Source organism: Vicugna pacos, chromosome 26 (genome assembly GCF_048564905.1).
Source record: "Vicugna pacos chromosome 26, VicPac4, whole genome shotgun sequence".
NCBI lineage: Eukaryota > Metazoa > Chordata > Mammalia > Artiodactyla > Camelidae > Vicugna > Vicugna pacos.
Genome location: NC_133012.1, coordinates 12,258,551 through 12,330,639, shown reverse-complemented (window position 1 = coordinate 12,330,639; position 72,089 = coordinate 12,258,551). Strand labels below are relative to the sequence as shown.

Genomic DNA, 72,089 nt, shown 5'->3' with positions numbered 1-72,089 from the left:
CATGAAGGAGGGAGGTTGAAATTTTCATATTGCAAGACTAAATATGACAATGATAAGTAGTTTGGATAATAAAATATTCTTTAATTCTTGATAATTGTCAGTTCACAAATTCTGTATACATTTTAACAGTAAGGCATATGAGAGTAAAAGCATCATTTGCTTTCTGTACTGTCACCTAAAGTCAGATTAAAGGAATATAGTGGCAGTATGCAATGATAATTATGATATAGTGCAGCCATGGGCGCTAACAAAAAAGACTACACTTTCTTCTTGCTCTTTCTGTAGCTGTTATTAAGCTGCTGCTTTCCTGCTGCTGATATATACCATCTTTGGGCTTGGCTGAATGGTCGCTGGACAGGTAAGCCTGGAGGCAGACTGTAAGAGACAGGATTTTATATATATATATATATATATATATATATATATATATATATATATACACACACACACACACATATACACTGTAGTGCTATAAACACAGGACAATAAAATAGCTCTAGAAGAATGAATGTCTTCCTTTTTCTCTCTACTCTTTGAAAAAGGAAGGGAGAAACACATATTGGCATTATCATTAATAGCCAGATGTCTTGTTGAATTGAGACATCATTACTGAATGCAGTTCCTCAAAGGGACACCTAGGAAATTTTAAAGGTGACCTAAAAATTGGATTTTAATATAAGAACGGAAAAATTCTTGCTGGCAATATTTAAGTAGAAGCTAAATGCATTTGGCTGTGCTGCACAACAGAAATCAATGTTCTCTGTCAGCTAGATTTGAGGTAACTTGTGCTTGCTTTCCCAGTCCCTGAGAAACCCAGTTCTTGCAGAGTGAGTCACAGCTCTCTCACCTCCCTTCCCCAGGCTCACTCTACCTCCAGCCTGCATCCTTCTAACTCTCTGACAAACACCCAAAGCTTAGCAGTATCAACTCTTTTGTGTTCAGGTTTTTTTCTCACACATCTTCCTGGGGAAGTGGGATGGGGCAGCAGCAGCCTGATGCCCCACCCCCACAGAGCCACTCTGATACCAGAGCCTCTTCTGGGAGAATAGAGAACACCCAGTTCCAGTAAAGGGAGGGGTACATTTGAGGCAAATGACACTACTTACTCACCTAACCCTCCTATCACTTCCCCTTTACTTCCCCCCAAAAAACACAAGTGAAGCCTTCTGGGGATAAAAAGGAGTCACAGAAAGATGGCCTGCTGGAGGGGAGGGTGGGTATGGTAAGGTGTTAAGTAAGACCTAGAAGGTCATAAAAGGGAATTATTGATGATTTGATTTGATGAATGCAGGTCTCAAGGTTTGTTGTTAGCACTTGTTTTAAGGTTCCCCAGCTCCTTTCCTCCCTGCCGTTCTACTGAGTACTCTTCCCCCGCCAGGCACACTCTTTCTAAAGAAGGTTGGAAGGAGCCTTTGGGAAGAAGGATGGAGTGTTCACACACCCTACACCCATGGGTTCTCTCCCTAGAAAATGAACTTACACACAACATTTTTTGCTAAAAAAAATTGAGTTTTGGCTCTCCTCAAATCCTTCCCATAGTTCGCTTCTTCGAGTCAAAAGTTCACCTCAAAGATCAACGTGAACTCAGTTGTCAACACTGGGATGCAATGCTGCCTTGGAATTCTGAACTGTCCTCTTTTACAGCTAAGAGCCAGCTGCTTGTGCTGCTTAACGACTTTGCCCTTCATAAAGCACTTCCACACACATCGTTTCATTGGGATCCTCTGGAACTCGGTGTGGTCATCCAATTTAGAGATGAGACCCAGAGGCACTGATGTGTTCTGCGTGAGGTCACACCCCTGATGAGAGCAGAGCTGGAACTCCTACTGCATCTCTTGACTCCAGAGCCCTGCTCGGTCCTCTTTACTTTGCAGCTCATTTTTAGAGTCTTGTATGTTTAATCCCTCACGACCAGGCCCTTAAAATGTGATTCTGATCCAGATATTTGCACAAGAATTTGGGAACCCAGGAAGTTCCACCTTCAGGGTGAAAAACACTTTTTTTAAAAAAAATTCAAAGCATTCTTTGGCATTTCATGGCATGAAAATAAATACCTTAGGTGTACACACCCTTCTCTTTTGGCAGGTTTGACTTACATAAATGGTTCCTTCAACATTCTAGCCAGACTTGGCTCGATGTTGTCCTTCAACACCCCCTGATCTGCTACTCATTTGTGCCCACTCCACCTGCAAGGACAGGGCATCTCATAGGCCAAACCTTAAGGTGGGTCAGTAGCATTGCATGTGAGGAAAGCAGTTGGCAGACAATTAGCACATTGGCAGAGTTCATTTCTCTTGGCTTTGTTCTTTAAGAATTTCGTAAGAAAGCAATTTCAAGTGAATCATTTCATCTCTCTGGGACATAGTCTCCCCACCTATATACCAGGCCTGACTCTGGTTGCTCTTTCTGTATAAAGCAGAGTTGTGAAGAAGCCAGGAGTCCTTCCAAGGTTAGCAGGCTTCTGAGCCCCAGGGGAAGGGGAGTGCGTGAGTGTCCCGGGAGCTGCCACAGCAAAGGACCACAAACCAAGTGGCTTAAACAACAGAAATGTGTTCTTTCAGTTCTGGAGGCTACAAATCCAAGACCAGGGTGTCAGCAGGGCCATGCTTCCTCTGAAGGCACTAGAGAAAGTTCTGTTCCAGGCCTCTTCCCTGGCTTCTGGTAGTTCCTTGGCTTGTGGCAGCATAACTCCAGTGTTCACAAGGCGTTCTGTGTGTGTGTGTGTGTGTGTGTGTGTGTGTGTGGATCTCTTCACATGGCATTCTTTTTATAAGGACACTAGTCATATTGAATTAGGGGACCACCCTACCCTAGTATGACCTCATCTTAGCTAATTTCATCTGCAGTGACCTTATTGCCAAACAAGGTCACATTCTGCAGTACTAGCAGTTGGGTCTTCAAATGAATTTAGGGGGATACAATTCGATCCATCACAGAGAGCAACTGTATAGTTGGCCACATGGGGTAGTCCTGTATTTACATGTACATATCTGAGGACATAATCAACTCTGTGGTTGTCAGTAATTCAAGTTCCATATTGGGAGGGGAAAAAAAGACAAACAAGTTACATGTGTATATAGATTGAGTGTACATGGACCTGTCAGTGTTAGAGCAGGAGTCTGACAACTGCTAGGCCAGTTCTGAGTCACCAAGGAGAAGTGAGCACATGCCTGCATGTTGCCTTTAAAGATACCTGCCTCTGTCGGCTGATGGACACCGTGAGGTTTATGTGGTCACTATGAGAAGGCTAGACGAGGCTTCTGAAGACTCTGGCAAGTGGCCTTAGCTCACTGCCTTTGCCATGTTCAGAGGCTGCCCCTCAGCCCTGCAATAACTAGGGTTTAAACAGATTCCAGAAGGCTGACTCACCTACCAGCTCAAGCATGCACATCAAAATGCTGATTTGTTCATTTCTACTGAGGGATGATTCTTTCCAGTGACAAAAATGCTTCATTCCCTGCCAGGGGCCAAACATCAATTAGAAGGATGCTGAATGAGTGTGGAGCCTGAAGTCGGGGGGCCTGATGCATCATTGTCACCTGAACCACTACAGTCAAAGCCTTTGGGGGGAACCCAGGTTAGCGTGCCTCTCTCCCTGGACATGCTGGGTGAACACTGCCAACTTCTGTCCCTGCCTTCCCTTCACTGCCCTCCAGGCTGGCCGCTCCCTCACTTGGCCTTTCCCTACAAAGCTACAGTAAAAGTAAAATCGTATGAGGTTTCATTGAGATGTCCCCGAGGGAGCTAGGGGAGGAAGAGGGGCATGGTATGCATTTGTTGTCTCCAGGGAAATAATGAGATCCTTTTCCCATGTATCTGAGAAAATGGGGAGACCTTTGGCACTCCCCATCCTCCCAAAGCCCCAGCAGTCCCAGGTCCTCTCAGTAAATCCATCTCACACACTCAGTGAGTCACACACTCAGGATGACCACAGCTGCCAGGGAGATTTGTTCCAGAATCCAGGAGGGTCAGAGGGCAGAGAAATTCAAGGGACCACCTGAAACAAGGATACAGCTCAGGTGCACCCTCTCCCCTCCTAGCATGTTCATGCGGGTGCCCACACAAACGTGCACACACACACACACACACTTGAGTGCAAGTGAACCAGAGAAGATCTTTGGTGTTTGAGCTGCCATCTGCTGTAAAGCTGAGATGTTGGAGCCCCCTATGTGTAAAGCTGAGACTGTTCTCCAGAAAGTTTCTGCCTGCTAGTATTTGGAAGAATATCAGGAGCTAATGTGATAATTCTACTCCAATGAATACACTTCTAGAAAATAATTATTTTATTTTATTCATATATTCTATAATTCTCTATTACATGTGTGTGTCTGTGTGTGTGTGTTTATTTACTGGAGCATCTTTTTTATAATAGGAAAAGTAAAAAAAAAACAAACATAAGTGCTACCTTTATGAAATACTTTTAAAAAACATACTTTATCCATATAATGAGTTATGAATCAGATGATTTAAAAACATGCTTTTGGAGATTTTGCGATGTCTTTGGAAAATGCCCACAGAATAATTATGAAAAGAAGAAAGTGGGTTGTTAAGACTACTAAAATGATAAAATTCTCCAAAAGGTTAATGGTGTTTGCCCTTGAGTTTTTGTATTGTGAGTGTTTTAATTTCCTTCTTTAGACTCTTCTGTATTTTCTCAGTTTTCTATACTGAATATGTGTTCTATTTACAAACAGAAAAAACAGCAATAGTGGAAGCATAAGGAAGAATCTATGTCTCCTTCCTTCCCTTATTCCTTCCCAGCCTGACCCCAGTCCTCCAGTGGGGGAATTTCCCGGCATCTTTTCCCTATGTTCACCTAAAAGGTAAACAATGCCGGATCTGACACCAAGCCCAGGTCAGACTTGGCTTTGATACAGTGAGAGAAGACACTCTGGCTAAATTCCTCTCCTTTTTCCTCCTCCCCCAGCCCTTCATGCTCCAAAATCCAGTACAGAAAATCTTGACCAATGCTAAAAACAGCAACCTGGTCTCTGTACCGTGGCCCTCTAAGGTTCAGACTGTCTTAGCCAGAGTTAAATCCCACCAGAGAGAGGAGGAGAGAGAGAGAGAAGGGGAGAGAAATAGCTGGATCTGGGATTCAGGCTTCCTGGTTGGAATCTGTCCAATTCGGGCAGAGATGAATTAGAAACACAGGCCCCTTCCCACATGTTAGGAACCCTGGCCCTGAGCTGTGCATTTCATTTATCTTCTTTGTGGGCGGAACCAGATGAAACTGCTTTAACTGAAGGAAGTGGCACGAATTTACTTCTGTATTAGATTTGCAGGATGCATCCATCAGACTGACCTCTGGACCACCTGACGCACGGGAGCACACACATAGTGCTGGCGCTCCTGCTGACCGGGCGGGCAGGTGTCCCTCTGTCAGTGGGCGGAGCTGTGTGCTGGTGGCTGGGCCAGTTCCCCTCCTGGCTGTGTTAGGGATGTGCAGTAGTAGATCACACAACTGGAGAGAGGAAAAACTGGTTAATAGGACTCAGATTTCCATCTTCCCACCTTGTGAGACTGACGTGAGGTCTGCCGAGAACTTTAGCATCCTCACATCTCCAGCCAAGTGTACAGCGCGAGACTCATTAAAATAACCCTTTTCGATGATGACAGTAGTTCTTTATCTTCTTTCCTTTACACACCTTCCCAGCCCAGCCTCCATCCCTGCCTCGCCTCCCACAGACTGCATCCCTGCCCCGCCTCCCACAATCACCATTTAACAAAAAAAAAAAGCTTTGTTTCATCTCTCGCCTGTTCTAGGTACATCTTAGGCTGAAATGCACAGGGACCATATCTTATGAATATTAAAATCAAACTTCTCTCCCTCCCAGCATTAAGCACTCCTCCAGCCCTCAGAAGTCAGCTTCCCCTCCCAGCCTCACTGCTGTCTGCGGTTCCTCTTTCTCACACCCCCTCTTTCTCACACCCCCTCTTTCTCACACCCCTATAATGGTTTCTTTCCTCTCTTGCCTACATGCTTTCCCAGACAAAGACTATGTGTTAACCTGTCCCCACCTGAGAAAAAGAAAGGGGCCTTTGTTATACCTGCAGGATCCTAAATATTATCATCATTTAATTACTGCCATTCTCCCAGGCCAACTTCTTGGCAGCAGACTCTCCTTTAGTTAAATAGGCATTTAACTTTTCCCAGCAAGGCTGCATCAGAGATAATTTGTGAATGGAGACTAATTTGGGATGTTGCTGCTGGTATAAAGAGGTGACTCCAAGGTAACAGAGCCTTAAAAGACAAACTGGGAGAAAGGTGATGTGTTTCTTCCAGGAGTAGGTCATCTTTTGGAAATGGTTGCTACTCTCAGGTTCAGTGTCTTGGACACAAACCAGTGGATGGCATTATTAATTGGCCCAGATTCAATTCTTTTCTCTTTTTCCCTGCAAGGAGAAAAGGAGAGCTAGATGATATTCATTATGTCTTTGGTTGCCAGAAATTGTTCCCTTAGTTGTGCTCAGGCAAAAGGGCGACTTTGCTTCACTCTTCTGGAATGTGTGTCAGGTGGGAGGGTCTGGTTGACCCTAAAAGTTGTCAGAACCTTTGAAGTTTTGAGATGTCACTTACTCTGTCAAAAGACCAGAGGATTCCCCACCCGAAGTGACAACATTCCAAGCAAAAATGGCCAGCTCCTGGCCTTTGGAAAGGGTACCCTGATTTGCTGCATTTGTTAATGTGACTGCAGGAACACAGATGCCTCTCATGCTGCCAGGACATTTGGAACTTTTTTTGATCAGGTTGTAACCTTCTCATTTCCTTATGATGTTCCCATGGGAAGGCTCTGGTGATGGCTTCCTTCAGTGCTACCAGCTGGAGTGATCCTTCAGTTGCGCTTGTTAGTGGCCACCTAGATTGGGGGAGAAAAATCAACTCGACTCATCGGCCATTCCCAATACTGGAGGACTAGGGAGAATTAACGCCAGCATGCTCAGCCTTTCTCCATTCTAATCTTTTAACATTGTTATTATTGAGATATAATTAACATACAACGCTGTGTAAGTTAAAGGTGTACAGTGTGTTAATTTGATATGTTTATATATTGCAATATAATGACCACCTTAGCTTTAACTGCACCTCTATTTTGTTACGTAATTAACATTCTTTTTTTTTGTGATGAGAACAATTAGGATCTAGTCTCTTAGCAACTTTGAAGTTTATGATACAGTACTGTTGACTGTAATCTCTATGCTGTGCAATAGATCTCCAGTACTTATTTATCTACTGCTTGCAAGTTTGTAACCTTAAATGACATCTCCCCAATCCCCCAACTTCCCAGCCCCTGGTAATTGCCACTTTACTCTGTTTTTACAAGTTCAGCTTTTTTAGACTCCACATATAAGTGGTATCACGTGGTATTTATCTTTCTCTCTGACTTATCTCAGTTAACATAATTCCATCCATGTTGTCACAAATGACTAATATAGTGAGTGGATTTGAAGTAGCATTAAAAACGTTTTTTCCTTATATTTCCTTCCACAGTAATCGATTCCTGAAGAATCTAGAAGATAATTCAAATGATATCTGTACCTTGGAAATATTTTAAAAACTCAGTATGTTAACCCTAGCCTATAAGCACAGGAACCAGAATTTATTAGGGTAATTTAGAAGAATGGGTGTATAAGAATATAATTATTAACAAAATTAAACAGTTATAAACGTCGACACAAGTATCACTTCTTTGGGTCTTGGAGGCTTATTCAGAGTCAAGGTGCTAGACGATTTTGTTAAAAGAAACTATCAGACAAGACTTTTGAGTGGAAGTTGAGCACTGAACACAGCTACTTGCTGCCATTCTTCCCTAAAGCCCCACAAAATAACAGTAAAAGGACTTTCAAAGACCTAATTACAAAGGACAATGGGAGAAAGGAGACAATAACAGCAAACTTTTGGAAGCTGGAGAGCAAATGAAGATTCACAGCTATGAAAATGCTCTTACTTTGCAGAACCCTCCAAAAACTCAGGAGCTGGTAGCACTAGATACTTCTGAAAGTGGAGGCAAAGATGGAGCTAAATACAGAAAATTGGTTGGTGGTTTGTTGGAAAAAGAGCTGGATTTCTCAGGTGGCCTCCCCAAATCCAAGCACCAGGAAAGTTCTCCTGCCTTCACCAGGAGAATACCAGAGGTGTGGTCTCTGGAGAGGGAAAAACAGAACGTCTTGGGTAGGAGACATCAGGCCTGTTGAGGGTGGGAGCCCTACTGAAAATGGGGTCACATACTAGTGTAGAACTGCTCTGGCTTTCTCTCCAGAGTTGGCTCCTAAAATGCTGGGAGTCGGGGTTAGATCTTGGCTTAGAAGTTTATTTTCTGTGGAATAGGACCAGCTCAAAAAAGGGAGGGGAAAACTCAAGTTACTACATTAGGGGTCCCTCCCCAAGAAAACAGGTCAGCAAGATCATCCCAACAAAGACCCTAGTACATTAGTACATCCCTAGTACAAGGAATAATGTCCTTGTATTAGATGATCAGATTAGCCCTAGGAGATCATACCTGAAGGAGTTGGGCCACAGAGAAGGTAAATGTTGACACTGGGAGAGAAAACAAACACTGGTGGAAGCCAGCCTCCCCTGTGGTGGGTCTTGCTGGCACCATAAGGTGGTGGGCTCTGGGAGGCCCAGGGCTGCATGAGGTCCTGGAACCTCCAAGGTCCTGGGCCTGGGGATCAGAGAGTCCTAAACTCTTGGAAAAAGCAAGTGCCTTCAAGATCGTTTCAGTTACAGTTCTCATTTTACCAACGATGATAATTTATACTTCAGAATCTTGCCTAAAGCTAGTTCTAAATCCATTGAACATACCTGTACTTTATGGATGTCCAAATAAACATATGAAGGGTAAATATAAAGAGACCTTATGTACGTTTAATTTCCTGTCCTAATTGTCTTCCACCGACTACCTGTGCTGCCAACAACCTTGTTTCCTGCCATCCAGGATATAAGGTTTCTCTCACTCAGTGTCCCTACAGTTCCTTTACACACTCGGAGCTGGAGCTGGGCATGTTTCTTCAGAAAATATTCTTTGAAATATTTTTGAAGAGCTTCATGGAGTCCTTGTTATCTAATAGATAGGCCAAAAATCTGACTCCGGGAATGTTTGCCTTTTGTGTCCTATCAAAGGAAAATAAGGATGAAAAGCCTTCCCGCCATCCCCCCACCCCGGACAAGGCAGCTTAGGGCTAGGGAAGGCCCCAAACCTGTCTACTCTATTTATTTATTGGTTTATTTAATATTTTTTATGGAGTTATAGTCATTTTACAATGTTATGTCAAATTCCAGTGTAGAGCACAATTTTTCAGTTGCACGTGAACATATATATATTCATTGTCACATTTTTTTTCGCTGTGAGCTACCACAAGATCTTATATATATTTCCCTATGCTATACAGTATAATCTTGTTTATCTTTTCTGCATATGTCTGTCATTATCTGAAATGCCTTTTTATATCTTATTAGGACATTTTTAAAGTAAATAGTTTTAGTCATAAATGTTAGAGGCAGTCTGTCTAAAATAGAGGTATATTTAAGTGGCTAGATTTAATAAATTCCAGCTTACAAATTGAGCTCATTGACCATAATTGCTTGCAACAGTAGGCACTAAACACAGAGATTAGCATAATTGTGATTGTAACTCCTGTTAGCATTTATAAATATAATTAGAGCCACATATTGGGCTATGTTAGGAAGATTTCTCTTATGAAGACATGATAAGCACATGCCCTTGCACCAGGAGGCAGCATCATGGTTTAGGTATAGACTGGCTCTGTGACCTTTAACCTTTCAGTGTCTCACTTTCCTCTTCAGGAGTACATTGTGTGATTATTCAATATTCATGTTGAAAATGCCCTGATTGAGGAATTTTGCTTCTGCTTAAAACGGAGAAACAAGGACAGATTTCCCTGCCACCTGAAACAAACATACACAAACAAAAAAATCCCAGGAAAATATATGATACAACAGTTTTCAAGACACTAACAATCAGGCAGTGATGGACAGTGATCCCCAAAGGATAGGAAACAAATTAAATGAGCCCCACTGTTGCCCCAGCTTACTGCCTGAGAGAGTTTCCATGCTGTGGCATGGGAAGGGGGTACCCAGGCAGAGCCTGGTAGATGCTCTCTGTTAGGGAAATGGACATGAGAATCTAGGAAGACTAAGGCGGCTACCATGCACAGAACAGAGTACCACTGAGGAGACAGCTGCAGAGCAAGGGATCCCTGGAGATATGTAAGAGATCCCCTGGTGTCTACAGCAGAGTTCTGATCATTACATGCATGTGAAGATACTACTTAATGCCAGAGGAAAAAGCAATTGGATAGGATTAGATAAAAAGCAACCAGAGCTCACAAAGGGCCAAGAATGTAGCCTGTTCAAACTTTTTGGGACACTTGGCAGAATACTCATGAATGTTGCACCTCAGTAGTGGAAGATATTTAGACCCACACCAAATACTGTTTCAGATGCATTTCACAAATTAAAAAATAGACCTGAAGAGCTCAAACTATTTCCAAGTAACTTAATTTCATTCCAGAGCAAAGTTCAAGAACGGCTACAGGAAAACAAAACAAAATACCCAGCATTCACAGAAAATAGTCATTACAATGGCTGGCATCCAGTCAAGGGTTACCAGACATTCAAAGTAAAAGGAAAATATAATTCATAATGAGAATAATCAACCAATCAGGACTGAATTAGTAAATAAGGACATTAAAACAGTTATTATAACTGTATTCCAGATACTCAAAAAGTTAAGTACAGACATAAAGAATGTTTTTTAAAAAGCACACCCAATTTGAACTTCTACAGATGAAACCTACAATATCTGAAATGAAAAAATGAACTAATGGGATTAATAGTAGATTAGACATTCAGAAGAATACATTTGTAAATTTGAAAACATGGCAATAGAAACTATCCAAAGTAAAACAAAAAGAGAAAAAAAATTTTTTTTCAATTAACAGTATCAAGTCAAGTGGCTTAATACATGTATAATTAGAGTTACCAAAGGAGAGGAGAGAAGTCATGGAAAAAATATTTGGAAAAAATAATCTGAAAATATTCCAGTTTTAATTAAAACTATAAACCCAAGGATCCAAGAAACTCAACAAACCCCCAAGCAAAATAAGCATGAAGAGAATGACATCAAGACCTACCATAATCAAATTACTAAAGAAACCAGGGATAAGCAGAAAATTTATAGCAGCCAGAGAAAAAAACTGAGATGTTACACAAAGAGACACAAAGATAAAGAGGAGAGCAGATTTTTCATCAGAAACAATGTTGACAAGACAGTATCTTTAAAATACTGAGACACCTGATCTAATTAGATGATCCCTTAAAAGAAGTCAGAGAGGTTCAAAGCCACATAGCCTCTCTGGCCTTACAGATGCAGTCTCCAAGAGTTGCACAGCTATGTGAACTCTGCCCACATCCACAGGAGTTGGAAGAAGACCTCAAGCCTCAGATGAGACTCCAACCCCAGCTGACTCTTTGATTGCAGTCTTGTAAGACCCTGGGCAGCGGGCCCAGCTCAGCCCTGCCTGGATTTCTGATTTACAGAAACCATAACACAATCAATAGTGTTGCTTTAATTAAGCTTTTGTGTTTGTGATAGTTTTTTACACCGCAAAAATCGAATATACTTAATCCTACCTAGAACAGCGTTTAAAACAAAGAAGGTCTAGGCACTCTATTTCTGAGCAAATATTATCCTGAAAGTGTTGATTTTTTTCTCAGTGTTTTCTAACAAAGCTCTATGTTGGTTTTCCTTCCTCTGAATCTCCAATATAGTATTAGAGAAATATCTCAAAGTCTCCAATCTGCTTAACGTCAACTCTCCAGCAGTGTTGAATGAAGCTTCATCTCCATATAAATTAGAAGCTGCTTCATTAATTTTATTTCCTTTTCCCTCTTGGTCCATCAAGCTCACTGAGTTTTAGGGAAGAAAAGTTAATCTCATTATATTATTGCATTAATTATCGCCATATGAATCACTCAACAGGGAAAATAGCAAGCCTGGTTTGAGAACCTAGAGGAAGTGACCATTTATAGCCCCCCAACTGATAGGCCAAATTAAAGTCACTATGAATTGAAAGGTTCTTTTCCCTTAAATATAACAGTTGTCAAAAAAAAAAAAGATTTCCAGGTAAGATATATTATTAGCCATCTAATGCACATAAGAGGGACGTAGGACACGTGGAAATAAGGCAGCATATCTCTTGGGATGTTCTTTGAGAAAAAATCATAATCTAGTTGTTTGAAAAACACAAAATACAAATGGGTCCCATTTAGAGATTCACAGCATTTAATAAGGATGACCCAGGTTTCAAGATGTATGGAAATCATGACTATTATACCGACCTGGTGGATCATTTATCAGTATGAAGTATTCCTCTTTCTCCTTCAAATACACATTAGATTCTAGTTTGCCTACTATTTTTTAAAAAACAGTTCAGGTTTGTGCAGCAAAAACTTACTTAGTTTATCCTAGAATTTCCCAAACCTATTTGTTATGTATTCTGTCCAAGTTTTACAGTTGAGTTCAGTAGGAGGTGAGTGGAGGTGTGTGTTTACTTCACATGATTGGCAGAGTCATTACATTGACACACCTCTTAGTCCCTGGAAAAGCAAATGTTTTTTCATGGAAAATATTTGGCGGAAATGTGGATCTAGAGATTAAATTCATCATGTGTTTATCCTGTTCCCCTCTTTCTGATGATATTCTACTCTAGGTCAAGGGTTGATAACAAGTGAATTCGTGAGAAAAATTCCTAGCATAATTGCTCTCCAATAGAAATGGGCACCCAACCTCACCTCCAGCTAATATGAAGCACTAATGCAGTCCACAGTCTCCTGAGATAAAATGCAGCCCCCTGTAACTCAAGAAGTTCACTGATTCGGCATGGCTGATCACTGCAAAACATTCAGTAGACATTTTCTAAGCACCTACCTGTGCTAGGCTCCATGTGTTACTAGTCTGCCAGCAGCATACTGGCTTTGCAAGCTCACAGAGGTGTGGCTATGCCAAGAAGGTATCCAGGAGGAATGATAACTCACAGAGCCCCCAGAGGCTTCTGAAGATGAGTGGCCAGGCTGGAAGATGACAGTCAGCCCCAGTACAGAGGCACCTCAGTAGTGGGAGATATTTAGACCCACACCCAAAAACTGTTTCAGATCCATTTCACAAATTAGAATATAGACCCAAAGAGCTCAAACTATTTCCAAGTAACTTAATTTCATTCCAGAGCAAAGTTCAGGTGGGACCTTGGATGGGCCTGGATGGGGTAGAGAACTCACCCCCAGAATGTAGAGCCAGTTGGAAGCAGACATTAGGTTGCATCAACCCCTGGTGGAAATTTCTTCAAGTTAAGAGCAAAGGAGGAGTAGGAAAGAATGAGATGTAAGAAACAGAAAAAATAAATTACTTTCCATTTTCTGTTGATTCTAAGGTGCACATTTTTTTTTCACATCTTGACATCTCTGAACTCTCTGAAATTAGAATATATCTTACCATCCAAAGCATCTTGCAGTCACTGGCCTTCAGGCATCAATACGATCTAGTTGTCATTGCCTGCATGTGCAAATTTGTTCACAGCCCTTGCTGTAGTCATCACTTTAACAGGATTATGTGCATTGTTGGTATTACATATGCCAGGTTTAATTGCCGTGTCAAATGTCTTCAGAAAGATTATACCATGATTCAGTATTGAAAAGGAAACTTACAGTATATTCAGAAAGGCAAGGAGACAGAGCAGCGGGGCATAAATTTGTAATCTGTGAAGTGAATATTCATTAGAAGAGAAGTAATTGCAATTCCATTATCTCTTACAAAACACACCAAGTGTTTTACACCTGCTAATCATAGTGTGGTCCATGGACCAACAGAATCACCTGGCAGATGGTTAGAAATAGAGAATCTCAGGCTCTACCATAAACCCCCTGAATCGGGATCTGCATTTAAGCAAAATCCCCAGGTGACTGTATATACATTAAAGTTTGCGGGTACTGCTTTAGCGGACATAAAGTGAAGCTATGTTGTATTGAATTGTTGAGATACATGCAGGCGAATGCTCTTCAGAAGCCAGGCTGTGCAGCCACATCCTTCAGAACTGATGAAAGAAATTTCAAAGCAAGGAGGGGCTGATGGGACCAATCCCCTCATCAGGCAGGCTACTTTCCTTGTCTGATTTTGGTATTAGAATAATACTACTTTCATCAAATAAATTGAGAAATATCTCTTCCACTTCTATATTCTGAAGAGATTGTGTAGAATTGGTGTTTTTTTCTTTTTTAAATATTTGGTGGAATTCTCCCATAATATCATCTGGGTCTGGATGTTTTTTGGTAGTTTTTTTTAAAACTGTCGATTCAGTTCCTGACTACTTACAGGGCTACACAAATTACCTATTTAATATTGGTGAGTTATGGTAGTTTGTGTTTTGGATGAATTGGGTCATTTCCCTAAGCTTTCAAATGTATGTGTATATAGTTGTCCGTAATATTCCCTTATTATCTTTCTGATGTCTGCAAAGTCTGTAGTGATACCTCCTGATATTGCTAATTTGTGTCTTCTTTTTTCCTTTGTCAGTATTGCCAAAAGTTTGTCACTTTTGTTAATCTTTGGAAAGAACAAGCTCTTTTATTGATTTCCTCTACTATTTTCCGTTTTCAATTTAACCAGTTTCTGCTCACATTATTTTTATTTACTTCTGTTTGTTTTGGGTTTATTTTGGTTTTCTTTCTAGGTGCTTGAGGTGGGAGCTTAGATTGATTTGAGGCATTTCCTTTTTCTAATGTACACATTTATTGCTATATATTTCCCTCCTAGCCCTATTTTAGTTGTATCCAATGAATTTTGGTATGTTGCATTTTCACTTTGACTAAGTAATATGCTTTATATTTCATTTGAGAATTCCTGTTGGATCCAAGGATTATTCTGAGTGTATTGTTTAGCTTCCAAATGCTTGAAGATTTTCCTATAATATTTCTGTTACTGATTTCTAGTTTGATTCCACTGTGGTCAGAGCACACATTCTGTATGATATCAATTCTTTTGAATTTGTTGAGGTTTGGTTTATGAGCCAGTATATGTTCTATCTTGGTACATATCCTGTGCACACTTGAAAAGAAAATGTTACCTAATCTCTGGAACCCATAAATATTACCTTATATGGCAAGTCTTTGCAGACATGATTAAGTTGAGGACTTCGAGATGGGGAGATTATGCTGGGTTATCTGAGCAGGCCCTAAGTACAAACACACGTGTCTATATGAGAAGGAGGCAGAGGTTGAAGTGATGTTGCCACAAGCCAAAGAATGCTAAGCAGCCATGAGTAGCTGGAAGAAGCAAAGAACAGATTCTCCCTGAGCTTCTACGTGGAAAAGATTTCAGACTTTCAGCTTCCACACTGTGAGAGAATACATTTCCATGGTCATTTGTTATGGCAGCTACAAGAAACTAATAAACCCTCCTTTCACCCAGATGGCAGTAGAGCTAGACCCTTTCATTAGAAGTCCCTGACCCTAGGCAAGATGCAAATTGGAAGGAACAGATCTCTGCTCAGTTGTCCTGCTTCCTCCATCTTGGAGAACAGAGTCCACAGGATGAGCTGCATCTCATGTAATTGCAACAAAGTGAATGTCCCTGGATGCTCCAATAGACGCTATGCTCAGAGGCACCAGAAACCTTCCTGCAGACCAAGAAGTGTTCAGTCTCTGCATCTCCTCTTAACTCCCGCATCACCGACTCTATCTGTGCAGAGGCTATCAATCAAGTTTTTGGTATAAATTAGGCTGGTGAGGGCAGAAGCAGCAGCAAGAGGGGGAGGTAATGATGTCATTCATCAAAAATGTTTTACTAATGCTTCACTTCTATAGGGTGCTATAGTTAACTTTAAAAAGAAAGCTCACACATTCTGTTGTACTGCATCCTGCAAGGCATTTAGGGCTTTGTTCTCATTTTCACAGATGAATAAGGGTGGCCCGGAAAGTTTAAGCTACTTAATTACCAAAAGTGATAAAGCCCCTGAAAGACTTACTTGATATTTAGACCCCAAGGTCAAGGAATTTCTGAAGGATGACACTCCACCTCTTTTAAGGAAACTGGCAAACTCTGATATAGGCACTGTTTGTAAGTCACTATCCATTTTCTTCATCCCTCTCCCCTACCCCTAATTTAATGACCAAAGACCTTATCTGGGGATCGATGTATTTTACACCCTGAGATTTGCTGACACCTGCTGACAAGTGGAAGGATAGCACTGATGTTTTGTTTAAAAAAAGAAACAAAGAAAAGAAGAGACGAAGGAGAGCAGAAAGTACTCAAAAACTCACCAGGAGCCGCAAAACCCCTAGTCGTGCCGCATAAACACTCTACTGCCCTGTGGGGTGGTCTGACGTGAGGCATTGGATGTTCTGTATTCTGAGCAACAAGTCATAGGGATTAATTTCTAACAGCACAAGTAATAAAACTCACGGGGTAACCTGAGGAAACTACTGCAGGTCCGTGCCTCTGCTTTCGTAGAGCACTCAGATAGGACACATTCTAGAATTGTTCTAGCTAAATCCTTATTGATACAAGGTATGTTTAGATAAATAACAAACATAAACACACGCACACAAACTCCATCCATTTTACTGGTAACGATTGGGTCTAACGACCAGTGATGTCTGGACTTTTAAGAGCATGAAATACCACTTCATTCCATTAGGTGGAGCCAAAGTATCAGCTGAAGTTCCTCCATCCTGGACCTTAACAAGTGTTTTCCAGTATTTTCCAGCACTTGCCAAGCTTTACATTTGTTAGGATCAGTGAGCAAGGTAGTCGGGAGCTCGTATCAATCCACCTCATTCATCTTCCACTCACATCAGCCATTCTCTTATTCATAACCTAATCTTCTACCAGAAGCACCTCACTATGTATAGATAAGACCTCTGATCTCCCACGCCTTCACTGTCCTGGTTGCCCTCACCTGGTCTGTCTCTTTCCAATCTGAGACCTAAAATTGGCAAATCGGGGTATCAAAACACCAAAATGTTCCACCTGACAGATGCTACTTCTCCCTCATCCCTGCTGACCAAATAAACAAAAAAATCCCCCTAATGTCTATGGAACACCTGCTGTATTTCAGGCATTTTCATATACTGTTTAATCCTGACCTACAGGGAGTCAGAATGGGTAGAAGTCAGAGAGGCCCAGCGGGGAATGATAGTTGGTAGAGACCCCCACAAAATGGCCCCAAGAGATGAGCCCTATTTAGCCATCTGCCGCACTTAAGTGGGCAGCGTGTAACTGTCCCAATCAGATCCAGCCTTCGCAGCTCTTCTCCCTCTCTTCCCTTGAATCCCAAAGGAGCACAGTAAGCAGGGGAGATGGAGAATAAAGGCAAGGGGAAGGCAGAGAAAGGTATTAACCTTGTCCTGGCCACACAACAGGCTTTCCAGCCTGAGCCACTATGGACATGAGGAGCGGAAATGCTCTAGTGTGTGGTTGAGATTTTGATGTTGGGGTTGTTTAGTATCTGAAAGGGACCAGAAATGCTTCTATAGAATTCGATAGAAAAGTATAATGACGTAGTGTTGAGAAAGAACAGAACTGGTTTCTTCTCTTTCTGCGTAGAGTCCAACTTGGATGTGGGGCTTTGGGAGGTGGGCAGGGAGAAGGGGAGCAGACAGCACAGCAGTGCTGTCTCCCAGGGATGCTCTCTGCCCAGCAGTTCTTAATGGAATTTTTCCCTTTATCCTGTGTTTTTGTCAAGGTGGGTGATGGTTATGGTGGCAGAACAGGTTCTGCAAAGATAGCTTGGCTTCTATTGTTCTCAAGCTTTGAATCGCCTGTGAGAAACAGTCCCATTTCACATCCTGTTACAAAAGAATAAAATGAGTTGGTATGAGCTAAGTATTTTTCACCTTGCCTGGTACACAGAAGGCACTCAGAAAGTGGCAGCCATTGTGATTTCTTCATGGAAGATCCATAATCTCAATTTTCTAGTGGGCAGAACAGTTGTTAAAATTCACCAAAATCTTTAACTGTAATTATAACATGAAATTCCACTCTCTGAATAATAATATCTTTTAGAAAGTGGTTTGACAGTAGGGGGAGATAAATGCTGACTAATTGCCTCTGTCTGAGTCTAATGTGTCACCTGAAGTATTTCTGTAAATAGCCTCCTAGCCAGTCTCCCTTTCTCCCCGCTCTCTCTTCTGCTACAGAGCAATGGCTCAAAAACAAATCAGAGCACGGCATTGCCTTGCTTTAAATTTACTGATACTTCTGTTCCTTGTAGAATGAAGACCACACTCCTCAGCGTGGTGTGCAGGTTCTTTCAGAACCTGCCTTAGTGGTCTCATAGCCGTGACGATGATGATGAGATATACACACGGATGCGTGCACACACACACACATTTATACAAATACACATGGCATGATTCTCAAGAATCACTCCTCTGTGCTTTTGCTCCTTCTGTTTCCTCTGCCTCAGGACCCCTTTCTCCTCCATCTGTCTGGTGAAGTCTCATCTTTCGAGGACCAGCTCACCTGTATCCCCTCAGCACCTTTCCTCAAGGCTCACCTGCTCCCTCTCTTCCAGGAAGGGGATTCACCACACTGTGTGACAGGTATTTTTCCTGAGAACCCAGCACAATACCTGACGAAATAAATGTGTGTGTAGCGTGGCAGGGGGGCGCCGGGGTGGTGGTGGTTACGCTACTCAAGAAAATCAAAGAAATAAGAGACAAAAATAACAAAAATGGGAGCAAACTAAATGAGTAAGAGAAGTCATTGAAACGAGAATAATGAAGCACGTGTGACAAGGTGTACGTACATTTAATCACAAAATAGACAAGCTGATTCCATGTCCTCCTTTATTTTCAAGTGGCTGGATGTGATATTCAATCCAGTTTTACTTTTTAAGCACTGGAATAATACAATCCAACATTAAAGTAAGAGCCATTTATTTCTGTATTCACTAGGAACATGTAATTTATCAGGTGTTTAGAAAAGAACCTGATTTCCTTATTATTGTCAGCAGCACAGCCGCTGAATGAGGATGTGGGCTAGTAAAAATAAAAACAATGTTTGATACATTTTTTTCTATTTATCAGCAGGAATAAAAATATTAGCTAGCTACACTATAGACTGGAATTTTAAAACGCCCAGAAAACTCATTTCCCTTGTTACATATGTAGGCAATGAGTAACACTGGGCCAAATTCCAGTTAATGATATTCAGATTCATGGCACAGAAGTTAAAGGGTGTGTTTCTATGACAAAGGGGGATACGGTGAAGCAGGGCGGGTATAAATTAGTAGAGTTCTCCCCTTCCATCTTCTTCCTGAAAGGAAGTAGATCAGTTCATTTTACAAGTGCAGATTATCTCTAAAAGTCACACTGGGAATTTTGTTCACCTGCCTAAGGGTAAAATTAATCAGCAGTGAAACTTACATCATATTCAGGACAGAACAGCAGAGAGACCAACTATACATTCAATACTCTCTAGCAAAATATTGCAAGAAGTGTCCTTTTAAATTTACAGACCCTGGCTGGAACTTCATGCAAAAAGATTGGTGAAGAGTTAGCGGCAATTAGGATTCTCTGGGGGAAGGCAGGACAGAATGGACTGGAAGAACTAGGTCCACAAAGGGCAAAGGTCAAACCAAATCAAGTCCTCCTGTCACCAGACTGGACAGTGCTCACCATCTCCCAGCCCAGACTTCACCTAGATATTTCTGGGCCTTCCCTCCCTCTGTCTCTGTCTGCAATGTTAGTCTCTCACTCAAAACATCTTACCCAGGGTAAATATCACTTCTGTGACCCTCCCACCATGGCCCTCTGCCCCAGATATAGCATTCTGTACATACCTTTCTTAGTGTCTGTTTCTCTGCATCATGGCTGTTTACTTATAATTCTGTCTTGCCCTTTGTCTAAACTGAGCCAGTGTTCTCTTTCACCAGTACCAGGCTCAGTGAGCACTCGACAAATGCTTGATGAAAGAATGAATAAATTAATGCATTGATGGAAACTAGATTTCTGGACCCAAGCCTGCCAATGTCAGCCCTCATTTAAATTCTCTAATCATAGTTTCCAGTATAGTTTTGTTATAAAGAAATGCAATTCAGTGGTTTCTAAAATAAGTACAAGTCTAGGATTCGACGGCAGTGTTCTTCTGTATCAGTTAATTATTGCTACATAACAAACCAGCCCAAGACTTAATGGTCTGTTATTTATTATTTCTCTAGAGTTTGATGAGTGCTTTTTCCTCTGATCTTGTCTGGGCTCACTCATCCAGCTGCATTCAGCTGGCTGAAATGGAAGGTTCAGGATAGACTCACTTGTCGGGGGCCTCTGTGCTAGCCGTCAGCCAGGTAGCCTTGGTTCTCCTCCAAGCTTCCTCTCATCTTCCATCCATCCACTAGACTAGCTTACTTACTTGGACAGGCTCCATTACTCAAGCATCTGTCAAGCCTCTGTTTAGTTTTATGTGGTGGTCCTGTGAGCCAAGGCAAGTCACATGGCCAAGTCTAGTCAACGTGGGAGGGAACTTACGGAACTTATTTAGATTCCACCTCTTGATGACAAAGTGACAAAGAATTTGTGTCATTTTTAATCCTTCGCAACATAAAAGAAATCCTATTAAATTAATTTTGTTGTTGTTGCTATTGTAAATGAACTTTCTCTTTTCTATTTTGCTTTTTTCCTTCCAATATTTGTACCCTTCAACTTAAGTTCTTATCCAGTTTCATTGGCTAGCCCTTCCAGGTCGTTGTCAAAAAATAGTTCTCAACTTATCAGGAATGCTTCTGCTATTTCACCACTTATGCTGTTGGCTACTGATTTACGTAGCTATTCTTTACCACTGAGGGAAATCTCTCTTTCTTTTATTTCACTAAGGGTTTTTGTTGTTGCTCTTTGTCTTAATTAGTAATTCACATTGAGTTTTAACAAAAAAAAGAATCTTTTAATATGATTGTTTTCTTTTGATTTATTAATATTATGGATTATATTAATAGATTTCCTATTGTTGGGCATTCATCCATTTCTTAAACAAATCCACCCTCCTCCACTCTCCACCTTCTGTTGCCAGGTGTGTGTGCATGACTGGGTGGGGGGAGAATGCTCTACATACAGTCAGTTAATCCCAGTTTCCCGGTCCCACTTCTCCCACTTGCCCCATCTATTAATGTCTCCATCTATGCTGCTCAATAATGGTCACCAGCCACATGAAGCTACTGAGCACTTGGAACGGGACAAGTCTGAACTGAGATGTGTCATGAGTGTTATTAGGTTTTAAAGGATTAATGCAAAAGAAAATAATGTAAAATCCTTCATTCATAATTTTTATAGTAAGGACATGTTGAAATACTACTTTGGATATAATGGGTTCAAATAAGTATAGTATTAAAATTAATTTCACTTGTTTCTTTTTCCTTTTTTAAAAAATGTGGCTACTAGAACATTTTAAATTACTCTTACATATATGAATACATATTTACATACATAATTACATACATCTGTATTGAACAGCACTGATCTAGCTGAATTCTATTCCATGGTTGTAAACTACTGAGCTATTGTGGCATTCCTATTCAAAGATGGTTGGACATATCGGTGACAGATGGTGGCAATAATGGCCAGAATTGCTTTCATCACTCTCTGTGCATTCCCTGCAAAATTCCTTCCATCTTCACTCTGACCTTGTCCATGTGACTTCGCAAATGTGAGCAGAGGCTTGAAGAGTGCTTGTGTATCCTCTTTTGCTGCGAGAACTCTGAAGCCACATGTGAAGCAGCCCCAGGCTTCCTCCCAGAGAATTATGCCTTAGGGAGAGAAGCTGTGCTGTGTTAGGCAAACCAGCTGTCCCAGTAGAACCCAGCCCCCAGCCCAGACACTGCAGACATGTGACAAAGCTCAGCCAAGACCAGCAGAAGCATCACTCAGCCAAGCCACAGAATCAAAAGAAATAATAAAATATTATTTCAAGCCATGACATTTTGGTGTAATTTTTATGCAGCGAAGAGGCCAACTGATTCTGTACTTTAAGTCTTTAAGAGAGAGATGATGCTGTATGTATAGTCAGGATTGGCCATAATTTGATTTAGTTGTATGTAAATATAAAACACATTGCCAAATCATCTAAAGTCTCTTACAAATGGGTTTCAAGCTAGCCAAATCTGTCACCAGTATGTCATTTATTACCCATGTCCTCTCTCTCTTACTGTCACCTGCCTTGTCATGCAGTTGAAAATTTACATACCTTATGGATTTCTCTCAAGAAACTTCCTCCTCTCCTAACCATTTGTAGTTTAGCACTCTTGCCTCCATGAGCTAGGTTTTATTGCCCCTGCAATAAGTAACTTTTCGTAGGTGATGTGACTAATGGTTGAACACTTCTGAATCCTAGGTCATTACTTCTCCAGGGAGTCTTCCATCTGACTAACCTTCTAAAGCTAGCCTCCTCCCCGTAGGATCAGCAGGTCTTCCCCAGGCAAAAGAAGGAGCACACGTATTTCAGCTAATTAAATCTGTTATTTAGAACAGAGTCACCAAGTAGCTTGGCCAGCAACCCAGTAACATCATGACCAGAACTGTTCATGAATTGTACTCTAATGAAATCAGTTGTCTACGAAATTTAAAACATATTCAAGGCAAAACCACAAATACCATGTGGCTGGGGTCTGATAATAGAATTAGGGTATCCACTGACCATCTTTCTAAGTTTCTTTTAAGAGAGATTCCAATCCAAATGCATTCACATTCTTTTGATTCTGTCTTCCTCATTATACCAGCACTTCTTTGTATCCCCTTAACAAAACATTATTCCGATATGGAATTTACATTCGAATTGTATTATTCTGGAATTTTATATTCAAACTGTCCAATTATATATAAAAATTCTACTCTCAGAAATGCTCCATTACATTTTCAATGACTGAGAAAAAATATTTTAATTAGCTTTAGACTTCTATATCAAAATTGACCAGAACCAGCCTCTAAGATTTTTATATAACTCCTTCTGCAAAACGAACTCAATTTTAAAAGTGTCTAGGTTTTCAACACTTAAATTTGACTTGCAGAATGAATACCTCAGGTCTAAAAACAAAAGGAGTATAAACTAAGGGTTCAGGTTATTGTTAATGGTACACCCACTACACTGGTTGGCAGACTGGACACACTTGTTGTAATGCCACCGCCTCGTGTGTTGGCTCTTTGTCTCATATCCCATAGCTAAAGAAAAGTAGACAGATGTACCTAAATATTGCCTTTTTTCACGTCCCTACCACATACTCATACGAACATACTACTCTCCACTATGCTCTTGAAACTTCTAGGCTCCCATTTTATTATAAATTTCAGAAACACTAGATAGAGTATAATGAGGTTTAAGCCCAATATCACTCACATACAGATTAATCTGGCTTTGTTAATATTAATAAAATAATATTTTAAGTGCCCACTCTTTATTACATACTTTATAAAGGTTACCTTGTACATCCTTACAACAATCCTATTGAGTAGAAACTAACTGCTCCATTTTAACTTGAAAAAAGTTAAGCTTCTGAGAGCTTAACTTGGCCCAACAGTAAGAATGCACATCAGAGCAAGTTCTGCTGTGTCAAAGCTGTTGCCAGTTACCTTCACTCCATCATTCTGAAAGTCTCTTCTCTCTGCACCTCTGAATTCACATCAGGAAAATAAGGAGGTTAGTTAGAGTCCCTGCTCTCATGGTCCTTCTAGCCCCAACATTTGCTTATTTGCACATACCACATAGTGGGTTTGCCTATTTCTCCATGGCTGGGTTTTGTCCAGGTGTTTTTGAGTATAACTGGGTCAGGAACTGAAGAATGCCTGTTGAGCTGTAAACATTGTGCGTTGTTATTGATCCAGGAGAACTGAAAACTGATAAAATGCCTGACTGATGGCATCAAGCTTCACACTGACAAGTTTTGCAAGTTTAACCGGTTCCGTTCTGAATTGCTTCTACAAAATAGAGTTGGAGAGGAATGCTGAACCAAGATAAAATGGTCTTTCTCAAAAGTTTATACTTAGAAAGGTCTCTAATTTTTGACATTTGCTTTCTAGCTACTAAACAAACCTGACGCCAGCCATAAAGTGAGGAACATGCATGTTTTGATAGGATGTGCTTGTGAAATCACCATCTAGATGTTAGTGGTGTGTAACTCCTCTCTCTCTCAGATTTTAGTTGTTTCAGTGACATTCACCCCATTTCTGTCCTTTGATGTGAAACATAGCTGTGCACAGAAGCAAGACAGGACAAAGAACTTCCCAGAACAATTCTATGCTGTTTCCTACTCAGCAAGGAGGACAAGTATGTCCTGCAAATGTCCAGGCAAGGGAATTATCTTGTCTTAAAATGGGGAGGGAGATGCTTTTTTTAATACTCCATTTTCATTCCCAAGTTCAGAGGACCCTTCAGTGAAAACAGCTGCTTGTTGAATTATTTACCTTTACGTCCAAAATAATTAAATCCAATGAAATGGGACAATACTTCCCTTTAAAACCACTATAGTTCTATTTGATATCTTTAAACTAAAATTTCCCCTTTAATTTAATTTAAATTTTCTAAAGTTTATGGAGTTTCATTTAAACTTACTGACGTTTATGGACTGGCAGTATACAATCTTTGTCTGTTACTAGATTTGGTGCGTTTCTCACATGTATTTAGAAGTTGCATAGCATAACACTGTAAATGTAACATTAGGTCATCCACAGAATTGTCCTATCTGCTTGGCAACCACAGGAAAATACATTCAGAGTTCCACGAAGAAAAAGAGAAAATATGTTTATTACTGTTTCTGAGTATACAGTACTTACCACAATTATGAGCATGACATTAATAAAAGTGACCTTCTGAACCAAGAACTAATGTAAAAATGAGAAAACTGAGTGTATGGTTCCTCTGTTTACCAGTCTACAAAGTATTTGCCAAATATATTGTTGAAGTTCAGAGTCAATGCCAAATGTGAATTATGAGGCCCATGACAGATCTATGTGTTGAATTTTTGCCCTTGCTGTTTGGTGCTAGGTAAAGTGTTTCTGTATCATGCATAAACATGAAAAATACTTGGAAATACAGAAAAATAACCACCCAGTTTTATTCCTAGAGTATGTGCTTATTGTTTATTGTGTGTACATTTCTGTGAATGATTTGATGTTACATCAAAATAGAATTCAGCTTTCTGCTTTTCACATAAGACTCAGCCTAGTTATTGCCATAAAAGACTGTACATTCACAATTATGGAAGAAAAATTTGTGGCATAAACTTACGGGACTTGACTTCAAAGTCAGAGAAATTGAGAAACTTAACTGCTCCTCTGAACTTTTAAAAGTAATCTTTTTCAAATTTAATTTTAAAAATTCTGGAAAAAGGAAATTTTGAAAATGCATAAAAACTCAAAATAAAAACCAGTTGTGAATCCCATCACTCCAAGAACAGCTAATCTTTTGGTACATCTCTTGGTATTTTTCTATATATATACTTTTTTTTAACCTAATTGGTTTCTTGCTGCAATACTGTCTTACAATCTGCTTATTATAAAGGACACCACAGTGAATATCCTTATAGCTAAATCTTTCCACATACTCTGTTTATTTCCTTGGGGAAAATTCCTGGAAGGTTAATTGAGAAATCAAAAAGAAGGCACATATTTAAGGCTTTTCAAAACAAACTGAAACTTCACTTCTGAAATATATTTACTCTACCTCCACTAGGGACCTTTTCCCCAACCCTAGCCAAAATTGATAGCATTTTCCCCCTTAACTTTTCTAATTTAAAAAGAGAAAAAATGGTTTCCCTACATTTTATTTTGCATTTATGTAAATAAAAGGGTCATTTAATTGATACCCTTGAATATGCTTATTAGGTGTTTATTTTCTGCTGTGATTGTGCATTTTCTTTGCCCATTTTTCATTGTGATATTAAGTGTTCTTATTGATTTGCCAGATAGATATGAAATATTAACCTTTTTTTCTGCCACAAAAATGAAAAAAGATTTGTCCTAATTTTGTTTGAGGCAAATTTTGTTTATTTGTGGAATAAAAAATGTTAAGCTTTGATATAGTTAGGTCTATCAAACTTTTTCTCTGTAATTACCAACTCTGATGTTTTTCTTAGAAAACCTTTCCACATCCTGTATATTTATCTCCCCTCCTACTTCCTTTTAACTTTACCAGGATTCCTTTTTATATGTTACTATGCAGGCCTTTTTTTTTTTTTTCTTAAAACATCTTTTGTGATGGAGGGGCTTACCTTTTTTTCTTCTCCCAAAGCTAAGCAATTACCACACCACCATTGAATTTTCATGCCTTTCCGTATAAGTTGAAATCTCACTTTATCATGTTATAAATTTGTACATAACTAGGATCTACTTTTGGCCTTAATTATGTTTTATTAATCTACCTATTCTAGTGCTAATATCCCATTGTTTCGATTATTATGGCTTTATATCACATTTAGCAGTTGGCACGTGCATGCTTTTTCATTGTTGTTCTTTACAAAAGTTTCTTAATATGTTTAATTCACTCATTTTTCCAGATGAACTTTGAAATTACTTGTTCCATTCTAGTATGACTTTTTATTGGAATAGGATTGAATCTTTCCATTAGTTTGGAAAGCATTACTATCATTATAGTACTTGGTTTTTCCATTTAGGAGTTTGCCATGGTTGTCATGTAGTATGAATTTTGGCAACACAAACAGACGAAACACTTACAATGAAAAAGAATACCTTTCTCAGTCTGAACTGAATACTACCCCAAAGACCTAAATGAACCTAATCTGTGGCACAGTAAATCTTTTTGCCCTGCAGTGGACAGAAATGGACAGGGTTAAAGAGACGCAGGCTATGTGAGCAACAGCAGCTGATTCCTGGGAGCATCCCCACCTTTGTAAAGGAGGCAGCCATGATGCTAAGCCAAGAAGGGTTTGAAGCCTCTAGAAGATAAAACTTGGACAAGTTTTTTTTTTTTTTTAAGTGGCATGGTATCCCACATACCTTCTGATTTGTACAAAAGGGATGACAAATAGATTCTTGCTTTAGATGACCAATCACCACACAGAAATGATATAGAGTACATTTTAAATGATATGTATTATCATAGCAGTGTTATTCACAATAGTCAAAAGGTAGAAACAACCTGTGTCTGTTGACAAATGACTGCATAACAAAATGGGGTCTGTTCATACAATGGAATATTATTCAGTCTTAAAAAGGAAGAAAATTCTGACACAGGCTACAGCATGGATAAACCTTAAGGACATTATACTAAAAGAAATATCAGTCACAAAAGGACAAATGTTGTGTAATTCCACTTATATAACTGGCATTGAGTAGTCAAATTCACAGAGACAGAAAGGAAAAGGGTGGTTGTCAGGGGTTGGGAGGATGAGTGAATGGAGAGTTGTTTAATGGGTGGAGAATTTCAGTTGTGGAAGATTAAAAGATTTCTGGAGATTCAACAATGTGAATGTCCGTAAGACTACTGAATGGTGCACTTAAATGGTTCAGATGATACATTTCATTTTTGTGTATTTTTCTATGATTTTTTCAAATGATATATACTGTGTCTTCCTTTTACTGTGTAGGAATTTTACAAAACTTCTTTCATTTATGTAACACACTAAAACTATTTATTGAGTACTTTGTATGAGCTAGGCATTATTCCAGGTGCTGAGATAGAGCCATAAAAAACCCAGCAGTGTCCTTAGTGTTTGGAACTTAACAGTGCAATGGGAGAAACATTATAAATAGGTCAACATGTAATTAATAAGAAAAAATTTGGTAGTGATAAGTCCTATATAGAAAATAAATTAGGGTGATGTGATACTGAGCTAACTGGGGGCTAATTTAAATTTGATGTCAAAGGTTATCTATTTATTCTCTTCAGTCCTGGGCTTGAAAAACAGGTTTCAGGCTGTATGCCAACAAGGAAAGCTAATGACATGTGGAAGGTCTTCATTCAATTCAGGCTGTTGTAATGCTGTTTTAAAATAGAGAATGATCACAGTTTAATTTTTATTCTATAACCTACTGAACTGAATTTGTCATTGGAAGACTAACAATGGTGTTTAGGGACTTTGAGGACATGTCGTAACAACACACTTATCTTTGCTCCCCAAAGTTTGCAACGTGATCTCCAAGATAAAGTCACTGCAGAAGACTGGGGTTTTGTGGTACTAGGCGGCGTCTGAGACCCAGCCTGTGTAGGCTAACAGAGGGCCCAGCATTCATCCCTTTAGAATTAGTCACTGGGAGCTCTCTATTTATCGGGAAACCTGGGGCACTGTAAACAGACTCCTGTCTTAGGCCCCTCTTCAGAAAAGAAAGCTATTATAGGGCCTGGGGATCGGCTTACACAGACAGGTACTAATCTCAGCAATAATTCATTCCTGCCACACTGTGATTCACGCTTTGTTTCTCACTCAGCCTCATGAAGAATTCGGAGGCCCATGGAACAAAGAGCCCAGGTCTAGAATCAGATACTATACTTAATGCAGTCATCTCTTTTATTATGGTAGAAGGTTACCCTCACAAGGCTACTCTTTTTTTTTTTTGTCATAAATATTGCGCTATGCTGTATCTCATTGTTTTGTCTGCTGAAAAAACATATAAACAACAAACAACTTGTTTATTGAAATGAATTAATAGTTTATTTTGGCCAGGCAGTCGTCTGTAGGTGAATTCTGTGGATACTATGTGGAAGAATAAAGGGCAGAAAGAGATAAAATGGATTTGTTGAGTGGCTACTGTGGGCCAGGCACCAAGATGGATTTCGGGGCAGAACAACTCGAACATTATCCCTGCCCTCAGAGAATTTATCCCTGCCCTACACAACTAACTGACTCAGGTAATAAGGAATTATGACAAGTGTTATGATAGAAGAGGGCGTATTTGGAAGCACACAATAGGAAAAGTTAACTTAATCTTTGGGATTGAGAAACCCTCGCAGAGAAAATGGCATTTAAGCAGAGATCTGAAGGATGTGCTGGGCTTGAGAAGTGGCAGGCGGGACTCTAGAAAAAGAAAACAGTATATGCCAAGATCTAGAGGCAAAAGGAAGCACAACACTTTGCAAAAATGAGGAAAAAATCCAGTTTTCCTGGGTTATGGTGTGAGGAGGTGGTGGGAGTTGGAGAAATTGTAACCCTTGTGTACTGTTGGTGGGAGTGTAAAATGATGCAGCTGCTATGGCAAATAGTAGAGCAGTTCTTCAAAAAATTGAAAATAGAGTTATCATATGATCCAGCAATTCCACCTCTGGAGAATTGAAAGCAGGGACTCAAAGAGATATTAGTGCACCCTTGTTCATAGCAGGATTATTTATAGGAGCCAAATGGTGGAAGCAAAGTGTGCATCAAAGGATGAATGGATAAACAAAATGTAGTATATACACAATGGAATATTATTCAGCCCTAAAAAGGAAGGGAATTCTGAGACACACTATGAACGTAAGTGTGTCTGGAGACATAAGTGGAATAAGCCAGTCATAAGTACTGCATTTTTCCACTTGTGCAAATATCTAAAGTGATCAAATTCATAGAGACAGAAAGTAGAATGGGGGTTGTCAGGGGTTGGGGAGTGGGAGGGGTGGTGGTAGACCCAGGGAGTTACTGATAAATGAGTAGAGTTTCAGTTTGGGAAAGTGAAAGTCTGCAGATGGGTAATGGTAATGGTAACACAACAATATGAATATACTTAATTTCAATGAACTGTACACTTATAGATGGTTATGTGTATTTTTAAAATTTAATTTAAAATTTTTCAAAAAACAGTTAGTGATTCCTATCCCTGGTATTGTCCACTCTAAAATTATTTCAAACCAATGAATGCTTAATTAACTTCGATTTTTAGAAATAATTTTAATTTTAATCAGTTACAAATGTTCACACACTAACATTGTAAGAAATACACAAAATGAGGAAAATAATGTTAAAGGATAATTTTTAGGAAAACAAAATCTTTCAAGAGGCTGAAATAAGAAATTAAAATCCACGGTAACTCCTCATCCCAGAAATACACTCCCTTTGATTCTTTTGCATCAAAGTTAATCCGGAGCATAGAGTCTTTATTAAACAAATCAAACAAAATACATAATTGCAACACTTCGGAAAATGCTTCCCGACCTCTGGGTACACCTGCCAAGCGCATCTCCGGAGGTTCCTCCCGGTAGGCCGCAAGTGGCTGCGAGCTAACAGAGCAAAACTTCGAGGGCCCGTCGGATCCTCGCTGAGGGTGGAGGGAGGACAGGCTACAAGCGCAGGGCCGGCAGTCAGGGGTGCAAGAAAAACTTGAGCAGCCGACATCCGCTGAGAAGCAGGGACCTACGCGGCGCCGCGGCGGGGTGCGGCCGTCGAGGCGGTGCCGCCCCTTTCCTTCCCCGCCCACGGCCGGCTGGGCCCGCGGAGCCTCGCCGCGGAGCCGGGGCGGGGCGACCTTTGCTCGGTCCGGAGCCCTGGGGCCGCGCCGCTTCCTGCTCGCCGCTCCCGCCCCTCCCACCCGGACGGGTTAGACCGCGGCGACCGACGTCTCTGGTCGCCGGCACCTCAGGCCGCGGTTTCGATGAGACTCGCCCGCGAGCTGGTTTCGATTAGGCGGCCGGGAGGGAGGGAGGGAGGGCGGAGCGGCCAGAACGCGAGGAGCGAACTAGGGACGAGCGGCGGAGGGCGGACGGCCCCGGGCCGGAGACAAAGAGTGGCCGGAGGAGAACTGGGCGCAGGACTCCGTGCTCAGGACCCCGGGGGCGGCGGCGGCGGCGGCGGCGCGCGTACGGACTTCGGGGGGCCGGAGCCTGAGGCGCTCTCCCGGGGCGCGAAGGCTGAGAGCGCAAGGCGGAGGCGCAGGAGGCGGCAGGTGCGCCGTCCAGGATGCGGACGCCGGTGGTGATGACGCTGGGCATGGTGCTCGCGCCCTGTGGGCTGCTGCTCACCTTGACAAGCACGCTGACGCCCGGCTGGCGGCTGGTGAAGGGCTTTCTCGACCAGCCGGTGGACGTTGTGTTGTACCAGGGCCTGTGGGACATGTGCCGCGAGCAGAGCAGCCGCGAGCGCCAGTGCGGCCAGCCGGACGACTTGGGCTACTTCACGGCAGAGCCCGTGCGGGTGGCGCGGGGACTCATGATCACGTCGCTGGCCATCACGGCCGTGGGGCTGCTGCTGGCGACGCTCGGCGTGCGCTGTTGGCAGGACGAGCCCCACTTCGCACTGGCCGGCCTTTCTGGCGTCCTGCTCTTCGCCGCAGGCTTCTTGAGCCTCATCCCAGTCTCCTGGTACAACCACTTCTTGGCGGATCGCGCCGTCCTGCCCGTCCAGGCCAGCCCGGTCACCGTGCAGGTCGGCTACAGCCTGGTGCTGGGCTACCTGGGCAGCTGCCTACTGCTGCTGGGCGGCTTCTCGCTGGCGCTCAGCTTCGCGCCCTGGTGCGCAGAGTGCTGCCACAGCTGCCGCAAGGAGACCCCGGACAACCTGCGCCGCAGCAGCATCAGCACCGTGTACGTGGACTGGCCCGAGCCCGCGCTCACGCCAGCCATCAAGTACTACAGCGACGGCCAGCACCGGCCGCGACCCGCCCAGATCGGCGCCTCCAGCCAGCGCAAGGTCGGCTTTCCGATGCCTCGGCCGCCGCCCAAGGCGTACACCAACCCGGTGGATGTGCTGGACGGAGAGAAGGCTCCCGACTCCCACCACGGCGGGTCCTCCCTTAGCACCAGACCCTGCGGCAGCGCGCTGCCCTGCGACTCTGACCTGTAAGCGGCGCCCCCAGCCTGCAATGGTCAGGCCCTGTCTGAAGGGTCCAACCTTGAACCTGACTGTTACCTTCCCACTGGAAAAACCTGGCTCGGAGTCGGACCCCCGGACACATTCCTGTAACTGATTTGGAGGGCGATCTTACTTTCCTGTGGCCAAAGTCGACTCCTTGAGACGGGATGATTAGCTCAGGTTGGGTTTGGTTTTCTTTTTATAGAGTTTAGTGTTCTTCCCCAGAGGGATCAGGGTCCCCTTACGGAGCAGCAGGCTTTTCATACTTTTAGGTGAAAGAGATATAAAAGGTCCCCTTATGGAGCAGCAGGCTTTTCATATGTTAGGCTGAAAGATACAAAAAAGGAGACTTTACATTATGTTGACCTGAAAAAATAACAACAGGGTGTCAAAATCAGCAAATAGAGGCTCAAGATTGATTTAACACCTTGAAACAACAACATTCTGAAATGCCAATGAATCCTGCATCAATACAATTATTTTTTTCCCCACTGTATAATTCATTTTCATGCAAACTCAAGAGGCCAGTATATTTCTGGCTATATTTCAGTGAGGCTCTTAGAATAAATGTAGAGCCATGAAAATACCAGCAGCTTTAGTGGCTTTTATGGAACGAAATAACCTGATTAACTTGTATTTACATTTCTTCATGTATAAATAGGATTTACCTTTTTTTTATCACTTCTTTTTGGTTTAAAAGTTGAGGTCACTCCAGAGTTTCTCTTCTAGAAGCCAGAAGGAGAATGAAGGGACTAATGCTATATTGTTCTATTTCTCTGCTACCTCACCCTGGATCTAAAGTACTGTATATTAAATATTTGGTACAATCACTTTAGGCTAACATCCATCTGTATCTATCTCTTATTTATAAATAATATTTGAAAGCAAGAGTTTCATTATACTCACAAAAGCTTTTTTGTATCTGGTACAACCTTTGGGAGTTTAAGCATTCATTACTAACAATTTCCTGGGTGCCTACGCACTGTTCCTGAAATCTAGCACTCAGATCTTTGCACCTCTTAGCGTAAGATTACTAAAAGTAGCCAGCGGGCCCCACTTCAATCCCTGATTGCTTTATTTTCAGGTTCATGCTGTTTTCTATGCAAAGCCAAGTCTATTGTTGAAAAAAACTAGAAGCACCAGTTTCTACATGAGGTGAGACTAAACCTTTTCCTCTTGTAACAGTGCTGCTTGAAATCACAGGTGGGCAGCTGTGTATTCCATGAATGAGACTAAATCTCCAACAGGGCTGGCTCCAATTCCAAGTGGTTGGTTTAAGGGCGCCTTGAACGGACTGAATCTCGTCTTTAAAACCTGCTGTTGGTAGCCAATTCTGGGGTTGGAACATTCAGTTCAGTAAGCACTGATAACAGAGCTATAGTAGAACTAACTAAACAGCACGTATTGCTTGTTAGCAGTGGAAGGGTTAATACAGTTTCACTTCCCTTGTTTCTTTTTGCAACCAAACTTTAATGTGCTGGCATATCGCTTGAAGATCTTTTTCAAATGCAAATTCTGATTCAGTAGGTCTGAAGTGAGTCCTGGAACTGATTTCCTAACTGGCTCCCAGGAGATGCCAGTGCTGATGGTTCACAGACCCTCTTTGGAGCTGCATGGCTTTCACTGGGACGGTGCCTCACTCACATGTCCATCCCACTGGCAGCACACAATCAGACTCTTGAGAGCTACCACCTCAATGAGTTAGGGGAACTTGATCTAGGGAACAGAGCCGGAATGGAGAAAAGGACCCTGCTTTTTTCAGCTGAGACCTCAAAAGGCAGGAATTGGGCACCTGAGAAGTCAGGACGTAGCAGACAATGTAAAGATACTTGGTTTCTGGCAAATACTGAAATTTCTGAAACTTGCCTACATCGTAATTGCAAATATTTCTAAGTGAGCCTTGGTAAAAACAATCAAAACTAGTACTTTGTGTGTTTCTACTTCTCGCTGCCCTCTTATTCTCCACTGGCTTCAATCCAAAACACCTCCTCTTTGGTGATTAAGATTTGTTGCCAAGAGCTAGAACTCTGTTTTTGCCCTATCAACAGAAATAAAACCAAACTCCCTTTAAGAAATACAAACTTCCTTTTGCTATAAAAATATTCAAGATGGCTTGGAAAGAGACTCCTGTGTCTGCCAGGATCTGGTCTGGGCCTGAGGGTCGTCCTGTGCTCCAGCAGCACAAACTGACAATGGGCTTGAGACTCAAGATGCTGGAGGAGGCTGGAGCCTAGGCGTTGCTGTTGTGGGCAAGCACTTGTCCTGAGCCTGATACCCACTAGCCAAACAACTATGCCGCAGTGAGACAGCACTGAGTGAAATAGCACTGCCTCCTGGCCTCAGACCCTTCACACCTCTGATGTGACATTACAACTCATTTTTTTGTAATCCTAGTGACATCCAGAGGATGTGTCTGCATTTAGTGGGTGATGTATTTTCAAGATTACTCAAGTTCTGCCTGGAGAACTGAGGAGTCTGTGAAAGTAGAGTAGGCTCTGCATTAACACAGCACCTGCGCTACCTGTTTGCTAGTCAGCTCTGATCCAGGTGTGCACCCTTACTAAGGAGGGGCAAGGTTTTAGCTCACAGGCTGTTGTTCCGTGCAGAGGCTCTGGGAGGTGCTGTTGAAGATGCTTCAGCAACCACCTTCCTCTATGTGGCCCTTATCCTTGGTCCAGTAAGTTTGGAGGAGGGGGCACCTGTCATTCTGTCAGCACATTTGTGAATGCCTTGGAGAGCAAATCCACTCCAGGCTTTGCCTTTGTGGAACTTTCATACTCTAGCGTGAGAAACATGTACAAGGCAAATGAAGAAGAATAAACCAAGGTCAAGGGCTGGAGAAAATAGGGTGATATTTTAAGAAAGGTGGTCAGGAAGGAGGTGAGAACAGAAAGAAAAGATTGGGCATCAGAGAGAACAGCAAACTCCAAGTTCCTGCTAAAGAAATATTAGTGAAAACTAGCTGGCAGAGTGGTATTGGGACTGGCTTGTTTTGCTTCTCCTTCACTCTAGAATGGGGTGGTAAGAAGCTGGTGGTACCATTGAGTGAGTCTGAGGAAATTTTCTGGTCTACCCTGTATTGGGCGAATAGCTTTTTTAGGAGGGAGTACAGTCTGGAACAGATTCCATCTGTTGTAGAGAATATTTTCAGAATCAAATAGAAACAACTTGATATATGAATAGATGGTGAAGAATATTCTGTTCTGCCAACGGATAGGTACTTCCACAATGCAGTAGGCAGAGAAAGATATTTCATCCTCAGAGCCTCATCGCATCCCCAGAGTGCTGGGAAAGGTTAGTAACCAGGATCTCTCTCTCCCCTACACTAACCCCACATCTTCACTCTGAGCTTCCTAAATGAAGGGCTGTAATTAATCTCAAAAACTCTCAGGCTCTTCCTTATGTATCATCTACTCTTAGGTTAAATTCTGTTCATGATTTAGCCAAGGCTATGTTTTCACCCTCTTGACTTTACCACACACATCCCTGAACTACTTTTACCATCAGTTTAGAGGTGTCATATTTGAACACATCATTTAAATGTTCATATGTGTAGTTTTCTTGGTGTATTTTCTCATTTTACCTCTAAATTGAAGTTAGGGGCACAGACGGTTTCTATTTATTTTGGCAGTCCTAGAATGGATACTAACATTTCTTCAGAGCCTGTTAGCAATTTTAATAAATTAAAGGTGCCTCTAAAAGCCGTTTCTGTACCCAAGTGCTTCCTTACTTGACACACAACTTATCATGCACCTAGGAAGTAATTTGTGGCCCGAGGCCACTGGCTCGAAACCCGGGAGTGGGTGTTTGTCACTGGATGGCAAACATGTTTGGTACCACTGGACCAGAGTGTGGTAGATTTGTACTTAAGTCATAGTCATCCTCTCCACCTGCCCCCACTGGGGAATCAAGCCTTTTGGTCAGTACTGCATCCCCCTACACCCCAAGCTTTGTCTGTATTTTCCCTTCTTTGGGCAACTTAAACCATGTTTTCCTGTGTTCAGTGCTGCTTCATTAAGATTTGCTGGAAAAGGTCATTTTATTGTGTCTAGTGAGGAGAGCAGAATGTGCGATTATTACTGGGAAGATGGGGTGAGAATTTCACACAAATTTTTATCTGAAGTATTAATTGAGTTCCTTATTTTCCCCACTTCCCACAGGGACAAAGAGCTCATCTGTAATGTCTTAGGAATAGAGGAGGCATGAGTTATGCTCGACTGTTCTTTGTAAGCCAGTCATAATCCAGTTCACAAAATTGCTCCCGTGACCAGTTCTCCACCAGTGTTGATGTGCCACCACTAATGTAGAGATGTAGAAGGCTCTTATACTTCATAACATGCTTGTTGCTCCAAAGATATAAGGTTATGAAATTGACATATTACAACCAATTTAGGGGATAGGATAGTTAGGAATTAAGTATTCTTTCATGAAATTAAGACTTTCTGGTGAAAAGGGCATTCAGATTTGTCTTGTGGATTCTTGAATACAGAAAGCCCAACAGAATATGTTAAACTAGATTCAGGAGGGATGTTTGTAAGATAGGCAGACATTCATAAAAGATCAAAGATATGAAAAGATACAAATAAGAGCGGGTAGGTTTGGAGGAGTGTGTTTGTGACAGATTTGGTTACAGCCAGCTCCCTTTTCCCCAGGAAGAGCAAATAGCAGGTGTTTCTGGGGTCCAAACAGGAAATAGGTCTGCAAAGCAGAAGGGAGGGCCAGGAGTACCACTCCAGCACAGAGCCGGCCGAAGCAGGCCGAGCTAGCCAGGACACAAGCTCTGGAAGCCTGGTAGAGGTATAAGGTCTAAGGAGCCAGGGCGGAGGCTTAAGCACATCCAGAGAAAGTGGTGATTCTGTTGTACATCATCCATGCAGAATTTTCATCAGGATGCTTTTGTGTCCTTTTTATGTACTTTTGCACAGATAGAGACAGAGTCTTGTCAAGGGCAAACTTGGCAATGAGGATCGCTCTTGGGAGAGGTGGAAAGAGAAATGTGAGATTCACCCTGTGGAGGACAGGGGTCTAGGGTACTGTGGTGCTGAGATGGGTTCTCTCAAATACAGCAGAGCCCCAGAGGCAATCTAATGATGCTGCATGTGCCTGCCAGCCTCAGGAAGTTGAGCCCCCAGTACATATTCTTCAGGTCAAGCTGATCTGTACTTGGGAATTTTTATACTTGACTACATAGCACAATTTACTTTATGCACTACACCCACAGGATTAAGCCCAGGATTCCTCTTTATGCTTGGCATCCTGTACAAATTCTTTCTGCAGGAAACTGAACATGAATAGTCTAGAAAAGATCCAAGCAAGAAGTCTTCCAAGTTGTGTTTATTATAACTTGGACTCATGTTCATCAGTCTCAGGTACTATGCTAAGCAGGCATTTTTGTGTTTTCATTCAATATCCAATTGGCCTGATACAGGTTCTGTTAATCTTACTCAGTTTCATGATTAAGTGATTTGCTCACGGTTGGTGCTGTTGAGCTTAAGACCATACTCCTGCTTTGCTGCCTGTGTCCCATCACAGATTCCATGCCCTCGATTCCTTATGTGGTGTGAATAAAGTAGTGATCCAAGAAGACATGCAGAGATATTAGCAGTCGAAGGAATTGGGGACCTAAGTAGCATTTGCATGTTTCCCCAGCCAGTGTGAACTGGTTGAGGTGAATTCTGATCCACACCTATAACTCTGCCCACCAGTATCCACCCACTTTACTTGAAAGAAGTCTTAGACAAATCATTTGTCTGAGTTTCTACACCTGTAAAATTGATTTCCCTGTGCTTAGTTTTAGAATCAAGATGAGATCCTGAGAAACATACGGTTTTTATAAATTGTCAGCAGAAGTGAGTACTAAACTTTGCAGCCAAATGTATCTGAGAGAGGGAGGTTAGGAAACTAACACTTGAATATCTTATGCACTGCAAAAACTTGACCTTTATCCCCAAAAGCAAAGATTCAGGAGAGGTCATTCCCTTTTGTAAAATGGGGAAACAGGTTCAGAGAGATTAAGTAGCTCCAAGTTAACGTCAGAGCCTGGATTCTGGATTCAAATCCAGAACTTCTAACTAGTACTGAGCCAGGCATCCTGGGAACAGAAAGCTCCGGTGGATAACCCAGAACCTAAATTACATGGAGATTGTACTGAAATCTGACCCTGCCTATGAATATTCAGTTTTTCAACACCCACTAACAAAACCAGATGACTTCCTCCAATTTAAAAAGCAGTTCTTTTAAATATGAAGTTACCATTTACCACAAACTGTTACAGAAGTTAAAACAGTACACAGTGAAATATAGAAACAATTTTTATTAAGATGTTTCAGCTCCTTTTTTTATCAGGTTAGTCAGTTTGTAAAGAGGTTAACAATTCCTGTAGGAAAAGAGACTTGAAATTAGAGAATATGCATTACATTAAAACAAAGCAAAAACACAGAAATGGTTGAGCTATGCAGAAGTTCACAGAGATCCAGGGTTGGGGGGAGCATAAGTTTTAGCGGTAATTCTAACTAATTACATCTTAATCCATTCCACAATAGGATTGGGCTCCTTTTGGAAGACCACCAAAAGCTGAATTTCTTAATTATTATTTCAGGTATGTTACACTTTGGTTTAAACAACTAAAGATTGAACAGAGTTGGAAAACAAAAAAAGTTACTGAGCATTAATTTGATCTACATAGTAGCATCATTTGCCAGTAACAATGTTCACTCTGCTAGGATTTTCCAGAAGGGGTATTCTGTAGCTATACCTCACCCCCTCTTTTTCTCAGTGACACTTCCCAGGCATACCTGTTCATCATAAGCTTCATTGACAAAAATCTCACTGTTCATCAGATTCTCCTCTTCTTGATCATTTTCTTTATGGCGAGTCAAATTTCTTGATGATGCTCTACTGTTTCTAGAAATCAGAGAAAGTCAAAAGAGTTGTTCCTTAAGGTAGAAGCTGGGATTGGGACATGGTTAGACATGTCCAACTTATCTCCTAGCAAAGGTTATTGTTATGAGGGCTGTGCTCCGTTTTAATTGTCTCTTTAGCAAAGCGACTGAAGAAGAATTAATAATACTCAAATCAGTTATGATTTATTACTAGGCATTCACTTAACTTTCCAAATGATACATCTTCTCAATTGAGGGGAAACTAGGTAATTGGAATCAGTGAGAACTGAATCCAAAAACAGGTAAGTAGCAACTGGACACAGGTAATTTAAGAAAGCAGCTTAATGTAGAAGACAGACCTGACTGACAATCAGAAGCCAAAGGGAAGCACCTCAGTTCATCTTGATATTAACCAGTTAGCTATTAACCTGTGTTACTTTAGGTAAAGACAAATCATTCCTTCTGGCCTTTTCTTTATCTGTAAAGTGAAGGCTGGACAGAGGAGATGTAACTTGTAAAGCTTTTTTTTGGTCATCTCTGCAATGACCCTTCCCAATATGTTTATCTAATCAGTTTCTTCCATTCCTATATCTTGCTACTCTAAAGCTTTATTTTATTTAATTAAGCTCATTCTTAATCTAAATCATCATTTTGTTATCCTTGTTTGTTTCTTTAATTCAATGACTCTCTTGCTCTTAGACGAAACTTAATGCTTTTACGTTAAATCTTTCATGAGTTTCTTTATTTCACCTCCTGTTATGGGCTGAGTTTTGTCCTCCCAGAATTCATTCATTGAAGTTCTAACCTCCAGCCTCGTGTACATGCCTCGTACCCCTTACAATATTGTTTGCCGCAGATCTCACTCAAAGAGATAGTCACAATTATGATTTTCCCAGTAACACATAAGGCTGCTTCATAGCCCAAGTCTTTCCTCAGAGGACAAGTTTCTAGAATAGATTCATACTTCCAGCCCCATTAATCTTGTTTTTATTTATTTATTAATAAGACTTCTTTGAAATAAAATTCTCCCATGAGGACACTAGTAGCTACTCACCGTTTTAATTCATGGTCTCTTCTGAAATATACAAATGCTCCCAGAACCATGAGAACAACCAGTAGGGCTATGGTTAAGCTGAGGGCCATGTAGCCAGGGGTGGATCTGCGTGCTGCTTCTTCACAGAACTCTCCACCATATTCCATCAGACAGCTGCATTTCCTCAGTTCTCCTTCCATAGTACAGGCTCCCCTCCCATTACAGAAATCGCTGCTACAGGGCAGATGTTTTGCCTTCTGTGAGTCCTTGAGCTGAACAGACTCTCCTCCTCCCTTGGTTTCTGAAGTCTTGCTCTCTTGAGTAGGAGTGAGAGGTATTAGTGTTTTCCTAGCAGGATGATTCATCCCTTCTGGACCTGGAGATCTAGCTCTGGTGAACTTGGTACCCTGGACAGGCTGGGCAGCTTTTGGTGTCAGTCCTTCACCAGCCTCTGACATTTTAGGTGTCAAATGAGTTTTATCTGGATAGGTACCTACAAAAACAGTAGGTATGAGTGTGGGCATATACACAAGTTTGTCACTGTCAATTAAGTACTATTTCAGAAGAACAAGAATTCTAGCGGACCTAAGCAGATAAGTTTGAATTTTTGAAATCACAATCACTACCATTACTTTTGGCCAAACAAAAAACTATTAAAAGCTTATAAAAAGCTGAATATCTTAAGGCGCTTAAAATATTTCATTCTGGGACCAGTGCAGTCTGTCATACCAATCTATTTTTAAATTACAGTATGCAGAATTTTAGCCAAGGTAGATTCGTCCAGTTATAAAAATGTTTTACTCTGTAAGGATGAGTGTGGTAGATCTAAGTAGTAAATATCCAAACTAAAAAGGTTTTCAAGATATAAATTTATCTGTAAGTATTTCAGATTTTTTGAGTCCACAAAAACTGTAGGTTTAGTGAGATCTACAAGTTGCAAATAGTGAACCAGATTTGGTGGCAGTGGTGGGAGGGGCCCTTATAAGGCAGGGATTAGGCAACAGGGTTCTAACCAAAGAGAAATCCAAGAATTAAGTTTGTGTTTAAGGCATTTCACCATATTCTCCATCATTGTTGGCACAAGTATTCCTCACGTGGAAGACCAAACTACAAGGGGTGAAGACAGCAGTATTAGCAATAAAACTGCCTCTTGCCTCTCCCCTAAGCTGGCATCACAGGAGTATTTTCACTCCTGGGCGTTTAGGGCTCTTGATGGTAGGGTACATCCAAGGGAAGCCAGTCTAGTTGTATATAGCCAGAACCATTTCACTAAAAAGTTTTATGTAAAAGTTAGGGTGAAATCATAATTAAGGAGCAGAACCAACTCTTGGGCCCAGGTTATCAGGAATGGGAGAGCAAGTGAAGGGATGTTAGGTTTCTGGTTTCATTTTAAAACCAGGTGGTGAAGGTGACAGATTTCTCAGTCATTTGCCCCCATCCTTGAGTCACTGCCAACACAGGACTTTCAACAAAACCACCCTCATTTGCTAAATGAAGGAATCAAATGACGGAATCTGGGAATCAAAATCCCTTATCTTTCCTGTTTAAGGTGTTTTTAGGGGTAGTAACTGGTCTTCCAGCTAGTCGGGTTTTAGGAGGATGAGAATTTAAGTTGAGAAGTCAGTGAGAACTCTTTACTGTAAGACTCCTTTCCCAAGTCTCTTCCTTTATTTGTTATGACCAGTTTCAGTACCAAGCCCACTGTCTCTTCAATTCTACAGCACAGGGACTTGGATACCAGTGGAGCTATAGCTATAGAATAAGAGGCTGGTGGTTGCATCAGAATTAGATATTATGATCACTCAACTGACTGGCCATGACAACACCTTCCCATGAAGACGCTATGTGGCACAATATTTCTATAACAAACATCTAAAACTAAGATTTATGTACTAATATGACAGTATTATAGACTAATATAACAGCTTTACACACAATCTCTTGGATTCATTAACAACTCTATGAGATAGAAAGTGCTATTTTCACGTTAAAAACAGGGAATCAAGACAAGTCAAATAGTTTGCCCAATCTCTTACCCTAGGTGATGCTCACAGTTGTGATCCGTTTCCATGGACTAAATCATACCTAGGTTAGATGAGTGCTCTTTCACACAACATACAAACTGTCGAGCCCTGTGGAGCACACTATCATATTGCCTACCCTAGAGTCAAATTAGCTTTTTACAAAGAGTCCACGTAATCTATATCCAATTGCCCATTGTTAGAAGTTTCATATTGTTCAGTTTAATAATACAGTAATAAAGAGGTAACAATTTAAAGGATAAGATCTTGAGAAATACTGTGGAATTAGATATTACTAAATAAATCATTCATGGTGACCAGTATTGGGTCCTGGGTAGGAGTTACTCACAGTCCATTTCATCAGATCCATCCAGACAGTCAGCTTGACCATCACAAACTTGCTCCACGGAAATGCATTTCTGACCATCCTTACAGGATTGTGATGACGCAGAGCATTGGACAGCTTCAACACATTTATGTATGTCAGCCAAGTAGTACCCACTGGGACATTTACAAGTCTGTCCTTCAGGGTTTGGTAAACAGATATGGCTGCATCCTCCATTGTCTTTTGAACAACTGTTACTACCTGTGGATCCCCACCCCCCAAAAAAATTTGATTTAGATTGTTTCAGAAGGGTCTTCTGTAAATTTTCTGCAAGTAGACTATCAGAGTTACAGGACCCAGGTGTTCTGCCCAAAGTAGCTTTTCAATTTAATTTCTTTTAGTCAACTAAGAACCAAATGATTGGTTATTCTTCTTCATGGATAAAGATGGCTTTAGAAGGCTAGGAGTTCAGATAACGAACCAGCTTAAGAAAAACTAAGGTGAACTCTGGCTCATCCAAAATCTACTGTAAGTTCTCTCTTACTTTCTACCAAGTAGCCAATATCAGAACTAGGGGTGGGCTTAGAAATAAAGCTCTCTTTAGATGAGAAGATGGAGGCTGTGGTCTCTCTCATCCCTCTAAGAGTCATAGATATAAAGAACAGATTGGTGGGTGCCAGGGGTGGGGGTTGGAGGATGGGGGACAAAAGTCTGATTAAGTCAGCCGTTTATATCTTCCCACTGTTCTCCAAGGTTTATATCTCAAGCTTTTACTTCTGGTGAGGTTTTACCTCTTGACATATTCTAGGAATTGTGGAATAGGCTGCGTATATAATGAAGATAAAAAGTACTTCAGAGGTGACAGGGACCCCCTTCTGGTTCTCAGAAGTCAGTGACAGATCAGCATCACTTGGATGACAATTTATCACACTGAAGAATTCTTAAAAGGTTCTCCCAACAAAACCAAGACTTCAGGAGTTTAAGCCAGACTAGTACCAGTTTATAAAGCTTAGCCTTCAAAAGCAAACCAATGGAGCAGCATTCCCTTAAGACAAGTACATTCATCATATATGGTGGTGGTAGGTATGGTTAGCTATTCGAGCTCACATTGTTGGTGTTAATCTCAACTAGGGACAAATTTCATCTATTACTAAGCCCACCATCACCCTCTCCAAACGCTCAATTAGGCACTCCATTTGTGTCTATAATAAAGTTGGAGAAACACATTTGAGCACCCTCAAGTTGATATTTCAAAGATAAGTTAACACCGTAGGTAGATACAAGTGACAGTGAGTAGGATGAAAACCAGTTTCACTTTAGAACTAAAAGGGAATTTTGATTATGTCACAGTTGAAATTCAGCCTACAGTAAAAGAACTTAAAATAGAGCCCAAGCCCCAGCCCAATATTCTTACCACTACTGTGTCTCCTAGATAAGTAATAGGACTAGTTATACACCAGAACCAGATTGTATAACTGCATAAAGATATGAGAGTTATACAGATCTACAGGAATTTGCCAGAGAAACATCTTAATGGGAAACACAAAGATATTCCAAGGAGATATTGCAGGATGGAGCAGTCCCTTCAGGGGAAATTCAATAGACTTCAGTGTTGTTACCATCTTTGTAAGCTTGCTTACCCTGTTGACCAAGTTTGCTATAAACTTTTAAATCCATAATCTTCTGGTCTACTTGGAACCACCGATTTTCTGAAAGTTCTGTGTTGCTGTACCAAACTTTATTGATTTGGGCTGAAACAAAAGCCAGTGAACAATCATTAACAAAAGTGAAATTCTATCTTACAACAACTTTCTAGGCAAAAAACATTGCTCAGTAGAAAAACTGTCATTCATGTGCCAAAACTCCAGTTGAATGACAAGGTTTTTACAGAAGAGACATGTTTTTCTACATCTTGTTTCTGGGAAGAAACTTCAAGATAAATAAAAAACAGTTATATGCCTTTGTTGAAGATAAAATCTGGTGGAAATTATGTACAGCACATTCATATATGTCCAGATACAAAGGTAGAAAATGAGGATATGAGACACTTAAATGCAGCTCATACAATTGATGGGTAATGATTTTAAACATTGTTCTAGAACAACATTTCTGAAAATGGCTCATCTGCACCAAGAGTCACCAGGTGATCTTAAAATACATGTCAAAGGTATCACCACACACCTAATAATTTAGCATCTTTGGGGTAGGACCTGACAACTTATTTTTGCAGTTCTGATGAGGGCAGCCCAACTGGTCAATAGACCAGCATTTGGAAATATAAAGAGAAAGATTTGTTTTAAACAGAACTTTCCAGTTTTAACTAGTCAGAAGCAATGTACTAGAACACTGGGGTTTAGATAATTTCTTTGAATATTAAAAATACCCAGGAAGGACAGAATGCTCTAGAATTCACCTAGTACTCTGTGTGTATTTGGTCAACTGAGATGGTACTGCCCTCATGTTACAGCTAAGGTGTTACAGCTACTAACTGACAAAGAAGTCATAGCACCTCATTCCAATTCCTGGCCCAGTTCTGTCTGTACCATACCGTGGTGTCCTCCAAAGCCAAGAGCTTCATATGAGAGCCAGAAATCTCAGGCAGAATGAGATTAAGCATATTCACATTAAGCATATTCACATATAAACAATAACCGAATGAGTAAAAGCTCCCCAAATCACAGTCAGATTTAGAAATAAGACCTACCATCATCAACTGTTGTCCAGAACATCATGCCTTGGCCATACGTAAAGAGGTGAAGGCCCTGAATTCCTCTGCGGTCTACTCTGTATCTAGAGCCATCTGGTTGAATACTTTCTATGAGTCCTCTCCCTAGAAGGAGAGGTTCAGTTAATCTCACTTAGCCCAAACAGCTGTACTCCATCCTGCAGCTCATTATGTCTTGTCCTGCCTCCCCTCCAGGAGGGCATTGCCATGCATTCTTTGAAGGCCAGTTTTTATTCATTCCACTCTAACAGTAATACACAAAGATTTGCTCATGCACATATGTTAAGTTCTTGATTTTATTCCTTCATCAAGAGGCAACTGCATGACTCTCTGGGCTACTGTATGCTACTCAGGATGGGGAATGATTGCATTCGTTTGGAAGGTTGTGCAGAAAATGTAAACTCAGATCTACAAGTTATTTAAAGTTCTAGCTGAAGACCAGAAAGCAGAACATCACTATTTCACTCTGGCCAAGGTCCCTCAGACTCACATTCAGAGTGTAGAAGCTAACTGCTTACCAGGATCAGCCCAGTACACTCGGGTCCCTGCATCTGAAAAGGTCAAGCCCACAGGGACCTGGGATTTTTGCCATAGCACCTTCCTCCTGCTGCCATCCATGGAGGCACATTCAATGCTGGAGCCATGCCTGCCGTCATCCTGGGAACCCAGGTCCACAAAGCACAAGGTTGCAGTCGGTGGATGGAGCATGACAGAGGCTGGGCGGTAAAGACTGTCGCTGAACAAGACCACGGAGTACTGGCCCTTGGAGGAAGCTACGTTGATGTGAGGATTCTCACTGTCAATCCAGTATATGTTTCCACTCAACCAGTCCACAGCAAGGTCAATCACTGTCCCCTCCACAGATATGATTTTCCTCCAAGAGAGCTTTCCAGATTCTTTCAGCCTCAATAGCCAGATATCACCCTTATTCCACTCTGAAAGGTAAAGCATCTTCTCCTGCACAAGGTAGTCCATTGATGCAAGCTGGTTCACATTGGTAAAGGGAAGAATCCTATGTTCTGGGAAAGTTGCTTGTTCTCGTAAAGCTTCTAGATTTCTCAGATAAATCTATGGGAAAAAGTTAGGTGGATGACACCAGTTGAATCTAGTCTAATCCTTCATCTTGATTTTGCATTCATGTTAGGATACCTAAGTTCATATTTTCACATCTTCTATCTTCTAAAAGCAGATAGTATTTCTCTCCCTTCCTGGAGCTCCAAGCACCTAAAATTCCTTGATTCCACTCCTCTATGAAAGGCTCTCCCCTTAATTTTTTAAATTTATTTTTATTGAGATAAGATTGACATATAACATTGTGTAAGTTTAAGATGTAAAAGGTGTGGATTTGATACATTTATATGTTCAAGGCCCTCCTCTTTAAATGAGTTCACTATTCAGATCTTACTGAAGTTGAAGCCAATTTTCCAACCCCAAAATTTGTTTCATCGTCTTAAAATACCAAAGTTGACAAGTCCTCTGGGGCATACTAGGAGTGACTTGCTTGTTGGTACCTTTTATCCTCCTATGATTTAAGAGAAGTTCCCTCAGGCTGCAAGCCCACCAAGCTCCTTGTATTATTTGGATTTACTCTGCCTCATCAGCTAGGTACTTGGACGATTCAGCCATGTTAAACACACTCTCCGATCCCTAGCCTCACTATGTTCTGAGCTATGAAGCATTTCTTAAGAAGCTTCAGTAGAAGTGGTCTTCATTTCCCGGCTACTTTATTTTGGGCATGACAGCTCCCAGCACACAGTGAATATGAAAATTTAAATTGTATTTAAAGAATATTCCAAGAGGAAGAGCCCCCTGGAATAGTCAAATTCAAGAGGATTCAAATTACTCAAAGTCTGAGGTAGACCATGGCCCAGGCACAGACACGGGACAGGACAGGGCAGTACCTGCATGATAACTGTGGGCAGCGTGAGGAACAGAAATGCGGACTCCTGGAGTGGAACACAGGTGACGCCATCGTCTGCAAGCAAGAGTCCAACTGGGCAACGACAGCTTCCCTTGGATCTCAGGCTCAGAAGGCACAAGTGAGAACATCGCGTGTCCAGACAAGGATTAGAAGACCTGGGCTGTAGCACTTGGTGTATTACCTGGAAGATAACAGCTAGATGTCACCACACATTACCGAGTCCTTAAAAAGAGCAAATGACTAAATCTTGCCTTCTAATCATTAGAGATGGATGTCACTCCAGTTGGTCCTTGGGCAGCTCATACATGTAGCCTTTTCAGGGAGGATTAGGGGGATATTTTGAAGCATAAACTATAGACCTTAAGTCCGTAAGGCTGTTCAAAACGCTTGATGAGGACGGCCCTGTTCTTGCCTGTTGCCTTTTTCATGCGCTGTACTGTTCGTGTCTTCATTTCAGACCAGAAGACTTCATCTTCAAACACAGCTACCGAAAAGGGGCTCTTGACTTGTGTTAGCTGCAGCATCTAAAATGGCGATGGTGAGGTTTCCGGGACGAGTTTTACACAAGGCACATGACATTTCACACAAGCCTGACACCAAAAGAACACTTACACTAATACCAGTGCCATCGAGATTGGCAGAGCCAATACAGTGAAATTTGTCATCAGACCAGAATAGCTTCCCACTCAACTGGTCAAGAGCTATGCTAGTTGGCCAGCCAAGACCTTGGTTGATGAGTATTTTTCTGCTGTCACCATCCATTCCAGCTTGTTCTATTTGAGGTTCTCCTCCAATTTCAGACCAGTACATTAACCTATGTGGATAAAAACCAGCTTTAAGATAAAGTATTATCTCATGGGAAAGAACATCTATTCATTCCTTAAAACACTGACTTAAAGTCCAAACTTAAACTTGGTCTATGCTTTAAGCATAATTTGTGGAGTAGTGAAAGAGGGCTTTCCTTGAAATTTTATGGTGATTGTTTATTCATCATTTAGGGGTAAAAATACCTATAATGACACCTGTATAAGAAACCTAAAAAATACGTTAGTCCCTAGCCTGGAACATATCCAGGGAACTTGCCAGTTTTTTCTGGGCTAGAAAGTAGCCTAGTTCCAAGGGCAGATGTGTGCCTCAGACCTCATTCTTGGTCACAAGCTATTCCATGCTCCAGGAAACTCCTGCCAATTTCCTGAGGACCATGTTAACAGATTCCTGGTTGGAGGTATTGAAAAGGTGAGAAAAGCAGAGGGAAGGTATCTGATCTCAGTGACCTTTGGATCCTGAGTTTTGCTCTGTCTTGTTCTTCCATTTGATACACACATGGCCATTCTGAGGGCTTAGCTCTGACAAGTAGGGAATGCTGTCTCTAAGTTTCTGGCCCTTTGCAAAGGAAAAGGACTCTAGAAAGAAGAATCTGGGCTCAACCCCATCACCCAATTATTTTGACCCCATCACCACCACCAATCACATTATTGTAAATTAAACACTATCCCTAGTTCCATTCTCCGTCTTCCTGCAATTCCGAAGCCATAAAAATTCTCCTTTTAGAGGTATATTTGTTTATCTTAGCAAATGAAAGTATAAGCATGCCACCAAGTAAGCACATCTACATCTCACTTTTCTGGAATAAAGGACTTTTCCCAGGAGCTTTCAAAATTACTGTGTTGACTCACATCATCATAACATCTAAAGTAGAGTCACATAAGTTTCTGTTCACCCATTCTGTGTTAAGGGAACACAACCAAAGTAGAATTAAAGAGGAACATCAAGCTTAAAGGACTTGACCAGGCATTGTGACACCTGGACTCACCCATTTAGGGGATCTAAAGCTAGGGACCGTGGTTGGTTTAAGTTATCGTCCAGCACGATTGTGTACTCAGATTTTCCTCTCCAAACAGCAGTCAGTTGAATTGCCGAAATCTGACCAGCTGCCTTGTCCGTCCAGTAGAGATTCCTCCCAATCCAGTCAACCGCTATACAGTCTGACTTTATCCCTGAAGAGAGGAAAAAAACTATTCAACATGTGTACTTAGGTTAAATTATAGCCTTTACTAGGTTTGAGGTCACACAGCAGACTCACATGCCGTGTTTATTTCTTTTCCATTGGTATAGACATCTCCATCAGAGCTGTCTTCTTTTAAATGCTCCAAAATACTATTTGCAGAGGAAGATGACCATTACAAATGATGGTCACTGGCTGATAGTTTGTCTATGTCTATTGAGATGGCACCTTTCCATTTCTAACCACTTAGCAAGCCTTGATCCCTTTTAGTTAAGGAGATATAATCCAAGGTTTAGAAAGTTCACGGCCACTCATCTTATTGTTCATGCTTATGTGTATATAGTAAGGGCGAGATGAGAGACCACGTAAGGGCACATACCTTTCACCACCGTCCCTTTCCTCTTCGTATCCATGCTTATCCACTGGATACTTTCTGCACCAAGATCAGTCCAGAAGACTTTCTGATCCACTAAGTCATAGTCGATAGAGAAAATAATTAGGTTCTTGTCTGTAGTTGCGAGAATATCTTCTTTCAAGCTCCTCATTCCATAGAGGAGTAGTTTAAACTGAATTGCCACGAGCAGGATTGGTTCAGTACCTGTCAAGTAAGGACTGCTTTCAGCATGACCTTAAGGAGTTTGAATGGTGAACCCAGCTCTGGCTAAGGAATCAGAGGACAAAGCAGTGTTTGCCTGCTCGTTGCCAGAGCTGTCATACCAGGTAGCTGGCATTTAAGTGGTTCTTCCCCTGATGTGATGGTTAAGCTAATAGCCGTGGTTCAGAAATACTTAGAATAAAGGCATGATTTGCTTAAATTGAAAACCACATTTTAAACTAAATATCTGGGGGTAGGTGAGCAGGAAAGAAGTGCTTGTCAGGTCCTTAGATAGTTACTCTAATTTTAGGTAAGGCTAACCCATGGTAACAGAGGCCCGAGTTATGATTTTGTTATACTAACGCCTTATTAGTGGATGCTTTCAGACTCGAATTCAGTCTGAAATATGAGGTATAAAAAGGGAGTTTGGGATCGTGCTAGTTTTGTTCTAAAGACAGGTAAAGCAGGCAAGGACACTTAAGACCTGATAAAGAGAGATTTGCATCAATATTCCTGGAAGATCTAGGACCTCCAAGCCTTTGACCCCCAGCTTGGGAGATAGTCCCAGCTCTAGTTTACCTGTTGCTTTACAGGTATGGCCATCAGGCTCCAGCAAGTAGCCAGGATGGCAGGTACAGCTGTAGGAGCCCTGGGTATTGATACACGTCTGACTGCAAGGCTGACCACCCAACTTCCGGCATTCATCCACATCCTCGCAGATTTGGCCACTGCTTTTCAGCTCAAAGCCTTGCTCACAAGCACATACCTGAAAGAGGTTGGAAAACATTAAGACTTTCTGAAGACAAGTACAACATTGATATAAAGGCCTCAACATTGATATAAGAAGCACATGGCAATGTATTCAGTGTTAGCAACTCGAACTGTTCTTTGAACCAACTTCATCTTAATTACAGTCACCTTCTCCATTTCATCAACCCTGCCGCACACCTCACCCCCTTGCCACCACCAGGGGTCCCAAGTTAACAAAGGAGTCAGCTCAGGACACTAGAACCCCAGCAGAACCCGTAAGTGAAAGACACGTAGACAGCTGAACTGGTTGCCGATAGATGTTACTGTGACCAGACATCAGAACAGTTTTCTTCCACGTGCCTGTCAGAATGAGGTTCACCATGTTCAGTCAACTAATAATTCCAGACCAGAACACAGTCAGTCCTCAATTTAAGGGCAAGTCATTCTAAATACTCTTATGGAAAGGACGGCCATGGGGAGGTACTCAATTTCCTAAGCTTCGTCACGAGGGGGATTTTTTGGCTCTTGGGACGATCCACAAAACCTTGCTGCTTTGGTGACCCTAAATGTCACCCAGAGCTCACAGCTGGGGTGGGAAGGACCTCGGTAGTTGAGTTTCTGGAGGCTGGGCAGCAGAGTTCCAGAAGACACGAGACAAGAAAGGAGCTAGGCAGGACTCACCAGAAAGGCTCAAGCACAGGGGTGCGGAGGGATCCAGACAGCTCTGCCACAGACTCAGACTCTGACTCAGAGCTTCAGGAGCCATCAGAGACAGCCCAGATTAGGACGTCTCCCCACTTCCCTAAATCACATCTCTGGTGCTAAAGGACAGGAACTGAAGCCACTCACGGGTCCACGGGGCGACGGGTAGCAGGTGTGGAAACATTGCCCTTGGCCACATGCCGACGATGAGCACCTCCCGCCTTCATCGGAGCCGTCGGCACAGTCCTCCTTCCCATCGCACACCAGACTGAGGTCCAGGCAGGCGGAGGAGCGGCACTGGAACTCAGAACTCTGGCACTTTCCAGGGGGGCCTGGAGGGGATGACTGCCTACTTTCATCATCAGCCCCCAGCCAAACATCCCTCCCACAGCAAGCCTCCCTTGTATGCATCCTAGACGACTCCATCCTGGTAAAGGGATGGATTTCAGGGCCTGTAGCGAACGCACCTGCTCACTGAGCTAGGTGCTCATGCCAAGAAGCAGCAGGTGCCCCTTTGAAGCCATCTGCCTTCTCCCCTGCACTTACATCCAGCCTCGTCACTACCGTCCCTGCAGTCACTCTGCCCATCACAGCGCCAGGGCTCAGGCACACACTGGTCTCCACTGGCACAGGACCACTGCCTCGAGCCACAGCGAAGCTCCTCAGGGTCACAGTCCTGAAGAGACAGTGAGTGACTCCGTCAACAACACCTGCATTTAGAGCCTGGGAAGGGTCCTGGAAGGAAGAGGAAGCCTCAAGTCCCTCCTGAAACAAGGCTAGACAGAGCCTGAAAACTCGAGTGGTATGAATTAAAGAAACTCCTGCATCTGGAATTCAGGCGAGAAGTTCTAGGTGATACCAATGTGGGCGGGAAGTGGGAAGAAATGTCTTATTTTGCAAACTGACCAATCAGGAAGTCTTAGTTCCACTTAAAAAACAAAGCAAAAGAATCTGCTCTAGAAACTCTACTGTAGAATTCTTCCCACCATTTCTAACACATACTCCAGTAAATAAAAACTTACACCACATTTTGCACCTGACTTGGATTCTCAGATCTGGTGCAGGATGTATGGGAGAAAGGAAGGGGGTACTTCTGTGCACCTGCTATACTCCAGCACCTTGAGATAGTCTCAGCCCCTCAGACACTACCTATTATACTGATGGGGAATAGAACACTAGGGCATAAGTACTTTTTTTAAGATCAATGCAAGCGATAGTTTAAAGCCCGGGCTGCATCTCATACAGTGTGGGAGCACCAGTGGACGTCACCGTGACTATTAGGCAAAGCATCAGAGCATCTAAGTAGGACCTTAAGCCACAACAATCAAGACCTAACACTTGCAAACCTACTACAATAAAGACCTCTTACAAGTTTGACTTTCAACAAGAGGCTGTTAACCCTTTGGACACTTTGATGCAGCTATGAGTGGCTTTCTGGGCAGGAATTATGGAAGACTTCTCTGTTGTATTTTCCCAAGTTTTCTACTAGGAAGCATGTGTTACTGTTGCGATTAGAAGTCAGCTGTATTTTACTGAAAGGAGAGTGGGCTACCTTCTCATCGGTTCCGTCTTTGCAGTCTAAGTCATGGTCACATATCCATTCTGCCAACACACACTCTCCACTCCTCGGGCACTTCACCTCCCCTGACAGGCATGTCAGGGGCCAGGCAGGACAGCCCTCTTCATCTGAGTGGTCCAGGCAGTCCCGGTTCCCATCGCAACGCAAGGAGGAAGACACGCATTGGCCGTTCTGACATTTAAATTCAGACATGCTGCATTTTTCATAAACTGAAAAACAAAGCTTTAGGTAAGAACTCAGCCAGATAGGAAAGAAATTTGATGGCAGATAAAATGGTTTGAAGATCCTCAGTCTTCTGCTGTCACCTTGAGAGCTAAGCCCCAGCAGGTGTTAGGACAGGCAGGTGGTTCAAGCAGAGTGTTAGGCCAGAAAAAAACCTACTAAGCAAGCCTGGAAAATGCTCTTGGTCCTGAAGAACGAGGGCTGGGGGACAAGGTTGGAAGGACATGTAGGACATGTAGAAGGATGCTGGACTAGGTAAGGTAGTGGGATTTTCCTCTGGGATCTTAATGTCATCCAGGAAAAGAGAAATTCTCCCATAATTTCCAACATACCCTACAACTTATGTTCTTGGACTCAATTCCTCCAGATAGGAGTTGCTTGACTTGATTCAAGGAAAAGGGCCAAGTCCTAGGCAAAACTATAAATATGTATTGAGAAGTAAATTATACCTTGGGTTCCTCCCTCATTCCTTCCTGTGTCTTTTTCCTCCTGATGTTTTTCTCTCGAGCCCAAGTGCAGTCACACCCTCTGGCTACCCCACCTCCACATCCAAATCTATCATGGTACCTTACCCAGCCTCCTCTTCTTCCCACTTGCATTCCCCAAATTCTCTCTTCTACCTTCCTCCCACAACATGATTAAGGCCTTTGAAACATCATTAAGAAGAATGAAAATAAAGGTGTGTATCCCAAAAAAATGAGGGGGAAGCAATGATGTCTACAATGAGATGGCCCATCCCATGAGAAGGCCTAGGACCAAAATTAAATCTTCAAGGAGGCAGATTTTAGCCCAACAAGAAATTATACGTTATTTTATACATAGGCTGATTTTCCACTAATGAAAATCTTGTCATAGAAAGGGGTCCCCTTCTATCTCCAAACATGATCTCCAAGGTCCCTCTACCTCAGAATCCTTCATCTTCATCTGTTAACTCTGTTGTGGGTACAGTTGCTCCTCATCATTTGTGGATTCGGTATTTGCACATTCACCTACTTGCTAAAATTCATCTGTAACCCCCCAAATCAACACTCCCACACTTTCATGATCATTTGAAGAGACACACAAAGAAGCAAAAATATGAGTTGCCTGACACAACCTTTCTAATTGATGCAGAACAAGGCAACATTCTGCCTTCTTGTTTCTGTTCTCATACTATAAAAAGGTGTCCTCTTTGCAACCCACTTAGAACCATGCTTTTCACCTTTTTTTGTACTTTTTGGCAATTTTCCTGTTTCAAGTGGCCCCGAGAGTAGTGCTGAAGGGCTATCTGATGTTCCTAAGTGTAAGAAATCTACGATGTGCCTTGTGGAGAAAATACACGCATTAAATAAGCTTTGTTTGGCAAGACTGAGGTGTTGGCTGTTAATGAGCCAACAATTCGTGTTAAGTTGTCTTTAAATAGAAACACACATAAAAGAAGGTTATATGTTGATTGGCTGACAAAAATGTTGTGACCAGAGAAGCAAAGAACCCTCACCCTGTATTTTCCCAGGAGCAATGATTCAGTATCCTCTAATTCAGTGTTCATGGCAACTTTATGGAACATACCGACCCCGAGTAAGGAGACCTGACTGTAATGCAGTTGAAAATACTGCAAGGAACTTCCATGAACTTACTACAGCCTTGCTCGTCTTTTTGGTCAGAACAGTCTGGGTTGCCATCACACAGCCAGCTCTTGGGGATACAGCGGGTCTTGTCACAACGCAGAGAACAATCTTCGATGGGCTTCCAGCAGTCCAACTCATCGGACCCATCCAAGCACTGCTGAGCCCCATCACAGTGGTACTTCTCCTCAATGCACTTGTTTCCATCCAGACACTGGAAGACCCCTTAAATGGAAAGGGTCAAAAGCTATCACCATATATACTCATCACCCTGTAGGTTTATAATTAGATTAACTCACCCTCATTCTGGAGTTTGAACTTACTTGTTTGAGTTCTATATCTTAGTTGCTCCATAAATGAACTTTAATAAAGTGCGTGAGTCAATTAAGTTAGTAAGCTGAACTAGGTTGTTTAAATAATAAGGCCTCCTGTAGGTTTGGTTACTTTAACGACTTGTTAAAACACTACCAATTCTGTTATAAGTGGTCCATTTAGGTCAGTCTATAAAGGCAAATATTGGCAAACTTAAGCAAATGTGAGGAAGCAAGGAAGCAACAAATTATCCCTAGCAGAACACGGTGGATTTAAATGTGATAAAATGGACAATCACAGAGTCAGTATTCCGACAGACTGTGACTTTTATCTGTGATAATTTATAGGGAAAGCCAGTGTGATTATAGTAAACACTCTGACATTTCGTATGGTGCACCCAAGGCTGAATCACAGTACCTGGACCAAGAGACCGAGAACAGGAGATGGTGACACACCTGGTCTGTTGCAGAACTGGGAACAGTTCTCTTCATCCGAGCCATCCTCGCAGTCCCGCTTGCCATCACAGAGGTTCTCCCGGGAAATGCACTCCTGCCCGTTGCGACAGGGGACAGAGGATCGGGTGCAGAGGAGAGGGGGTGGCGGAGGAGGAGGACGAGGGGTGGATGTGGCGGCTCCTTCTACCTCAGGATCTAGAATAAACAGGTGAATCGGCAAGTCTGTCCATTTGGTTTCGGCAGTGGAGACGTGCTTTAACCATCCCCTCCTCGAAAACCCATGTCATGGCTAGGTTTAGGCACGCAAAATTAAGTAAGTTTCTGAAGACAGGGACTTGTTCTGTCTGGTTCCTGCTCTAGCATCGCATGCTGTAGGACAGAGACCAGCATTACTCTGAGGTGTCCAAGTCACACTACTAAAAGTTACCGGTGAGTACTCTTCAGCAACTGTCCCAGTAACCTAACATATTTGTTAGTAGAATAATCAAAACTATATTTTTTACCAAAAAGTTAACCTTTTATCGGCACACTTTACCACCTAAGAAATATGCCTGATGTTTCTTAGCCTCAAAGATCAGGTTAAACCCATGAATCCAAAAATAAGGCAATTTAGACAACAGAAGAAGATGAGAGACCCAAACAGAGCAAGTACAAATAAGGAGGAAAGGTTCTGTCCAGCTCTGCTTCTACTCTCCCTTGGGACTTCTGGCTGCTTCTACCAAGAAAGCCTCTGAATTCTGTTGATAAAATTTCTTCTTTTTCTGCCTCAAGATCCAGAATCAGAATTTTTGGCAGCACACCAAAGGCTTATATGAAAAGTGTTAACCCAGCTGTAAGCAGATTAATCTAAATGACAAGGCCCAGCTTCAGCAGGAGGAAGAGCTGCTTCTCCTGGTAACCACAACCCAGAGCACTCCACAAAGGGTGCTCCGCAAGATGGCACTGCTATGAGGAAGGGGGTTCCTTGGTAAAGTCAGTTTGGAAAACTGGTTTAGAGCAAGTTAAATGGATCTCTTTACTGCCAGACTGAAAGCTGCAAAATGGTAATGTGAAAGATGAATCCCGAAAGGAGCTTGTAGTGTACCCCCTCCTTGGGGTATTACTTAGGAACTTGTGTCACTTAGCGATTTTGAGAAATGTGTTAGAGTCTTACTTCTCCAGGACCAGGACAAGGACAAGTTAGGGAGAAGGCCCGCTGCGTCGCTGGTTGGGATGACTGCCCATACACACTGGAAGATGCCCAGGATTTTCTCCTAGAAGCACACACCGAGGAGAGCCTGGGAAAGTGGATCTCAAAGATTAACCCCCCCGGGGGAGGACTCACCTGGAACCTCCAGGTTCTCTGCTAGGATGATCATTCTCTGTATGTACGGCTCTTTCAACACCAAGAAGGGCTCTGGCATCCTCCTGTTCCACAGCACCAGAGCCGTTCTGTTCAGGGTCACCAGGTAGGGCTCGTGGGCCGCTATCATCCCGTCACTCCAGGTCTTGTTCAAAGTGTATGTTCTGTTTTTTAGGAGACTCAGACTTTGCAACCCTAAGGCAGAGTAAAATTCTTACAAGCTGACACAGAACAAGTAACTCGTGACAGTGAGGAGGCATGGATGGGTACCACTGGATTGCAAGGTTCAATGACCTCACACTGAAAATCAGCACAGTCTTGTAGGTTTTAGTTTTATCTTTAAAGATAATCCAAGAAAGTGTTAAAGCTCCAGGAAAGCAAGGTCTGCCCTATGGAAACTTCAGATGTGACTTTACCACCTTCCGTGTCCTGTCCTAGAACCCCGAGTCGTCAGCACACAGCTACCAGTTCTCAAGGATGGCTTCTGGGTGAGAAGACTATCACATTCAGCTACAAAGGCATAATCTGTACCTGCTCTCGAGTTACAACTGAAGCACCTGTACCTCGTTTGCAATGGAAGTTTGGTTCCTTTACTTCTACTTACAGAGACAGAAACAAATAGCCGCCTGCAGTGTTCAAAATTATGTTATTTCTGAAGTTTCTCTACCTTTAAAATCATAAGTCTAGACTTACAGATGAGAGCTGAGCTTGAGGTCCATGTCTGTGCCCAAGCTGTAACTATGCAAGTCAGAATTTGAGCCTACATCTAATGAGTTCCAAGAATGGCTGGCATCCTTATACTAAACCCAAGACTCCCACTCATCCTCTTAAGCTTCTTCCAACCTCTCTGGTTATGTAGTGCTTACCTGACCCTTTGGTGGCCCAGAGGATGCTAGATGAGCCGAGGTCTAGGGCCACATGGGTGTCTGCCGTCCAGGTGCCTCTCCAGATTTCCTGTCTGCCTTTGCCATCAAGGGTCATACTTTGCAAGTGTTCCCCACTTTCCAGCCAGTACAGCAGCCTCTTTGGCCAGTCGAGAAGAAGATGCAGGATAACACTGCCTGTTCTGTACAGGGTACGTGTGTCTGGGCCAGTGATTCTAGTCTTCTGAACAGCACTTCTGTCACAGGGCAGCCAGTACAAGTTCCCAGTCAGTATGTCCACACTAGCTGAACAGACTGTGTGGAGGACAAGTCACTTCCATTAGAAGGGGCATTCAAATAAGTTCACGCACTGTCTTAAACTCTGGACCAAGGATAGAAGGGAGACAATTAGGGGGATGCAACGATCAGTCCCTACAAGCCCACACACCTTGGTGGCACAATGAGCCCCATGGTGACTATTCTGGTTCCCCACCTTGTCTGTCACATGAGCCCATTTGATACTTGACAACCACCTGGCAAGGTAGACAGGCACTGCATTTTATAAGTTAGATATTTCAGTGGCAAGGCCTGCATTTGTATGCAGGTCTGCACCTTCAGATTCACATTCCTTCTTCATAGGCTAAGGATGAAAATCAATCAATTACATGTCAAATGACTAGGACTGAAATTGCTCTAGGAAGGCAGAGATTGAGCTCAAATGACACCAGGACAGTAGTATGAAAGGTTACCAGTACAATGGCTAGACAGTGAGGAGATCTACAACTACAAGATACAAATAGAAAGTTCTGAGCTTCTAGTCATGGAGCGGTCTTTCTGTAACCAACCTCCAGAGGCACTGATAAGGTTTTTTAGCTTTTTCTGGTCTTGAGTCTGGGTAGGATAGAAATGGACCTTAAATTCAATTTTGCATTGCATTGCAAAGCCCACCAAGCATCGTCTCATTAGAACAAAAGCGGTTCCTATCACTCAGGAAATTACAGAGGTCTTAGTTGCTCTGTGCCATTAACTGGGGACAGAGGCCAAAACATATATTTTCTATTGTTTCAGAGCTACCAATCACAGGGACTCAAAATTCACCACAAGAGCCAACTCAAAGAAATTGTCAGTCTTTTGCAAATCCTTGATATAGTTGTAACACAGAAACCAGTTATCAAAGATTAGCCAGTGGGGGGAGGTACATTTTAATTAAGTGGGAAGAAATCCATGATCAGAGTTTCCTAGACAGCCATCAGATGTACCGCAAGATCACTGCCTGTTTCAGTTTTATCCCTAAAGTTCTCTTAGTCAGGGACAGAAAGCTTCTATGTGCCAGGCTTGCCCGCAGGGCTCTGGGTAGAGTCTACTGCTCTGAAGGCTGTCTTGGGAACACGTATTCCAATACTGCACTTCCTGTAGTAAAGCAGATCCTTGGTACTTAAAGTACCCACTCCACAGGCATTCAGAAATCAGATTACTCACTCTGGAACTCAAGACCCAGTTCTCTTTTGTAAAGCAGATATTTGCATTTAGGCTGAGGACAGGGAGCTGAGGGTGGGGTGTGCCATGCAGGAGCGTGGGAGGGGAGAGAAAGTATATATTATCATATTAACAAAATATCTTGCTAGTTTACTCTGAAATCTGCATTGCAGATTGCTCCTAAATTAGTGTAAGAAAAATCTGCAATGCAAAGTTGAAATATTTAAGGTCCGTTTCCATCCTACCCAGGCTTAAGGCCAGAAAAATAGAATTTTAAAAACCTATCACCAACCATACGATTTCCCAAATCATGGTGGCCTTGTAAACTGTCTGCCCACCCTTCGTAAGGACAAGGGTACATCAGACACAATATTAAATCAGTTTAAAAACCACTCTTTGACCACTCTTTGAATCAGAAGCAGGTAGGTTTTTTGGCTCTAGTTAATTTTAGAGCTAGAAAATGAAAAAAAAAATTAAAATAGGCACCCCCAACTCACCTGTACGCTCTGTCCTAATCTCTTGCTTTTCCCCTGAATAGCCAGTTGAGTGGAACAGATGCCCCTGGGTATCTGTCCAGTAGATCAGGTTTCTTTTCCAGTCAATATCCAGTAAATAGATGTTCCTAGGATGCTCCTGAATTACAGTTCTCTCTACAGAAGTTCCCATAAAACCAACCTTCAACAAGTAGAGACGCTTGCCAGAGGAAAACACTAGTTTTAATTCTATCAAGGAAAAGGAGAGATTGATTCTTTAACTGTTTGTCAGATAAGCCCTGTGCTCCCCCCTTGAGCTATGCCCCTCTCTCAAAGTTAGGTTCCCCTCCAAAGGAATCATAAAATTCGCTGTAGAAGCACGCATATGACGTATAAGACGTGAATGCCCCTCAGAACTTCCTTGGAGAAGGGAGTCATGTGGGCAAATGGCAGTGCTGCTCAGCTTTCCCAAGGCACCGAGCCTTTTGAATTTCTGCTGAAAGGTTAACACAGAATCACGAGGGTTAGGGCTGTAGTGCTGCTCCATTTGATTCAGTGAAGTCATCAAGTCCTTGCTTGTAGCACACAAGGCTCAGTACAAAGAATTTTAACTCCCCATTGTTTCTCTAAAGGAAAGTTACTTGGATATTTAACAGTGTATATAATGTTTAAAATACAGTTTCAGTTGAAGTCTGGAGTTGGGCCCAGCAGCTTATTACGCCATAGCTACCTCTGCTGAAGTATGTTTTTTTTTAAGGTAGTTAGAATATCAAAACGTTTACATCATTTATTCTTAAAGCCTCAATTTTCTATAGAAAAAAATTCAATTAATTTGGGTAGAAAGGATAATCAATGTAGCCTTTACCATTTCAAAGATGGAACAGAAACACGAGGAATTACGTTAATACCGAAGGAGACACTGCTTACAAACGTAAGTCAGAATACACAACAGTCAGAAGACTATAGAGTGTTTCTTATACCAACTTAGCTGTTAAGTTTTCACATAGAAGCTATTTTTTTCCTGGTTTAAAACTTACCAAACCCTAATTCCACAGATGGATGAATGGATAAACAAAATATAGTATATCTATACAAGAAAATATTATTCAGCCTTAAAAATATTATTCAGCCTTCAGCCTTAAAAAGGAAAGTCTGACACATGTTACAACATGAATGAGCTTTGAAGATATTATGCTAAGTGAAATAATCCAGTCACAAAAAAGACAGATTCTGTATAATTTTACTTATATGAGGTACCTAAAGTAGTCAAATTCATAGAGACAGAAAGTAGAGTTGTGGTTGCCAGGGCCTGGGGCAACCACAGTTATTGGGGAGTTATTGTTTAACAAGAACAGAATTTCAGTTGGGAAGGTGAAACGTTCTGGAGATGGATGGTGATGGTTGCACAAAAATGTGAATGTACTTAATGCCACTGGACACTACACTTAAAAATAGTTAAAATGGTAATGTTGTAATGCTTATTTTAGTACAATAAAAAACTAATCAAGTTCTTTTGATAACAAAATTTGTTATCAAAGTAGGTTGTCAGTATAAAAGCAATTGATCCAAAAATGGAAGCTATATTATTTCCAGACCTACCACGGAAAGTGCCTTTTTGAGCCAAACCCATTTCACCCAGCATACTTACTGCTACATGTACCAGAAGGTAAAAGAAACATCCCCTCTGGACAAACACACTTATAGCCCTTGGGATGGACAGGGGACAGGAGACATAAGTGGCTGCAAGATCCTGGAACAAATGCTGGGTATCTGCCTGTTTTAAAATAAAAACAGGTTAGTTACAATTTCAGATGTATTTAATCCAAACTGGTTCAAAACCTAAGACTCAAGGGAAGTTAAGGCATTTTTGGCTTAAGGGGAATCCCGATACACTTGTTACCTCCTAGGTTAGGCATACTGACTTTGAACTCCTGTGGATCCCTGTCTTTCAGATCATTACAATTACCTATCTGTATTCAGCTCGGGCCATTAAGCTTCAACCAAAAGCATCTTCCCTCTCGGAATTAAGGCAAAATGACTGTCTAACTTGCTTATAGGAAGTAAGTCATGGTTCTAGGCTCTCCACTTTGGTTAGTTTCTTGGGCCCATTTGAGAAGCATTATCTGAGTTGACTCACATACAATTTCAGATTCGTAAGTTTTTAACTCCTAGTCAGTGAATGTTTGACTTCCTCCTATAAGGAGGATGCTACTCTTGGTTAAATTTTCTGTTATCAATGGACATGTCCATGAGTAAGCTATTCTAGCCCTTCTGTGAACAGCTTATGACCCTGTTTTGTGTATTTCAGACGTTAAACCTTGGGTTGCCGTGTTAGACAAGAGCAAGATATGTGCCTGGAATGTTTCCCAGTAGATATTTTCATTTAGTTCATCTTGCTCAGAAGTCCTGTCTATGTCTGGAATGATACCCAGAACATTTCCCCTGCCTCAAAATAGCAGTTTCCAACAACAGACCAAGGTAGTTATTTAGGTGTTTTTCATTTAGTATACGTTCTGATTCATAAGCTTTTCACAAAAGCAAGCTGATGACTTACTCTTAGGCTGCTGGGACTTGTGGAGCACAGAGAAGGCAGATACAGAAGTGTTTAGTAGCACCACTCTCTCCTTTGGGGTGTGCGGTGAAGTACGAAGCAGCTGTAGTTTATTTGCCCAGAAGAAGGAGTTCTCAAATACGGCGAGTCCTACTGGAACTTCATCTTCCAAGAAGATCTCAGGAAAGGTGTGCCTCCCACTGCCGTCCACATTTACCGTCTCTATGGACTGAAGGGTTAGAGGGTCTCAAGGGAGCATCAGCATGAGGTGCTGACCATGGTAGTGCCCCTCAGTTTCTTGGACACTGATTAAACATCTTGACCTGATATCAGCTTGATAGAGATGAACTTGTGTTAGGATCCATGGCGGCTAATGCCAAAGCCTGTGGATCCGGCTGCTTCTTATACAAACCAGGGTCACAGATATTTTGTACGAATAGCTACTATAACTTATTGTCTGCATCCAGACATTGTACCAAATCCTTCCACTCCATTCTCCAAATGCCTTCTGAGGTGGGCATTCTCTCTATTTTCAGAGAGGGTAGTGGGAGCTCAGAGAGGCACCAAAGTGGCCAGAAATCATAGCTGGAAGAAATAGGCTTAAAAATACGACTCCTAAACCTAGGCTTTCAGCCACCATGTCCTACTGGTCTTCTAGTTTGATGGTTCCAAAAATGAGATGACATGAACTGTAATATTAAGACCTAGAAATGTGAGTACCAGACACTGAAGTACTTTAGTAACTGCATGCTTCCAGAGAAGTGGTCTGCCATCTTAAAAGTTTTGTATCCTAGGTACCACATAGAACATGACCTATACTACCAGGAAATTTCAGTGCTGAGTTTGATTGTAGAGAGCTTAAGAAAGTCACACTAAGTCTCCCCACCTCTGTTGATACAGCCTGGCTCTACCTGAAGATGCTGTGCAGTTAGGGCTTGCTTTTCTCACTTTTCATGGCCAGAAGATGCTTCACCAAGTTGGTGCAAGACTCAAGAGAACTTTGTATTTACCACGGTCCTACCAAACCCCTACTACATAGGTTTACCTTTTTCCTCCTGACCCATCTGCGGTACCTCCTTATATTCACTGATCCAGTAGAGCCTGCCGGTCACATGGTCCAGCGTCAGTCCTGCAGGTTCCTCTATGTTTACAACCGTCAGCACCTTCCTGTCAGAGCCATCCATCCCTGCAGTTTCAATTGTCCTCATGCCTTTCTCACCTCGATTCACCCAATACAAATACCTGAGAAAAGCAAAGCACAAGGATTAGAGAATCCCCTCGGGAGCATCTATAGGACTGAACAGCCAAGCTTGCCTGGTTCTCCCCAATGGACCTCATATCACTGCACTGCTAAGAATGCTGGAGATTTCTCCTCTTAGACTTAGTAGACTTTGAAAAGTTTGGCTTTATGGTATCCAATTGAGACTTCAAAATTAAGAATTTTTTTGAGCAAATAAGGACTAGGTTGAAACAGTTGATGTATTCTCTTATCAACTTAAATATCTAAGATAATATATCCACGAAGTCCTGGGTTCAATCCCCAGTACTTCCACTAAAAATAAATAAATGAATGAATGAATGAATGAATGAATGAATAAATAAACAAACAAACCTAATTACCTCACCCCAATCAAAAAAAATTTTCTTCTAATTTTAAAAAAGACTACACATACGATAACATATCCAAAATCATTGGTTATATTCCAAAAGAAACACTACTTACTTCTTTGCAGGAAACACTATTAGCTGTTCTGGCACAAGATCCTTTTCCAAGATTTTGACGTAGCCTCTGCCATCACTTAAACCAGCACAGACGACCCTTGCAAAGCTGCTAGCCCAATACAACTGTCCCGTGAACCAGTCCAAAGAGATACTGTTCACTGCTTTAAATTCTGGGGATACAGGAGACAGTATTATATTTCTATATTCTTCTACACCCATCTTGAAAAAAGAGACTCAGACAAATCTTTTCTACATCTTCTGATTTCAAGCTACACAATGAGGCAAGTAGGACACAGGAAATGAGAGCCAGAGCTGTGTGAGGGGTTTCCAGTATACGGTGGGCAATTAGGACAGAGAAGGACTTTAATAAAGGCATAACCAAGAAATCCAAGAGAATGTGACCTCAATCTGGGACACTTTATTACAGAAGTTTCTGATGATTGTTATGAACTCCACCTCCCAACTACTATCAGAGGATTTCTCTGCGCCTGGGGCTACATTAGGCACTTTCTTCCCACGCATTGTCTAGCTTAATCCTCACACTTAACCAAGGCTATTACCCTCATCTTGTACACAGTGGTTCAAAGGAGTTAACAACTTGCTCAAGGTCGCACACCTAGTGATGGGGCTGAGACTAATACTTGTCCTGAGCCACATCCTCAAACTTTCAGTACTGCTTAATAGCAATTTCATTCTCAGGTTATGCTCTACAAAGCTCCCGTAGAGCCAAACTACATAGAATCAGTATCTCGAATCAGGATTTTATGTACTCTCATAATTCATGACAAGGGAGTTACAGAAATTGTCCAGATGAGCACATATGCTTCCTACACTATGTTTAAGTAACCTGAAGAATCTAGGGCTCTTAATATCAAGAAATATACCTGGATAGAGAGGAACAAAGTTTGGCTTTCCAAGAACAAACACATTTAAGACTTCATCCACCCAGAAGTACATGCTTCTCTCAAGATCATATGCAACAGAAGTAGGCCTTGATTTTATAGGTATCAGAGTCTCATAGATGCCTGTTCTTTGATCCAAGACACCAAGTTCTCCATTGGCTGCGGTAAGAATTTTAACAGCATCATCTGCAATAGAAGTAGGAGTGACACGTTCCTGTGAAACTTCCTTCCATGCCATTACCTTTAACTACAGATGCTGTCCCATCGCCCATGCCAAAATCTACTTACCCCTGAAATCTGGACTAAGGTGGATCGAGAGCGGATCTAGCTGACCACCTGAAGCCTCAATTCCTCCTCTGAGCTCTGGCACGTTAAAACTAATCTTTGGAACTTTTCTGCCTGATTTCAGATTCAGCCCTTCTCCCCTAGACAGAAGCCTTCTCCATGCCTTGTGTATAGCAGTCAAATGTAATTAAGTGTCCCATCATTAAGGAAGCACAGAACAAGTTGAGATTATTGGTTGGGTCTCTGGAGCCCCAAACTGTATTATCCTATAGAAAACCTAAGTCATTTTACAGACACTTGATAGCACCTGATACTCAAAACTGATCAATGAATATTAGCAGCTTCTTTATGGAACGAGTAGTGTCATCTCTAATACCAAACCTTAAAGTGAATCGTCTACATCACTTTTATCTACACCTACTGCTGAGAAGAGAGCAGGAGCTCAGCTTTGCTTCCAGTATTGAAGCTCACCTGTCACTCGACAGTCGGTGCCATTGTAGAGCTGGTAACCTCGAATACACTCACAGGAATAAGAGCCTGGTGTATTAATGCACAGCTGGCCACATGGGCTGTATGCTGTAGAACACTCATCCACATCTGATGATAGAGAGTTGTAAATTAGAGAAGACTGAGGAACAATCTCGAGTATTATTGTTCTTTTGGGCCACTTTTCAGGTGCTCTCTAGACCTGTCATATGTGGAGATCATTGTGCTGGGTACTGGGATAGAAGTTGCTGCCTCCGTAGAATTCCCACCCATGTGGTTGTGTTTCAGCAGAACCGTCACTGTAGGGAACCATCAATGTAGAGGTTTAACTGGTACAGTATACTTATCTGTGTTACCCTAGCAACATTCTTGGGGACATGGCTCTTCTCAAGCCAGCTGGAGCCTAATTTGAGAATGAGTGGCAAGGATGTAGAGAAATCAGAACCCGTACATTGCTAATGTCAAGTGATGCAGCCACTGTGGAAAACAGCTTGATAGTTTCTCAAAAAGTTAAACATAGAATTTACCATATGACTCAGCGAGTTCCACTTCTGGTATATACCCAAGAGCATTGAAAGCAGGGATGTACACCGATGTCCACCATAGCCAAAGGGTGGAAACCACCCACGTGTGCATCAGAGGCGTGGATGTGGTATATAATCCCACAAACAAAATGTGGTATACAGTCATCCCACAAGGGGTTGATTCTGGGACCCCCAAGGATACCAAAATCCATGGATGCTCAAGTCTCTTCTATAAAATAGTGTGGTATTAGCATATAACCTACACACAACCTTCTATACATTTTAAACCATCTCTAGATTACTTACAATACCTAATACAATGTAAATAGTTGCTAGCATGCAGCAAATTCAAATTTTGCTTTCTGGAACTATCTGGAATTCCCCTTACCCAGCGTCTTCAACCTTCAGATACAAAGAGCCAACTGTTTACATACACTGGAATACTATTTGGCCTTTAAGAAGGAAGGACATTCTGAGACATGCTAAAACATGGATCCACCTTAAAGAGAGGCTAAGTAAAATTAGCCCGACACAAAGGACAAATACCGTATGATTCCACTTACATGCAGTACGAGAACAGGCAAATTCATAGACAATGTTGATGAAGGTTCCCAGGGAGCAGGGACAGAGAGTTACTGTTTAATGGGTACAGAGTTTCTGTTGGGGATGATGCAAAAGTTCTGGAAATGAATAGTGGTGACAGTTGCACAGCAGTGTGAATGTAGTGGATGGCACTGAATTACACACTTAAAAACTATTAAGATGGTAAATTTTATGTTATGTATATTTTACTACTGCAAGAACTTCTGAAGATGAGCCAAATGAATTCTGACCTCCACAGCTCTGACCATCCGGCTGTAATAGCCATCCAGCTCCACACGAGCACTGAACACCCCAGTCTGTGTCACTGCAGGGTCCCTCACAGCCCCCGTTGGCCAGAGAGCAGTTCTTACCTGGTAGAGACAGGACAGCGGTCAGTACAGTTGACCATGGTAAAGATCAGACGTCTTATAAACCATATTGTGTCACAAACCTCTGTGCTTGTGTGAGGAGTGTAACACTGGTTAAGAATAACCTTCGACCCTGCCCTCTTACCTAGGAATGTGGAGGCTTTTGGGGAAACCAGAAAACAAGGAAAGTTAGGAATCACGGAGCAGGGGAAAGGTGTTTCCTTCTGGGCGGGCAGTCTGGACAATTCCAGATGTTGGTGTATTGGTCACCTGTGGAGGGACCAGCGACCTCTTCTGTATTTTCTCTAGAATTTATGGGCAGGTGAGGCCCTTAGCTCAGGAAATGATACAATAATTTGCTAATCCCAGTGAATTATCTATACAGGACCAGAAACCTGTATTTTGTGTCTCACTGTTTATGCTTTTTGTATCTCTTATGTGTTCCTTTTGTGAAAAGCTTCTTTCGCGGCCTTTCACATTACTGGAGAGGTTTCATCATAATGTCTCAGACCAGATTTGAGGGGGAAATAGGAGACAGACAACAAAATGACTGGGGGCAGATGCCCCCCTCCCTCTGCCCCAACTGGAACCAACAGTGATTTTTACAATGAGAACCACAAGAGTTTCAAAGTCAGAGGTGCTTGCTCAGAAGCCTCCCTCCTCACCAGGAAATGGTCTTCTTGGGTCCTTTTTCAGTTAAATTCTTAAAGAATTTGCCATTTTTGTCTTGAACAAATGTATTGCTTCTCAGTGGCAAGTTTGTGTTCTTTATTCCAGAATTTTAGGAGCAGTGTTGTTTGCGGTGGTGAGCTAGTCTGTTTCCTTAAAGCTACAATATGAGAACAGCGATTTTTATAGCTCAGGAGCATTGGCTCACATTCAGGAGACGAAAGCCAAGGGTTGGAGCTTGTGAAATGTAAGTGCTCCATCACTGAAGGATAATTGCTCCCATAGGCGTCTGAGTCCAAGTGTTGTCTCAGAGAGTAGACCCCGGTGATAACTGGGGCACTCAGTTACCTAGTCTTACTCTCCCCTTTCCATGTTAAGCCAAGCAATTGATTTCTTACCACATGTGGCATGTTCATCGGTACCGTCGGTACAGTCTGCTTCCCCATCACACATCAGGGATTCTAGGATGCATTTCCCCTCATCACATCTAACCATGCCTTCTGGACAGGGCCCTGTGTAGGAAATTAAGCATTCTTTTTTTGTATATATATTTTTTATTGAAGTATAGTCAGTTTACAATGTTGTGTCAATTTCTGGTGTACAGCGTAATGCTTCAGTTGTACATGAACACGCATACATTTGTTTTCATATTCTTTTTCACCATAAGTTACTACAAGATATTGAATAGAGTTCCCTGTGCTATACAGTATGAACTTGTTGTTTATCTGTTTTATATATAAGCATTCTTTTTCATTAATACTCAGGGTGGTGGTAAAAATAGACAGTGCTTACAGTGGGTAAGGAAAGTGGCAATATTTCTACCAACCCAATGAAAGTCTGGGTAGGAAAGAATTATTTTTATCTTTTTGAGCAGAGTTTTCAGGAATTTGGACTTGATATCAAAGATGTTAAGACCTCTGGGCCCTGGATTGAAATAATATTAAATTTGAACTGAAGTAGTATTAAATATTACTGATTGACATGGTATTAAATTCAGATAATACTAGCCCTAAAAGAAATATTCTCTTAAGAAGCCAGGTTATAAATTATTATTAAAATGTTAGAATCTGAACACATTTGAGATTACAGATTTAATGCTAGAAAAGAAAGGGTGAATAGAATTGTGGTTCACTAAAACGTTGGGGATTCCACTACACTGTGTGTTTCAGGTAAAAAAAAAAAGGATTATAGTGCTCACCGAGTTCTTTGGGGGTTTTCTTTTTTTAGTGAGGAGTGTTCTTCCATATTCACTACACAAGGATGTAAGGCATCTGTTAGGAGGCTTCCTTCAAATACTGATGCTCAGGTGCTCTGTGCGTTGGCCAGAACTGAATGGTGGGAACATTCGAGGCCATGCTTAGAGTGTCCGCTGCAGAGTTACTATTTAAGCACTGCTTTATGTTTCCAAGGGTAACTAAATCTTGGTTATTGCTAGCAAACATCCTGTTTTTAGATCTAGGATGGCAGTCTCAGCCATAGGAATGAAACCACAACTTGCAGAAAGCAGCCAACATAGTACAACCTTCCCGTTAGACAAAAGGTGGGGGTAGAGTAGGACTCACCACAGACCTCCTCATCTGAGGAGTCCCCGCAGTGGTTGAGGCCATCGCACCTCCAGTGGTGGGCGATACACAAGCCGTTCCTGCACTGCCACTGCCCAGCCATGCAGCCGGTCCGGGGGCCGCGTGCTTCGTCCAGCCCACCTTCACAGCCCTTATCGGCATCACAGAGTTCCCAAGCATCGCGACACAGAGAATCTCCTGGGCACTGGATTTTTTGGTCCGGACGTGCTGTCAGTCTCTCTAAAAGGCAGGAGTTGGCTCAGGGAGGTCGCACTGCTGTCCCACGGGCTTGTTTATTTAGGTATTTATGGTTTGCTGATGAATTTAATCTATAGAAAACCAAGACCTGAAAGGGCTGGTAGCCATTGGAGATGTGGCCACAAGTTTTTATTCTGAAGTTTCACCCCCAAATAATTTTTTAAGTCAATAAAGCTAATAATCTTTTTAACCTTAGGTCATTTTGAAAAATGAGTAAGTGGGGAAAAACAGGCACCTGTGACACCAGAGACAATTTAATGTCTGGGTTTAGCACGTATGGCAGGCTATTTAATGATGGGCTTGTTTCACTTTATACTATTGATGTTAACCAATGCTGTTAATAAACAGAATGTGACTGAAGGTAAACATAAGTTGTACCTACCACAGTTAACCTCATCGGAGCCATCTAAGCAGTCACCAACACCATCACAAAGCCAGCTAATAGAAATACATTTTCCATCATCACACTGCCAGGCCTGTGGGTGTCCACGACATATTTCTTCTGCGGGCCAGCAGCATGTTCAATAAGAAGCAGAAAGGAAGGGGTGTTTGTCAGGGCACTAGCGTCTTTTAAATTTGGATTTCATATTAAGTATTTTAATTAACAAAGGAATAACTCCTGATGTGCCACTGGAGTCAACCCTAAACTTGCCTGTCCTTTTTGCGTTACTTCTTATGCTACAATTCAGTACCCCCTCCTCAGGGACCATCACCTAGCAGATCAATAAACATATCCTCCTCATCATTCATCCAGAACACCACTGTCCAAAAAAACCTTCAGTGACAACGGAAGCATTTTATCTCTGTGTTGTCCAAAATGGCAGCCACCAGTCACATGTGTTTTGAGCACTTGAAATGTGGCTACTATGATAAACAAACTGAATTTTTTATTGTATTCATTTAAATAAATTTAAATCCTCACATGTGGCTAGTGGCCACTGTAGTGGGCAGTCCAGTTTTACAGATTCACTTCTTTGAACTCCTTTGGAATTTGAGACTATATTAAGATGTAAGGCAACCTGGGAACTGGGCCTTGAGGTTTAATTAGACTTTCAAATACTTCCACCTAAGTCTGCCTACTGGCTGAAGCAAGTAAACTTGGGGAGCTGGGGTGAAGTGTATGGAGGGCCGAGGATTTCTGCAAGTATAAAATTTTACTCGAACCTGTAATAGTACACGTTTTGATATCCCAGGTTTTATGTTAAATTAGGTACAGTTAAGTGATGACCCCAGGAATGTGCATGTAGGTGGAAAAAAGGAACATAGCCCTCACCAAGTACAGCTGGGTTTTCCTGTTTTAACGAGGACTGTTCCCTTCCATATTCACTGCCCAGGGATGCCAGGTATCTTTTAAGAGGCTTTCCTTCCCTTACAGGTGCTCTGGCGTCCCTCCTGGGGATCTGAGCTCTCTTGGCACAGAGAAGTACTTGACTTTATTTCAGGAAGACATTTGACACGACACAGCAGAGAGAAGTGCCTACCACACTGCTCATCCGTCCCATCCAGGCACTCCTGCTCCCCGTTGCAGAGCCAGGCCACAGGAATGCATCCCCCACCACATGCAGCTTGCCTCGTCACATTACACTGTATTTCATCTGCGTTGGATGACCAAGAAGCAAAGCCATGAGAATTCTTGACTTTTGTGGGTCCAGGAGGACACCTGACCCCGGGCCCAAGCCCCATTTCCTCCGGGGCTTTCTCGAGGGAGGCACCTCTTCCCCAAACCCGGGCCGCCAAGAGGTTAAATTTGCTGCCTGATGAAACCCCGGGCAGCAGCGGGTCCCTGTCGGAGACCAGGGCAAGAAAGCCAATCCCACTCGCCTCAACTTTGGGGGAAGGAATAGCCTAAGAGAGTGAGTGCGCTCCTGAGAAACGAAGAGAAAAAGTCGAGGAATTTGTCCGCTGAGCCCACCGCCCCTCCCTCCCACTCACTGAGCAGAATTATCAAGGAGTAAAGAGCGGAGAAGCAGGGGCCCCTTCCAGATGGCCCAGCCTCGCCCTCCCGGATCAAAGGTCACAGGACGGGGGACACGCCGCGCCCAGCCAGCGAGGGTGCTCCCAGCCCTCCTCCGACCCTACCCAGCAACCCCGCAGCCAGCAGAGCGGGATGAGCTCCCTCCCAGGGCGGGTCCGCGGGCCCCACTCACCGGCCGCTGAGCCCTCGAGGCCGCCCAGCACAGCCAGCAGCGTCGGCAGGAGCAGAGGGAGCTCCCGGCGCCCCATGGCCGCGAGGAGACAGCGCGGGGACCCGAGAGGTAGGCGCGCTGCGCGCGGAGCCGCGGGCGGGGCGGGCGCCGGGGCGGCTTTCTCTCGCGCCCTCGCGGCGCACGGGGAATGGCGGCGGGGTCTGGGGGCCGTGGGCGGGGAGTTGGCGCTGCCGGATCCCGGGGAAGAGCCGCCGGGATGCAGCGGGGCTGCAGAGGGAGTCGCGGCGCCTCGCATCCGGCTCCCCGCGGATGTTGAGTGGCCAGGAGTGCCTAGGCTCCGCGCGCTCCTGCAGTGGGACAGCCGACGCTCAGCTAATACAGGGCTCGTGTCACACTGAAGCTCAAGGTAAGGGTGGTCTAAAGGTCTAACTAAGGGTTTCTCAAACTTTTGCTGTGCCCACAAAACGCCCGGAAATCTCCTAAATACGCAGACTCTGGTCCTGCAGGTCTGGGGAGGAGCCCGATACTCTAACAAACTGTGAGATGACGCATTTGTTGCTGGCCCTGAGACTTCGCTTTGAAAAGCAGGGGCTTGATAGCCCCAAACCGAGGGCATCACTGTGACTGCAGATCTGTGGGCTGCTGTCTGCGTGGACGCCTTGCTGCCTCCTGTCTTCCCACCTGAGCAGTTTAGGCCTTGACCCCAGGCCTGGAATGACAGCTCTGACAAGTCCTCTTAGACTGGCGGTCAGCCAACTGTAAAAACAGAATAACAGCATGAAAGCCCCGAAAAACACCTACCCTTTTCAGTCTGTATCACTGCCAGGAGAGGAATACTTTAATAAGCAATTGGACATGAACATGTATCAGATTTGATGAGTTCGAATCAGAGTCAAATATAATCCCTGTAGGATGGTAGATTTACAGGTCTGGAAGAATTTAGAGGTCATTTAATCCAAATGCTGCCATTTAGGGA

General features: G+C 42.4%; 2 protein-coding genes across 2 annotated transcripts; one reads left to right on the top strand and one right to left on the bottom strand.

The window, feature by feature from the left end:
- The first annotated feature begins 30,085 nt into the window (after positions 1-30,085).
- Positions 30,086-35,477, top strand: CLDN23 (claudin 23). Its single transcript, XM_006201157.4, has 2 exons — positions 30,086-32,008; positions 32,064-35,477. The coding sequence occupies exon 1, from the start codon at positions 30,883-30,885 to the stop codon at positions 31,762-31,764; it is 882 nt and encodes a 293-aa protein (XP_006201219.1). The 5' UTR covers positions 30,086-30,882; the 3' UTR covers positions 31,765-32,008; positions 32,064-35,477.
- Positions 35,478-38,106: 2,629 nt separating this feature from the next.
- Positions 38,107-71,204, bottom strand: LOC102527632 (low-density lipoprotein receptor-related protein 2-like). The gene is made up of 33 exons (XM_015236699.3): positions 71,114-71,204; positions 70,448-70,561; positions 69,349-69,468; positions 68,709-68,948; positions 67,545-67,658; positions 66,361-66,480; positions 64,989-65,114; positions 64,215-64,418; positions 63,332-63,500; positions 62,682-62,850; positions 61,612-61,837; positions 60,706-60,831; positions 59,082-59,306; positions 57,112-57,423; positions 56,228-56,440; positions 54,904-55,098; positions 54,149-54,361; positions 52,284-52,519; positions 51,278-51,407; positions 50,879-51,063; positions 49,859-50,045; positions 49,064-49,282; positions 48,493-48,676; positions 47,292-47,493; positions 47,039-47,203; positions 46,660-46,860; positions 45,277-45,826; positions 44,738-44,863; positions 43,674-43,784; positions 42,058-42,294; positions 39,709-40,180; positions 38,568-38,676; positions 38,107-38,149 (listed from the first exon to the last, which is right to left on the bottom strand). The coding sequence occupies exons 1-33, from the start codon at positions 71,187-71,189 to the stop codon at positions 38,120-38,122; spliced, it is 6,306 nt and encodes a 2,101-aa protein (XP_015092185.3). The 5' UTR covers positions 71,190-71,204; the 3' UTR covers positions 38,107-38,119.
- Between the last annotated feature and the right edge of the window lie 885 nt (positions 71,205-72,089).

What these genes read in the sequence shown, in the direction of transcription:
- LOC102527632 (XM_015236699.3), bottom strand. Translation starts at nt 71,189, where the DNA reads ATGGGGCGCCGGGAGCTCCCTCTGCTCCTGCCGACGCTGCTGGCTGTG. An exon ending in CCTCGAGGGCTCAGCGGCCG is followed by an intron (nt 70,562 to 71,113) that starts GTGAGTGGGGCC and finishes CATCCAACGCAG; the next exon opens with ATGAAATACAGTGTAATGTG. An exon ending in GGATGGTCAGAGCTGTGGAG is followed by an intron (nt 65,115 to 66,360) that starts GTCAGAATTCAT and finishes CTCTATCATCAG; the next exon opens with ATGTGGATGAGTGTTCTACA.
- CLDN23 (XM_006201157.4), top strand. Translation starts at nt 30,883, where the DNA reads ATGCGGACGCCGGTGGTGATGACGCTGGGCATGGTGCTCGCGCCCTGT.